The sequence below is a fragment of the Pelobates fuscus genome, chromosome 8 (genome assembly GCF_036172605.1).
Source record: "Pelobates fuscus isolate aPelFus1 chromosome 8, aPelFus1.pri, whole genome shotgun sequence".
NCBI classification, from domain to species: domain Eukaryota; kingdom Metazoa; phylum Chordata; class Amphibia; order Anura; family Pelobatidae; genus Pelobates; species Pelobates fuscus.
In genome coordinates, this window is record NC_086324.1 from 137,765,809 (window position 1) to 137,820,168 (window position 54,360).

Here is a 54,360-nt window from a genome sequence, read left to right on the forward strand (position 1 = left end):
ACAGGATATTATCTATTAAAATTTATTGAAGATAAACACTGTCAGTAAAAATGAAATAAAATCAAATTTGCACTCTCAGAAGCTTCCAAATGTGTGGCATAGTGTCAGGTTGATACACTACAGTCCAGAAGATCTCTGTAACCCCCTCCAACAGGGCCAGATCGGAGGAAGTCTGGATCTCTGCGAGATGTTTGTATACTGGATACCTGCCGCGTACATTCCACTGCAGCTCAGAATGTATTCCACCTGGCTGTCTCTCAGTGCTCGTGTTGGCTGCCTTCCTTACGCGTTTCGTGATTGGCTGATCACTTCATCAAAGGATGGCATCCCTTCAATTTGCTTGGCTTATACACCTCCTAGTCTCACTGGTGCAGAGGGTTATTAACCCTATGTTGAGCAGTTATAATAAAATATTCTACTCATACAATTTATCAGAAAAATCATATATCCTAAAATAAATAAAAACATGGAAAAGATATAAAAAAACATATAGTGACAAAAACTTCTTGGTATAGAATAACATATTCCTAATACATGATAAACATGGTGCATCAAACAGATCCTGTCTTTAAGTGTATAATTGATACCACATAATACATAAATTATATTGTTGTCATGAAATGGATATATATACAGACGTTTTATCAATGTCAACCTAAACTTCAATGAACAATAAAAATACTAAAAAACAATCTTTCATTATTTAAGCATACATATTCCAGGGATCAGATGTATTATATTTTTTTATACAAACTATTCAATTCGGTTAGTTGGATATAGTAAATCAAACAGTATAGTAATCCATAGTGATATTTTACATAACGAAATAGAAATCATTCTGGAAACAATGTGATGATGAGACAAAAAAAAAGGCATTATTACATCAAGGGGTCTTATAAAGGCTGTTCAAAACTTAAATTGACATGAGAAGATATATCCATCAGGGTTGTGGCATTTATATTACAGAAATCAAATAACAAATAAATGTAATGGTATTCCATAAACAGAAAGACCAATCTTGTTGATTAATAGGTCAGACTGTGGATGAATTAAAGGATCACTATAGGGTCAGGAACACCAACATGTATTCCTGACCCTATAGTGTAACAACCACCATATCGTCCCCCCTGGGCCCCTAATTCCTCCATAAATATAGTAAAACTCTTACTGTATTCAAGCCAGAAGCTGTGGATCTGCATGATGTTTGCCTAAAAAAAACAAGCAGTCTGCTGACATCATCAGAAGTGGTGGCCTGATCCAATCACAATGCTTCCCCATTGGATTGGCTGAGACTAACAAGGAGGCAGATCAGGGGCAGAGACGGCATGATTCAAACACAGCCCTGGCCAATCCGCATCTCCTTATAGAGATGAATTGAATCAATGATCTCTATGAGGAAAGTTCAGTGTCTGCATGCCTCTGCAGATACTGAATGTTTGGATGCATTTTAGGCAGCCATGACCCAGGAAGGATCTCTAACCGCTGTCTGAGGAGTGGCCAGTGAAGTTGTAATGTAAACATTGCATTTTCTCTGAAAATACCGTGTTTACAGCAAAAAGCCTGAAGGTAATGATTCTACTCACCAGGACAAATTCAATAAGCTGTAGTAAATGATTCCATTGACCCATGAATCTCCAATCTGAAAAAATATGAAAAGATATAATAATATTGAAAAACATTTGGATAATAATCATAATATATCAACAATAAGAATGAAGATGGTCTAAAAAAATAATAATCAAAATGGAAAAATAAAAAATAAATACTAGTTAAAAATAAATGGGTGAGGAGCCTGACCGCTGCAGCGACTGGTCGCAAGTTCCTAGAGCTCCCCACCGGGATAGCTAAAATCGGGCAAACCTACCTGCACCCACAGTGTTCAAGGTGACTACCCTTGCCAACAGGACAAAGATGGGCCGAAAAACAAAAAAGACCAGCCCCGGGCTCACAATTGGAGATCTCTGGCGGCAGGCGCATGGCACCAACGCGCCCAAGATGGCCGCCCTCACGGGAGGCTGTTCTGATTTCTCGGACGAAGACTCACTGGGAGCCGAAATAGGATACCCACAGGCACCAGAGAGACCCATACAAAGACCACTGGGCCCAGAGGCGTCCCCGGTGACCAAATCAGACCTGAAGGAGATGCTGGCCGCACTTCAAGAGCACATTTCGGCGGACATAGCCACGATCCGCGGGGACCTAAGGGGTCTCACAGGCCGCATTGGAAAACTCTAACACACCACCACGGAGCACTCCCAGCAGCTAACTGCGCTCCAGCAAACGGTACAGGAGTTACATCGCCTAAACCAGCTACATGAATGCCAACTTGCTGCCCAGGAGGACTCCCGGCGCCAAAATAACATAAAGGTGCGAGGGGTGCCGGAGGAGATACCGGACGCTGAACTCCCACACTTTGTGAGACGTCAGATAGGGGCCTTATTACAACCCCGACAGGCTAAAGCAATGGCGGTCGAAGGCCAATTCCGAATTCCCAAACCCATCAGAGCCCCGAAAGCTGCCTCCAGGGACCTGGTGGTTAATTTTAAAAGCGGGTCCGACAAGACTGCTATCCTCACAGCACTAAGGGGACAATCACCATATCACTTTGAGAATATGCCTCTCACGGTGTTGGCCGACCTCTCGGGGAGCACCCTAGCATGGAGGAAGTCACTCCGACCATTCACGACAGCAGAATAACATCCGCTACCAGTGGAGGCTCTCCCGCACACTGCTGGTGCATCACGGAGCAACACCGCACACCGTTACTGACCTCCAAGAGTCTGCCGCAATACTACCAGCCCTGGGGCTACCCCTGGATGCACTTACTTGGGATAATCAACCTGAAACGCCCTCTCACTCTTGGGACCCTGCAAACATCCCACCTTTTGTCCCCTGACGGAGCACTGCGGATCCCTAGGCAACCGCAACCACCTGAAGAGGTGCAGCAACCAACCAGGTCTCGCATGGCCGCCACCCTAATTACCCTTGAGTTACTCCCAGAACATTTGACTCTACCACCCCTGTGACCAGCTCTACATTTTTATTTTTACTTTGGTATATTAATATGCCTAGCATTCGTCCCACATGCAGAAGGACCCACGCCCACTAATGACATCAGGAACCCGGAGTGTGACGACACCACCCTCCAGTTCAGCCAAAGATAGCCGGGTACAAACCAACCTCGCATCGCCAGTGCAGGACTTACCACAGCGAGGTCTTGACTGACAAAGCCGCATACCCTCGAGCAAGGACTTGCCACCATAATCCGGCCTACCGGTATCAAGTTGTTATAGTTAATGTTTTGATTCTTGTTTTGAATTTTATTTATGTTTAAATAGCTACTGGATGCCTCCCTTCACTTAAATGTTACTAGTGGATACTAGTGGATACTAGATACTAGTCCAACCCCTCACTGCTGTCATGTATTGACCCGGTCACTAACCCAATTCTGCACAGATCCCATCTGCTGGCACGGCTACAAATTCACAGGTCAACCCTTGGGGGTCATGCATAGCTTAAAGGTATTAGGTGTTTAAAAATATATAGAACCACAATATACAATTCATGATTTCTCTTACGTTCCAATTATCGTTTACTTATACACTACCGAAAGCTTGACTATGCTACCCTATGCGTCTAATATCTTGAGAGGCGATTATAGTTCAGCACAGTCAGTCATGCCTAGGCATGTTGTGTAAAGCCTACCAGACAGGGTACACAACATGCCTATTGCTTCGACCTCTGTGTAGTCACCATAAGTTTAAGGGAACTCAACGTTACTTCCTAAATGTCGCCCGAACATTAACCCTGCAACACGCAGTAGTGGCAAGTACAGATACCCTGATAGGTGTTGCTCCACTATACCGTATAAGTCTCTATATTGCCGACTAACTTACTCCATATTGTATAACGCTACCTAACGACTAACCACACTTAACATTAGGTTCAGAGGGCATGCAGAGTGCACTACATCAAAGCCAAACCTAAAGCGAACCTAGACGTGCTCTCCTATGATATTTCATGTAAGCAACGTTTACTTATATTACTTTCATAATTATACTTAAATATGTTACCCTCTTTATGCTAGCCTCACTAGCTACTTCTCACTCTGTTGAAATAATTGTTTAGTTGAACTTACCAAATATACAAAAAATGTGCGAATCCTCACGCCAGTGTTTATTCTATGTACAAACTGTGATACGCTGTTGTGGCGTATGTTGATATGTCTGTAACCCCCCGCACAACAAAAATAAAGATTAAAAAAAAAATAATAATAAAAATAATGAAAAATATAGAAACAATTTATTTATATAAAACATGTAAAAAATGAAATACAAAATAAGAATGAAAAATAAGTGAAATATAAACTTAATGATAAAAACAGATGGTATGAAAATAAAAATAACACTCTAATGAAAAAGAAATACAAATAAAAATATAAATATCGTAAAAATAAAAGGGTGATAATTAAGATATACCGAACTAAAAATGGAACTAGAGATAGAGATAAATAAATGGGGAAAAAAAAAAAGGGGGTCACTCATACAGTCTCCTGATCTTCTTATATAAGATACTCTATATAGCTGAAACCTAATGTGGAACTTCTGTATCTTAAATTGGGATATGAGGACTAGCATTGTATTGACCAATCTATTGGGAACAAAAAAAGGGAAGCATAAACAAGGAACAGCTAATTAAGAGTCCGAAAAAGGGTGTGGGAAAGAGTCCTTATTTTATCAGATCCCACCCTTAAAGGAAAGCATTGAGCTCAAAATCTATATTTAGACCTATGGGTTCCAAACTCATGAGTCTAAATATCCATTTCACCTCTATCCTATCAAGGGTTTGCTATAGATCCCCTCCTCTCCAATGGTTGGTGACTTTCTCTATCACTAGAAACTCCAAACCCTTCGGGGTCCCTCGAATGATGGATATAAAAGTGTCTGGAGAGATTGTATGTCATTAGTCCCTTTTTTATATTAGGGATATGTTCCCCCAACCTTATCTTGAAAGGCCCATTTTTTTCCTTCCGATATAGTGGTTTTTGCAATGACATATCGGGAGATAGATAACTCCAACTGCGTTGCAGCTTACATTGGTTCTTATTTTAAAACTTTCATCTCCCTTCATATTTTTAAATTCTTTAGTGATGGGCATTTGCGTTGGATTATTCTTGCAACCCATGCATTTGTTGCACTTGTGAAACCCTGCATTGCTTATAGTGCTATTCTTATTCTTACTTCCTTTAAGGTTGGAGCTAGCAGCATTTTAAGATTTGGTGCTCGGGAATATGATCTTAGGTCTCTCATCTAGAATGGTGCCGAGTACGGTATCTCCTTTTAAGACTTTCCAATGTTTACTTGTGAATTTATCATATGTCCATTATAAACTGCCAGGTCAGGGACTCCCAACAGGAAAGCACCTAAAGCAACAACCTCAGTGTTGGATAGTAATGGGAGGTCTAAGATACACTGAGGTTTTAGTGGTGTTGTCCTACGTCACCTTACTTTAGGGTCTGTTGTCTTATCCTTAATGAGGTCAAAGCTAATCATTGTCATGGTCAGTCTAGTGAGGGCACACGGTCTACTTGTGATATTACCAGAAAGATAAGAAAAAGTAGTGTTACCACAAGAAAAAGCCTATCCCTTAGGGAGGAGTACAAGTGTAGTATAGCTGGGCTGTAAGATAGTATCATAGTGGTGTCAACTGATTTACAGTGTGATTTATTCCTATTTTTACATCGGTAGGTGGCAGGGTCAGTGCATGGATTTTTGCCGCCTTAGGCAACCAAACATTTCCAACCCCTTCACCCGCCCCCCCCCCCATGCTCTGCCCACCATGTGACATCACAATACCCCACTCATATGATCTGCCATATGAGCCAATGCCAATGCTGCACACGGTGTCTTTTCTCTGAAAAGGCAGTGTGTCAGGTCAGCGCATGCCCAACGGCAAGGACCTTCAGTCCTCAACCCACGCCACTCTACTCTCCAGATGCACCGGGGTCCAGGTCTGCCATGCCGGATGCCACACACCATGCCCGGAATGCCGTGCAGCACATACCAGCCAACCCCACAGGAGAGGAGTCGCAACACCCGCAGACAGCCGGACTGCAGCGAGGACAAGCTAAGCCCACAGAGGGCATAGGCTAGACAGAGACACACCGGGACTCTTTGATAATGGCCCCACTAATTTCAATCCGCTTATTTTATAGATGGCAATGCCGTAAACTTCATCTTTCATAATGCATCAACCACACTAATCTTATGCATGTGTAGCTATAGGAGTCTAAGGGGTGACGTTTTGTCTCTCATATCTAAAGCACGCACCCAGCTAATTGTAAAAAGCGTATAATGCCCACCTGTAACAATATAAGCTGGAAGACCTAAACTACCTTCTCATAACCTACTAATCAACCCACTATCTACTCATACTCCCTAAAAAGCTATGATTAATAGATGCTGCCTGCAAGTAGTCTAGTTAAAACATGCATAATCTGTTTCATTTTAGGCTCACAGCCAGTTTATCCAATGCCATAACGTGTTATCCAATCTGGATTGTGTTCCTTTACTTAATTTGTCTTTAAACTAATTGTACGCAACCCTAGTTAACCATATTATAGGAACGTTACCTTGCATTGACTAAACCTTGTCTAGATGGCATGTTTGCTTCACTGATAAACCTGTTTATTTCTTCTGTTTAAACGAGCCAAAAAAAAAAAAAGGCGCAACAAATCCTCTTTACCACTATGTCACTGCATCAACTCATGCAACCTATTAAATGTCATAACTGCACACTGTATCTGACATTGCGCTTCAAAAATAAAGAATAAAAAAAAAAAGGCAGTGTGTTTACATTAAAAAGCCTGCAGGGACAGGCTATAGACACCAGAACCACTACATTAAGCAGTAGTGGTTCTGGTGACTATAGTGTCCCTATATTGTGAGGTAAATTAGAGATTAGTGCCACTAATAATATACTGGATTGCCTAAACACCACCAGATGATAAGAGGATGATGATGGGCTCAGGCTGCAGTCTGGCTCCACTGGTCTGGTGTTAAAACAGGCTCTCTGGAGGCAGTGCACACAAAAAATCAACTAACCGGAAGCAGCTCCATAGATCATGGTATGGGCCCCCCGGGCCAGACCGTGAGTATGCCTACAAGGCATGGAGTGTATGTGTGTAGGGGATGTGTTATGTGTTATTGTAGAGGATGGTGTGTGTGTAAGGGATGCAAGGTGTGTTTCTGTGTCTATAATGGGTGCATTGAATGTGTGTAAGAGATGCATTAAGAGAAGCAGTGTGTGTGTGTAATGGGTGCATTGAGTCAGGGCCGTCTTTAAGGAGGGGCAAACGGGGCAGCTGCCCTGGGCCCAGTTACTCATGGGGGGCCCAAAGCAGCTGCACCGTGGGCCCCGCCACCTGCAATAATTTTTTATTTTTTTTTAAATATTTTCCTACCTAATGTCCCCGCGGTGCTAGTATTGCGGCTACACCGGGGCCCGTACACTAAGGGGGCCCACCGAGTGGCCCATACCCTTAGGGTCACCCAGTGAGCATGTTCCAGCAGGGGTCCGGTCGGCGATGTGGCCCTTTAACAGCGCGACCGGGCCCTTGCTTAACGGCTGCATGGGAGGAAGTGAAGTCCGTGAATCACTTCCTCCCACCTCAAAGACATTGGGCCGCGCGGGAGGCTGCTGAGCCAGGATCCAGTGAGGAGGGGGAGCAAGGAGAGGCAGACCCCCAACTCCCAACTCCCCCAGCCAGCACACTGGACCCCAGGGAAGGAAGCCTCTTTCAAAGCTAGGAAACTGAAGAGTGTCTGTTTGTGTGTCAGTATGTCTGTCTGTGTGTCAGTATGTATGTGTGTGTGTGTGTGTCAGTATGTATGTGTGTGTGTGTGTCAGTATGTATGTGTGTGTGTGTGTGTCAGTATGTATGTGTGTGTGTGTGTCAGTATGTATGTGTGTGTGTGTGTCAGTATGTATGTGTGTGTGTGTCAGTATGTATGTCTGTGTGTCAGTATGTATGTGTCAGTCGCTATATGTCTGTGTGTCAGTTTGTATGTCTGTGTGTGTGTCAGTATGTATGTCTGTGTGTGTCAGTATGTATGTCTGTGTGTGTGTGTCAGTATGTATGTCTGTGTGTGTGTGTCAGTATGTATGTCTGTGTGTGTGTGTCAGTATGTATGTCTGTGTGTGTCACTTTGTATGTCGGTGTGCCAGTCAGTATGTCTGTGTATGTGTCAGTATGTATGTCTGTCACAGTGTCAGTATGTCTGTCACAGTGTCAGTATGTCTGTCACAGTGTCAGTATGTCTGTCACAGTGTCTGTGTGTGTCAGTGTGTATCTGTATGTTGTCAGTATGTATGTATCTGTGTGTGTGCCAGTGTGTATACCTGTGCATGTATCTGTATGTAGCCAATGTGTGTCAGTGTTTGGTTCTGCATTTGTCAGGTTATGCATCTGTGTGTCTGTATGTTGTCATTGTGTGTGTCTGTGTATCTGTATGTTAGTGTACCTGCGTGTGTGCCAGGCTGTGTCTGTATGTGTGTATGTCAGTGTGTGTAAATGTGTCTGTATAGCTGCATCTGTATGATTGTGTATATCTGTGTATCTGCAAGCGTTTCTGTGTGTATATGTGTATCACTGTGTGTGTGTGTGTTTGTGACAGTGCATGTGTATTTGTGCATATATCTCAGCATTCAACACTACACGCAAATACACACCTGCATTCAAACTTAAACACTACATATAAACACACCTCTTTTTTTTTTTTTTTTTTTTTTTTTAATTCTTTATTTTTGTGCGCTTGGTTTGGCAAGTTAACAGTTTCCTACATAAAATGGTATGACAATTTCAAGCGGTACAGTATAACAGTGTTAACATTGAGGTTGCAAAGTTGTGAAGCACATTTTCATATAACAGACAGGCTTGGTGACATACCCGGGGTTGGTAAGGTTGCTACATGTTTGGTGTTATGTGTGTTATTCCCCTGGTGTACTACAAGTGTGGGGGTGTGAGGGTGCTCCCTGGGTGGGGCTGCAGTGTGTCATCTTGTATGGGAGCATGTGTATAAGTGTTGCAAGCTGGTTCATGTTTGTGGTTCTGGATGCCTGTGTGTACTCTCCTGTGGAGCTCTTATTGGGACCAGGTTGGCTGGGATGACATGTGTGTGGGGTGCTCCGGTGTGCGTTGTACCCGTATGGCAGCTCATCTATCCCCCTATCCCCCTATCCCTGGGGGAGGTGGGGGGTGGGCGGAGTGGCGGTGTTCATGGTGGGCGACAAAATGCTATTGTGCGTGGGGGACCATCTGTCGGTCTTGTGAGAGTGGGGGCCCCATGCCTGCAGGGCAAGGTAAAAATAGAAGGAGGGACATTTATATACATATATATAGTGAATAAGCTGCAGGAGTCCCAAAAAAAATTAAAAAATAATAATATATATATACAAAAATAAAATTAAGTTTAGGAGTCTCAAGGTTGGTTCCTCCCTGTCCCTTAGTGGGCTCAGGTGCTCTGGGGTTGTCGGCTCCTCTCCACTTGTTCGGTTGAGGCGCTGGCTGTCGTTCCTCAGGTAGTGGTTTGGGCATCATCTGCAGTGTGCGGTTGTTCCAGGTGAAGTCCCAGTGCAGACAAGAATGACGGGGCCCCCATTGGGGATGTGAGGTTGTGGGTGGTCTCTGCATGATGGACGAGTAAGGAGCCTGTGTTGCCCCATCTATATGGGATGTTGGCTTTACGCAGGGCAGTCGTCACTGGACCAAAAGATTTGCATCTGAGTAGGTCCTGAGTAGGCCCTGGTTAGGTCTTGGAAAAACAAAAGGTTTGTGTTCTCAAATTCTGGTGGCGTTTTGCCCTTTATGGCAGTCATTATTCGGATTTTGTCATGTGTGGTAGCACATCTTAAGATAACGTCTCTGGAGGTGTTAGGTGAGATGCGGGCTGAGCTGGTTACCCGGTATATTCCATCCAGTGTGATTTTTTCCGCCACTGGGAGCGTCAGGATTGTGGACAGGAGGCGCCGCGTGTAGCGCGGCAATTCTTCAGTGGTGATGTTGTTAGGTATGCCGCGGATCTTAATGTGTGTTCGGCGTTGTTTGTCTTCTAGGGACATTAATTGTGCTGCTAGGACATGTTGTTCTGTTTGTAGTTGCTGGACCGAGTCTTGCAAGGTGGTTATGGTGTTGTGGACTTGTGTTATGTCCAATTCTGTGGTAGTGACTCTGTCTGTAATCTGTTGCATGTCCCTTTTAATCAGGGCAACGTCAGCAGCCAGCAGTTTTTGGATGTCTGCCAAAAGCACCTTTAGGTCTCCTTTGGTTGTGGGGGCTGAGTCCTCTGGGGAGACAGGGGGTTTGGCTGGGCCCTCCTGAGGGTACTGTGCGTTTGGGGCCCCCCTTCCCTCCGTTCCTGGGGTGGGGGCCATGTTTGGTGGGGTGTCTGTTTGTTTTGGTGTGGCCAGCCCCGGTCTGATCAGCATTTCCCCTATGTCCCTACCTTGGGTGCTGGCTCCGGTTGTAGGCTTGGGAGTGCGGCGGCCCATGTTTAATGTGTCCGGCGGGGTGTCTGCCGAAAAGTGCCTCTAGATTGAGGATTGGTGTTGCGTGGTAGGCTGCGGTTTTGCGCCGCTGCCTAGGTTGTTTGGCGGCTTCAAAGAAGGGCATCGATCTGTTCGCCCCCTCACTGTGGGTCCGGGTGTGTGTTTTGTTTGGGCAGATGGCCCCTCTGGCAGGAGATATTGGCAAGATTGCGGGCGACAGGCCGGGAGCTGTGGAAGATGGCGTCCGTGCAGGTTCGTCGTCAGGCTCCGCCCCCACACACCTCTTTTTTTAAACAACAAAATTATATATAAACACACCAGTGTATTCATAAACCAACACTACACATAAATGCATACTTGCATTTAAATGCCATCTCCACATACAAACACACCCCTACATTCACACAAACATACTCCATACAAAAACATGCTTACACTCAAACACACAAATACTGCTCAGTGCTAAATACAACCCTGCATGCATGGGAAAATGGTAGCGCCCCAGCTGTCAAAGCATTGTTGGAGTTGCATGACAGATGGGGATCTACCTTTTGCCCCCTCTTGCCCAAAATAATTCATGCACCAGAGCCCTCTCTACTTTACGTCCGCCTCTGCGTTGGGGTGGGGGGCATGATTGCATGCCAGGAAGGGGACGACAGGGTTCAGGGGGCCCAAGCAAATGTTTGCCCAGGGTCCAATCCATATTAAAGATGGCCCTGCATTGAGTGCTTCTTTGTATGTGTGCAAGGGCTGCATTGTGTGTAAGGGAAGCTTGGTGTGTTTCTGTATGAGTGTAGGATGCATTGTATGTTTTGGTGTGTCTGTATATGAGTAGGGATGCATTGTGTGTTTCTGTGCATGTGTGTAGTGTGAAATAGAGGGTTTGTGGGGAAGGATAGGGGCTGAAAGTATATTTAGCAGCTATTTATTTTTATTATATTTATTTTGTAAATATTTCTTTTGTATATTTTTTCTTTAAGTTTTGTGTCTTCCAACCCCCTTTTAGTATTTCTCTTACCCCCCACCTCTTTCTATGTCTCCTACATCCTCCAAACCTCTTTGAGTGTCTTACTCCCCCAAGCCCCTTTGTGTCTTACTGTTTCCAGCTCCTTGGTGTGTCTTTTACCCCAGGTCCCTCTGTGTCTCACTCACAAGCAACTCTGTGTGTCTCTCTCCTGAGCTCTGTCTCCCCTATCAGCCCTTCTGTTCTTCTCTTTCACTCCTTCCCCAGCCCTCTCATCCCTTAATGATCTCTACCACTTCCCCCGTCCCTTCGTGATCTCTACCACTTCCCCGTCCCTTCGTGATCTCTACCACTTCCCCGTCCCTTCGTGATCTCTACCACTTCCCCGTCCCTTCGTGATCTCTACCACTTCCCCGTCCCTTTGTGATCTCTACCACTTCCCCCGTCCCTTCGTGATCTTTACCACTTCCCCTGTCCCTTTGTGATCTCTACCACTTCCCCTGTCCCTTTGTGATCTCTACCACCTCTCCTGTCCCTTCGTGATCTCTACCACTTCCCCTGTCCCTTAGTGGTCTCATCTCCACTTCCCCTCCTGTCCTATAGATGTCTCCCCTCCTGTCCTATAGATGTCTCCCCTCCTGTCCTATAGATGTCTCCCCTCCTGTCCTATAGATGTCTCCCCTCCTGTCCTATAGATGTCTCCCCTCCTGTCCCATAGATGTCTCCCCTCCTGTCCCATAGATGTCTCCCATTCACTCCTGTCCCTTAATGGTCTATCCTCCCCTTCTTTCCCTTATGCTCTCCCCCCCATCTTTCCCTTAATGGTCTATCCCCAGCCCTCTTTCCCTTAGTGGTCTACCCCCCCCCCATCTTTCCCTTAGTGGTCTACCCCCCCCCCCATCTTTCCCTTAGTGGTCTACCCCCCATCTTTCCCTTAGTGGTCTACCCCCCATCTTTCCCTTAGTGGTCTACCCCCCATCTTTCCCTTAGTGGTCTACCCCCCATCTTTCCCTTAGTGGTCTACCCCCCATCTTTCCCTTAGTGGTCTACCCCCCCATATTTCCCTTAGTGGTCTACCCCCCCATCTTTCCCTTATGCGGTCTCCCCCTCTCATCTTTCCCTTAGTGATCTTTCCTCCCCCCCCCCCCATCTATTCCTTAGTGGTCTCTCCTCTCCCCCCCCCATCTATTCCTTAGTGGTCTCTCCTCTCCCCCCCCCATCTATTCCTTAGTAGTCTCTCCTATCTCCCCCCCCATCTATTCCTTAGTAGTCTCTCCTATCTCCCCCCCATCTTTCCCTTAGTGATCTCCCCCCCCCCCATATTTTCCATAGTGGTCTCTCCTCCCCTCCACCCCCCTAATCTTTCCCTTAGTGCTGTCTCCCCCCCCCCCCAGTGTTCCTTACTGCTGTCTCCCTCCCCGGTGTCCCTTAGTGCGGTCTCCCCTCCCCGGTGTCCCTTAGTGCGGTCTCCCCTCCCCGGTGTCCCTTAGTGCGGTCTCCCCCCCAGGTGTCCCTTAGTGCGGTCTCCCCCCCAGGTGTCCCTTAGTGCGGTCTCCCCCCCAGGTGTCCCTTAGTGCGGTCTCCCCCCCAGGTGTCCCTTAGTGCAGTCTCCCCCCCAGGTGTCCCTTAGTGCGGTCTCCCCCCCAGGTGTCCCTTAGTGCGGTCTCCCCCCCAGGTGTCCCTTAGTGCGGTCTCCCCCCCCAGGTGTCCCTTAGTGCGGTCTCCCCCCCCCAGGTGTCCCTTAGTGCGGTCTCCCCCCCCAGGTGTCCCTTAGTGCGGTCTCCCCCCCCCAGGTGTCCCTTAGTGCGGTCTCCCCCCCAGGTGTCCCTTAGTGCGGTCTCCCCCCCCAGGTGTCCCTTAGTGCGGTCTCCCCCCCCAGGTGTCCCTTAGTGCGGTCTCCCCCCCCAGGTGTCCCTTAGTGCGGTCTCCCCCCCCAGGTGTCCCTTAGTGCCGTCACTCTCCCCCCTTCCCTTAGTGCCGTCTCCCCCCCTCCCTCCATGTCCCTTATTGTTGCGTGGCCGGGCAGCGTGGACCGCGATACAGGAGCTTCAGTTTCCTGTACCCGGCCAGACTGACGGGGAGTGCTGAGAGCACTTCCTTTCAATCCGGCCAGGTACAGGAAACAGAACTCCTGTACCGCGGTCCGCGCAGCCCAGCCACACTACACTGGGTGACCCGGTAGGAAGGAGCGCTGTGCGCTTCCCTCCTACAGAGTCACTCAAATCTGGCACCCCCCCCAGGCCAATGCTGCCTAAGTCGCCTATAGGACGCGCTGGCCCTGGATGGTGGTTTGGTTAGTGTACCTCCCATAGTAGAAATGAATGTGATTTGCCTGCATTTGGGGTTATTCATTGAGTCACATGTAATGTTATAACAAAAGCTGTAGTAATATTGAGGGTCGCCGCAGTAATAATCATGTTAATGCCAATATCTTTTGTCTGGGGTTGATTTGCAAAATAGGCATATACTGGTATGGCCTGGGTAGCCTACCTCTGTATCATTTTCCATATTGCTGAATATCTGTTTTAAAATACTTATATGGGTAGGCACATCAATTAAACAAGAAGATACAATATCATCAATACTAAGCATTGGGGTTAAGCAAAAAGAGAAAATGTTAAACGCATTAGCCATATAGATCCAAATGTTAGATGTTTGTGATAATAGGCCAACCTGAGTCTGGGTGACCAATAGTATCAAAAAGGATGTGTGGCAGCATCATGATTTGGAGATGGATTTTCAGTGGCTTGCGTGGATCCACGTAGGTTTTCCCTCTTGCTTCACAGTGGTGGAGGTAGTCAACAGAACGTGGAAAGGACCTTCAAATCTGGGTTCCAAGTTTTTCCTGACGTGCCTCCTGATCACAACCTAGTCTCCAAGCTGCAGATTGTGGGTAGAGGTACTGTTTTCCGGATCCGGAAAAGAGTCAAACACTTGTTTATATATCCTACCTAACCTACGGTGGAGGGCTTGGACATAGACGGTCATGTGGCTATGTTGCACTTGACGTGTTTGAGGGACGTATAGAGACCTGTCTTGGGTGCACATCCAAACAGAACCTCAAAAGGGGATAACCTTGTTTTGTGGTGAGCTGTGAATCTCATAAAGAATAAAGCTAAGGGCATACATTCATTCCAGGGTCTTACAAGAGGTTTCCTGCATAGATGAGTCATTTGTGAATATGTATTTACATTTTTGTAAATACATCAGTTTGCCTCAGAGGGATATGTCCACCATCTCTTCTATATAGTATGCCTGACTACTGCAGTAAAATATCATTATGTCTGCTATAACTAAACCTCAGTTTTTGCTGAACCTTTTGGCAAGTCAAGTTGTCAATGAATCACTGTAACTTTTGAAGATGCATTTTTTGTTTTTGTTTTCTTTTATAAAAAACAAAACCATTATCTGGTGTCCATGGAAGGGGTAAGTGACACTTTTCTCCTCTGAGCAAAAATAGAGAAAAAGCTCCTCATGTTAACGAATGTGAATGTTAAAAAAAAGTTTTGTCACAAGGTTTGCATTCATACGTATGTATTTTGTGCTTTGCATGGAATGCCCTGAGACCGTTTTACTGTATCTTTACATAGGCAAATGTAACTGTCTTATGCGGAAGTCTGTATTAACATAGAAGAAAATTTGGCATATGCATCTTTCAAGTGTCCCCCCCCCCCCCACCCCCCCTTCCGCCCCCCTAGCGTTAAAGGCAATAAATCTAGTCAATATATTCCTTTCCTTTTTCAAAGTTCCTTGAAGGTTTTTATACAATTTGTAGATTTCAATGGGTTTCAGTGTTGTATGTGACTTGCTATAATTATTGTTTTTTTTTCTTCTTCTTATTGAAAGCTTTTTTTTTTTAGTGTATAACAAGTTTAGATATTATATCAGTAATGCACGCTATCAGAATCTCTGTTTCAGATTCTAAATGTGATCAGCAACCTGTTAGTCATTGTTCTGGGTAAGTGTAACGAAACTGTCTGCCTGAGTCTGCCACAGCTGACAGGCCTGGTGCTTGTTTGGTTTTTGCATGTGAGATGCTGCCAGACCCCACCTCCTTCCCTAACTGCACTAAAGCTACGTGTACTATCCAAAGTCAGCCTGCATCAGAGCTGCACCTGTTCGCCTTCAATCTGAAAGCAGCGGCCAGGGTTCTTTTTCAAGTACCTGTGCACATCCATCTTTCTCTTACCATTCATTCATACCAAGGATTATTGAGTCTTCCTTTTATAATGCGCTCAGGTGGGTAGTATGTATATACTTTAAGGTATTCACAGAAATCCTAAACTTTAAGTACCAGACCGTGTTTGCTTTTTCTCCAATACAATGTTTCTTGCTCTACCCTAATCCTTTATACAAATGGTTACATTGCAATTTTTTATAAACTTTTTGTACATACATTGTATCCATCAACTTTTTAAAAAATGTTTTTAATTTTCTTTTTTACATTTTTTTTTTTTTTTTTAAATTTGAGAGCCACTATGACCGAAGAGTGCCATCTATTAATATTCTGTTAGAGTTTTTATTGTAGGAAAGGGAAAAAAATTCCATGTTTGTCTAATATACTTTAATAAAACAGACATAATGTTAGGATCTCATTTATATACTTGGAGTTTTATTTAGTAATTTGAGAAGATGCAAGTTTTTGTTCTGTTTTTTGTTGTTGTTTTTTTTTTTTTTAAACCAAATGCTGCCATGTGAGATACATAGGAGAGACGGTTTTTAAGAATATAGTTGGAGGGTTGCAGCATTATTTATTTATTTTATGAGTTTACAGATTTAATCATGTTGTTTTTTTTTTGTTTTTGTTTTTAAAGATTTTGGATTACGTATATTGATTCTGGGGAAACATGGACATTGTTACGAATGATAGCAAAATAATCTATTAATTAGGTTGGTAGTATGGAATTTTTAATTAAGCACTGTGGGCACTAGTATTTCACTATGGACTATATCTCTTTTTTCCCCCCTATTTTGTTTATGGGATGATGTCACATTGACTACAAGGACATTCTTAGAAAGTGTTTGTGTATGGATACGGATCTCAAGATGCCAAGGGGGCCAGTATCCTAAATATGTCTTTAACTTGAATCCCGGAGGCACTTTGTTTATATACACATACTATTCCTAGAGACGCACATCCTATGGCCCTCGAACGTCAGTTTCAGAACAACCATGCTTTGGTGTTGCAGATGCAGAGGACCCTTAATATGTCTTCAGAAGGGTGGTAGATCCATTTCATTAAGCATCCCTCTGTAAACACATAAAACAGAAGCTCATCTGGGCTGGCAATATCAAAGAAAGCCTCGAAGGTCTATTGTATATTTAGAACTTTATATTTAACCTGCTTTGTATGCAGCTCAAAAGGGAAAATGTAAAACAATATATATATATATGTGTGTGTGTGTGTGTGTGTGTATACTTATACTTATGTATAGCTATGACACTGCACACTAATTAAACCTACATAGGGAACCGTGAAAATAAAATAAGAATCCAAGAAGAAGCATTCCAGATGAAGCAGTAAAGCAAAATAAATAAATAAAAGTTTATGAAGATGTGTAAAGATCTTGTATTGAGTTTTTGGGTAGGTGCTGGGATCTGTAGATTGTGCTGGTTGAGTGGTTCTCTGGTTTGTGGCTATCTGTTACTGTGCAATCATGCATTGTTACTAGAGATATGAATGCACACTGTGAGAGCAATATTTACAGGGATGTCTGTTAAGATATGCATTGTACGAATACTTACTACGCATTGCATTGTACGAAGTGAATCATTCAACAAAAACTGTGTTTTCAGAAAATATGTAAATATTTACTACAGTTCTATTTGCTAAGATATGAATTGCCAGGAAATCAAAGTGCATTTCCAATTGTACCTCAAATTGCCAAATTGAAACAAGTCAAATTCACACTGCATTCGTGGCAATACTTTTTTATATATATATATATATATATATATATACAATAAACAATACACAAGATCCAGCGCACTCTCCTATCTACTAAACAGCAACTTCAATGTTGACAGATTTTATTAGTTTTTAAAAGTTTTTTTAAAAACACCTAATCTAGGCAAAAAAAATAATGGGGATTTAGTTACATTATATGATCATACATTGCATAAGCCTGCCACAACGTCAATGTACCCCATCTTTGGCAGGCTTATGCAATGTATGATCATATAATGTAACTAAATCCCCATTATTTTTTTGCCTAGATTAGGTGTTTTTAAAAAAAACTTTTAAAAACTAATCAAATCTGTCAACATTGAAGTTGCTGTTTAGTAGATAGGAGAGTGCGCTGGATCTTGTGTATTGTTTATTGTATAATATGGCCCCCAGCAGCACCCCATTTAAGCATGTTCAGGTGAGTGCAACCATCCCCCATGTTTTATATATATGTATTATTATTTTTTTTTTATTCAGTGCAGTGTCCCTTTAACAGCTGGTTGAATGTGTATGGTAATTGGAATTTTATTTCATCTTTTTTTTAATTAGATATTAGGGCTTTACCTATGGTTAACTTTCCGGAATGGTTTATGGGCAGTGATTGGGATTTTGAACATATAAAGGGATGATGTTCCCACTGCTATATTGTGCCCTTAAGGACCAAACTTCTGGAATAAAAGGGAATCATGACATGTCACACATGTCATGTGTCCTTAAGGGGTTAAAGGAACAATCCCATCTCCAGAACAACTTGGTCATTAAAAAGACACCATAGGCACTCAGACTACTTAAGTTTATTGAAGTGGTCTGGGTGCACTGTCCCAGTCCCCTTCACCATGCAATTATAACTCCATCTCTAGTGGCTGTCTACCAGACAGCCAATAGAGAGACTTCAGGGTGCTTAGGCACTTACTGCCTCTAGACGTCCTCACACTATGCATGACGACATCCAGCCTCACCTAAAACCCTATAGGGAAGCATTATACAATGCTTTCCTATAGCGGAAGTCCTAATGCGTTTGCAGCGCTGGCAGCACATGCGCATTAGGTCCCCCCCTCCAGGCTGGCGGAGCCTGAACCAGCACTGAGGCACATCGGTGCTACAATCAGGTAAGTGATAAAGGGGTTTTTAACCCATTCAGCACCATGGGAGGTGGGCGAGGAGGGGATCACTATAGGGAGTTACAGTGATAGAAGAGCAACTTTGTTTTCCTAGCTCTATAGTTAGTTTCCTTTTGAAGGAAGACAGGAGTTGAGCTGGGCGGCTGCTGGCAATGCCACTCTCAGCCTAATATTGGCTGCCCAGTTAAATCTTTCTCATACGGCACCCAGGGACGTATTAGCCGCAAGGCCACAGCCAGATGCCCAGGCAAATGTCTTGTTAGCCTGGCGGCTAACTAAAACCTGAGTTTTGTCATGCCTAGGGCAGCACAAAACCAGGATACACCACTGACTGCACCGTAGAGAAGAAGGAAGCTAGGAGTCAGAAAGGTGCATACCATGTTGTACTGTTTAGGTATCTATTTTTATAGATATATTTCTACCTAGCCTTTTTTGTTATTAGGAAGTCATTGAAGAAAAATTAAATGTGAGTCGCCATAAGGACTAGATTTTATTAAATTACAAATATAAATTAAAGAAACATTCCAACTGGTATAACTACCTTGTCACCTTGAATAGGCTATCAGTGAGTCCCTTTCTTATTGCTGTATGCGTGCTTCTCCGTAACCATACAAGATCTCAGTGCGAGACCTTAGTAACCTTACGTTTAGTAATATATACTATGAGAGCTGCTGTACAGTAGTTCTGCACAGCTACATTAAAGAAAAACTATTATAGAAATCACTGTTTAGTAGATATATCCCCAACGAAAACATTGGCTTGTGTGTGCTCACTTCCAGCATTCTAATCTGAGGTATACTGAGCGGAAAGGTATGACAAGGGGGAGATAACGCAAGGATGGATTGACAGCTGGGGGTGTTGAATTAATTACTTCTAAACGTACCACATTCTCATACAAACCCACACTTTTTATAAACTGTCATAATGAGATATTTCCCAGCTATAAAGCACGTCAATTCCACACTCACAAAGCTGAAGTGCTTCATGGCTGTGGAGTGCTGTGGAGTGCTGTGGAGTGCTGTGGAGTGCTGTGGAGTGCTGTGGAGTGCTGTGGAGTGCTGTGGAGTGCTGTGGAGTGCTTTACGGTTGTGGAGAGGTCCTTTAATGAAGAAATGCCAATTAAGCTGCAGCTTTTTGTATCTTGCCAATACCATTTACTCTTACTCATGTCTTTCCATGAGAAAAAACTACTCAATACTGCTCAATGGCATCTTCCGTAAACCCCTACTAAAGCAATATGCACGTTATATTCCTATAGCTCGGAGAACCAGACAGCATTATTGTGTATTGCAATGTAATCTTTATTATTATTTTTTTTTATTTTATTATTAAACATTGTAATAAAATGTTTTTAACAAAAAAGAACAATGATTAAAGATGGATCTACAGATAACATCTCTGAGTCTTCTATAATGCCTGATGGACTCTCCTCTTGAGTTCACCCCACAGGCAGTGGCGGCTTTAGACTTTTTTTTGAGGCCTTAGGAAAAACTCAAACATAAGGCCCCCACTAACAACCAAAGTGGAAAATAAATAGGGTTGTATTGTGTGTATAAGGTGGGTAGTCAAACATACTGTTTATCCCAGATTCATTCTGCTGGTGGTTCTGTGGATTCCTATCTGGTCTGCAGCTCTGTCGGGTGCAGAGCTGCAGACCACGTGGTACGTATCTTGCGATCTCCAAATGTATCAGAGCGTTCTGTGTTAACTTGCGACAACTTGAGATCGCGAGACACCTCAGTCTGCAGCTCTGCAACCGGAGGCTGTACAGGGTGATTTCCTCCCAGAGCAGACTGAATGGAGGGGCCCTCCACCTGGTGACATAATGGGCTGCCGGGCCCCCTCCTGTGTCGGGTCCTTGGTCACAGACTGAGGACTCGACATGTCAGTCTGCCCTAAGGTGATTTAGGTGGCCGTGAGGCACCAGTTTGCATGGGGCCTTAGGTGGCTGCCTAAATCGCCTAACTATAGAGCCGCCTCTGCCCACAGGTTTTCTATGGGGTTTAAATCAGGGGACAGGGATGGGCATGGCAGCGCCTTGATTATGTGGTCAGTAAACCATTTTTTTTTTTTTTTTTTTTTTAAATTCTTTATTTTTGTTGAGGCAAGTGATTATAGGGGTACAGAAAAAAGAGAGGGGGACTTTCAAGAGTTGTACAGGATAGGGTCGTCACAACAGATTGTCAAAGTCTCCTATGATGATCAACCTCATTTTATATATAATAACATGCTCTGGCTAAATAATGTTATCTCTCGCTTTAATACTCTAATCTCTCGCGTTAATACTGTTATTTCTCGCTCTAATGTAAGTATCTCTCGCTTTAATACTGCTATTTCTCGCTACAATACTGTTATTTCTCGCTGTAATACTGTTATTTCTCGCTGTAATACTGTTATTTCTCGCTTTAATACTGTGATTTCTCGCTTTAATACTGTTATCTCCCTTTTTAATACTGTTATCTCTCGCTTCAATACAGTTATAATGCTGGTAAAAACAAAACTAAACATATGTGAGTATCATCGTGTTGGAGCATATTTTCACTCTTATTACGCTAGTACAAGCATGTATATTGCAAATTCTGCAGTTGTTGTGCAGTTAGTAAGTTACAAGCGCTTCCCTGGGTCCAGATCAGCTAGCAATGCCTCCCACTACCCAAGAAAAAGACACTACAGTGCTATCTAGTGAAGTACAGATCCCCACCTTCCCGTCTAGTAGCTGGTAAATAACGAGGTACAGAGCACCCCCTTTATGCTGGCAGTCTCTTTTATGTGGACAGTGTTATATGCTTGCCGTTGTCCTTGCTGCAGTCACGATCATATTCCACCGTTTGCTCTGGTAGGAGTAGCAGTAGTGGGGCGCCGGGTTATCCAGTGGGTTGTGGATCTTTGATGTGCCCATTTGCTTGCAGCCTTGTGGATGTTGTCCGCCCGTTCCGCTTTGCAGCTTGGTGGGTATTGGTGCTGTGGGTCTCAGTGCCGATAAAAGGGTAAGGCATCTTTGCCGCTTGTGGATCACATGGGTCTCTTCATTTTCGGGTGTCCCCTGTGGGTGTTTTGCAGCCCAGTTGTAGGTAAGACGTTAGTTGGCGATGCATTCCCATCAGGGGTGGCTGTGAGTGATGAGCCTTCCTGTGCTTGGTAGCTGTAGTGGAGGCTTGTTGCTTGCCACAGCAGATTGCAGACTAGCTGGTTCCCGGAGGTCGCATGGCTCCCTTCTGGCTCGGAGAGAACGCATGCCCGCCCTCTGGCCTCTGTTCTTCTGTCAGTCGCCATTTTAGGTGAGGCGTTTGGGCCACGAGGCTGGGTGGCAATGTAGCGGTGGTTTGCCATATGGACCGGGATGACCCCCACCGGTCCAAGGGGGGGGGACGGGGCAGCGGAGCGCCGACCGGAGAACTGGGAGAGCGGCCGTCTCACCCCAGCTCAAGCCTTCCTAGGCCGCAGACCTCAATCAGGTTACTTTGAATCCGGATCGGAACTTGAGGGGTATCCCCGTGTTCAGCTTCAGCTAGTGAGTACTGTGGGTCCAAAGTTAGGGCTGTAGCTGTGATCGGATCGCCGTTAGCACCGATATTTCGGTTCTGGTGCAGGAGCTCAGACGACAGGCGTCTGATCCGGTCGGCGGTCAGGCCCCGCCCCCCAGTAAACCATTTTTTAATGTTGATTTTGATGTATGTTTTAGACTACTGTTCTGCTGGAAGATCCAAACACTGCCCATTTTAAGCTTTCTGGCAGAAGCAGTTAGTTGTTTATGTAATATCTGTTGATATTTGATAGAGTCCATGATGCCATGTATCCTAACAAAATGTTCAGGTCCTCTGGCAGAAAAACAGCTCAGAAACATTAAAGAGCCACTGCCATATTTAACTGTGTGCATGGGGTACTTTTCCACATGGCAACCTTTCATCTTACCATGAAATCCGATCCCATTTGAAGTTCCAGTAGTGTCTGGCAACCTGAAGACACTTGTTTTTGGATAAGTAGAGTTTTTTTTGTTTTTTTCTTGAAACCCTTTCAAACAACTTGTCGTGATGTAATTGATGTCAGTTGCTTCTTGGGGTCAGAAAGCCTCCAAAACTACAAACTTCAAACCTTGGAGATTTTTTTGGGCCACTCGAACCATTCTCTTGATAAAGCATTGAGAGACAATGTAGACACACATCCTCTTCCAGGTTTATTCATAATATTTCCAGTTGACTGAAACTTCTTAATTAATCTTTTTCTATTTTCTTATAGCCATTTCCCATTTTGTGAAGCTCAACAACCTTTCCCCACACATTACAGGTATATTCCTTGGTCTCTCCCATTGTGACAAATGACTAAGGGAATTTGGATTATGTGTTACCTCATATTTACACCCAGGCCTGGACTGGGAAAAAAATTCAGCCCAGGCATTTTTTTATCACAATGGCCAAGACAGAGGGGGCAGGGCCAGAGAGGTGGTGTTTTGTTATCACCAATGATAAACATGCCCCCTCTCAAAACATGTTGGTTCAATGCTCTTCCGAGGCAGACCATGCGCAAAGCTCTGCTGAAGAGCTCTAGCATGAGAAAAAAGCCCTGTATTTGTTCTGTCTCTGGTGTCTCTATAAGTGGGATACCAGAGGACAAAATGGCAAGAAAGATGAATAATGCATGTGTTTGGAGGCCGCTTGTGGGATTGTGTGTTTGTAGAGTGAGCTGATTGTGGTATGGTGTTTTGTGTAAATTGGTCGGTTTCAGTTGTGATGTGTTTGTGGTGTAATATGTGTGTCTAGGGACTGAAGAGTGTGTATAGGGGGTATAACAAGTGTGTGCAAAGGGACTGTAGTATGTATGTGTATATATATATATATATATATATATATATAATGTGTGTGTGTGTGTGTGATGTACTGTGTGTTTAGGGAATGAAGTGTGCGTGTTTGAATGTAGAACATCTAGTCTGTGCATAGGGGATCCAGAGTGCGAATGTCAGAAATGTAGTGTGTGTAGGTGGTGCAGTGTGTGTTTATAGGGAATCTCTAGTGGGTGTGTAGAGGATCCAGAGTGTTTACAAGGGATTTAGTGTTTGTAAGCGGTGTAGTGTGTGTGTGTGGTGCACTGTGTCTATAGGGGATCTTTTGTGTGTTTAGGGGATCTAGTATGTGTGTAGAGGATCCAGAGTGTTTACAAGGAATGTAGTGTGTGTAAGTGGTGTAGTGTGTATAAGGCATAATGTGTGTGTGGTGAGCATGGTGACGGGTACAGTGTGTGTGTGAAGGATGCACTGTGTGTGTGTGGTGTAGTGTGTCTGTGTGAAGGATGCAGTGTGTGTATGTGAGGGTGCAGATATAGGCAAATATATACACACATTTAAATACATGTCTACTTATGTGCATTTTAATTTCTTTTTTTTTTTTTTTTTTTTAGTTATATTCCTCCCTCCCTTCTTACCTTTGCCCAGGGAGGGGGGAGATTGCCCCGGTGGTTCGCTGTTGAGTTTAACCGCAGCAACGCTCCGACCTCGCGAGAGGAAGGACCTGGAGGAGCTGCTAGATAGAGCTACCGGGTCCTTTCTCTCCTCCCTCCTACCTCCTGGCTGCCCAGTAAAGTGCCTGTGGGATAGTGAGGCCCATAAAGGCACACAGCATTGTTTGCAATTGTTTCATATCTATTTTGGTATATTTTCTTAACAAGAATGCCAATATTAGTGAAGGGCACTATATATAAATTACATATAAATGTACAAATGCGAGTGTAATTGTTGGGATTTACTATATATATATGTAGAGATTGTAGCCGTATTAGTCCAATTATGCCGATGTTAAATAACAGATCAGATTTGTATCTTGTAATACCTTTTTTTTTTTGATTGTACTAACAGATTTTTTTTAATGACACGCTTTCTGGAGAACCTCCCTTTCTCAAATCTGAAGCATTTCTGAGCAAGACAACACATTGAATTCAAAACAGAGTTGTGATAAAGGGGTTAAATATAGATGGATGTGGACTTAAAGAAATAGGGGTTTTATGCACTGGATGCATCCGAAATAAAACCTAATATATCAAAGTTGCAACACTAGCTGAGTTGAAGATTTTTTTGTTTTTGTTTTCGTTCTCCAAATCAGCTATTTTGACTGTAGTGTATAAACTGCATTGCTTTTAATGGATTACCCTTTGCCCCCTTAAAGTGACCTGTAGGTTCTGTTTGTAATGTATTGTTTCTGCATTTGTTCTCTATCTTCAGTTTGATCAGTTTATTCAAATATGTTTTCTAAAGGAGACCTCCCAAAATGCTGACTTGTTTTAGAAGTTTGGGATTTTTCTTTTTTTTAATCTGTATAAATTTTTGTTTTGTTATTTATTAGTTGTGTGTATATTTAAAATACTTTCTTTAATAAAAAAATAATAGTGGTCACATAAATAGCTTCGCTGACATTTCTAGTAAACGTCTTTTTTTACATTACTGTATATCATATTTTTTAACCATGAGAAATTTACCTAGTAACCTATTACCTGGTCGTGTTTCCGAAGTCCAGATTTGCAGTTCTCTTGTTTGCGTTCCAAGTATTTTTTGGCCCACATTACTCCATATCAAGAGGGCAGGTTGATCTGATATTTTGTTTGTGATCTCCTTTCATAGAAGCAGGCTAACCTTGCAAAAATGAGTTTTCAGAATACATGTATCAAACAAGACCATTACAGATATTCTAAGTCCGCAATGTTAAGTTCCCAGCTGTTTGTTGTCAAGTTTTCGAAATACACTGATCAGAAGTCGCCTATTTCTTGTTGCTTTCCTGATAACCCTATTTCTAAATTAGGACTTTAAACCTTTACAGCCATGCAAATGCTCCGTGCCTGCTTTCATACCAATTGTGGCAAATGTACAGATGCAGGTGTAATTATAGGGATTTACCAATTTGTTGAAAAGCAGAAATTTATGCAAATTGGACAAACATATCTATTTTTTACAAATTGTGTTTTGGTTTTTTCCTTTTCCATTTGTATTTCTTTTAACTAAGCCCCCAATATGCCTTTGCCTTAAAAATACAACTAAGGGAGTGCATCTGCATCCTCAATGCGGTGATCTGTTATTGATGGTCAGATCTATTCACTGCAGTGAGAATTCAAAGTGAATTTTCCAGTTCTAGTATTTTGACCCCAAATTTGAAATTCACTCTGAAGTCCTTTTTTTTTTTTTTTTTTTTAATAAAACTGTGTGGCTGAAAGTGATGAGGATCTCGACATTTGATGACATGAGTACCCATGAGTGGACAGGGGTTATTTAGCCTCTTTATTTCACTATGTAACAAGAGCCATTGTGACGGGTTCTGATGTTATGCTTCTTTAGTGTAGGTTTAGCGTGTTAAATCTATCACGTCTCTCTCATGTATGATATGATAAAATGTGCACATTGATTTCTTTATGCCATCGTTCCTTTTGGGGAAGCATTGGGTTGACTGAGATCATCATGTTTGATTAACTCTCAGCCCAGGAGATGGGGTGACCTCGGCAAGGGAGTAATGTTAAGTGGGTCTTACCTTTTAATACCCTTACTGCTGGGTTGGCCACCTATAGGGAGAGTAAAACTATAGTGTTGGGAATATATGTTGGAATATATGTTGGTATCACTAATGCTTTAAACGGCATTCCAGGTTGGGGTACACCAGATCAGTTCTGGAGAGAGGACTGATTCTCCCGTTGTAGGTAAACCTGTAGGTGTCTAAATGTGTTTAAATAGTCGACAAACCTATTGGCAAGGGTATGACTTCACAATTTAGATTTGCCATAGTTTAATCTATGGCAATTGGGTTTGTAAGGGCGCACACACATAACTTTGCCATCTAGACAACTCATCTCACTGGATTGAATCCCCAGACTTCAGGAACTGCCCTGCACTTGCAGTTCCCTGTTGGGCCTCCTCTTTTTAACAGCCAAAAATGTTTTAGAAGATAGATCTTTTTTGCAATGCTTCCAAAGTCTTTTTCTGGGGCAGGACTAAAGAGAGGCTGGCTTATGGCTCAGCTGTGAGCAAAACATTTATTTTATGCAAAAACTTTAAAGATTTGAGCATGCACAAAACATATTAATGACGGCAAAACCTATGAAATGCATTAAAGTTGTATTGGTGCATGGAGTGTCCTTTTAATACAAGAAACTCCTAAAAAAACAAAAACAAAAACCTTCAGTAAATGTAGGCTGCCAGAACCAGTAAAGGGTACTGCATTCCTACTCATCTCCCTATATAATATTTAATAGAGATGATTGGCATCTTCGGTAGGTTTGAGCACACATTTTGAAAAGAGGTATTGGATCAAGCAACAGCCAAATGCCAAATCTGGCAGACTGTCAGGGTCGAGGCTTGGAGGATGGTGACCATGTGAAACTCATGTGAAACTCTTGTTGTTTATAACATGACTGTTATATCCCTACTAATACTCAATAATTCTCTAAAGAGATGGAAATCGATCTGTATCAATTTGTGCCTCATCCAATGTCTCCCAAACTGGTGTCTGGGCTTGTTGTGCTAATATCAACAAGTTCTTACATTTCAGGATTACTGTTTCTTCCTGGTTGTTTAGCTCAGTAGAGCTAAACTCAAGAGGCAGCAATTGCTTTACGCACCTGCCTTGCAAAGACTTCTCATTGAGCTGCATTGAGAAGCCTGTGATTAAACAGCAATTATTTTTATTATTATTATTGGTATTTACATATGAAAGGGGGGAATTTACAATAAATGAGACAATTACACAGTGACACAGGAACAATAGGTAGATGAGGGCCCTGCTTACAGTCTAGAGGAGGTGGGGTACAAATACACAACAGGGCAGCAAGAGTGACATTCAAGTCATAGGAAGTTTGGGCTGCGTAAGAAGTGTAGTGCTTGCAAAGGCTGCAGACAAGAAAGCTTTTGCAAGCTGTTTTTAGATATAACCCCAATTTAAAAAATATATATTTTTTAAATGTATGCATTTTTTCATTGTGGTTATACATATACAAAACTTGCAAACAACGAGAGCAGTGCATACACTAAAAAGAAGGGGAATACTTTTACAAGGGTGCTCCAGACAGGGAGAACTAGTTCCCCAAAATGTCCAATGAACGTGAATAGAAAATGTCCAGGCACACCCCAGATGGTTTCTTCTAAAAGGCAACCTTTATTTTGAACCAAGAAATAAAAACACTGTCTTAGTTGAACTTTTGTTTATATATAATGTACTTATTTTATTTTTTGGGGGGGCAGAGGGTGGTTTAACATGCCTTGGTGGATTCTAGGGTGATGCACATTCCCTTTCTCTCCCTCCCATGACGGAATAGCATCTGCAACAAATTGAGTTGCTTCTTATTAAACAGGGAAATATCTTTCCCGGTACGCTGTTAGCGGTCCAACGGGTCTTCCATTCCATGTCCAGCCACTTCTAGTCTGTTCCAAGGCTGGAGCGGTCTAACATTAAATGAGCTGACTGTGTAAGAACCTCTGAGGTGGCAGTATCCAGAACCTGGATTTTTGAGAGCTTAAGCACCTTACTTCATTTAAGTTTTTACTCTTTTTCGCCTCTACAGCTTCAGTCTACAGCTGCCTCTGTTAGTCAGCACTGTCCTGCGGGGAATATGCATGATGTATGTTATCTAGTGTGCCAAAATCTTTGTGAACCATTTACAATTTAGTCTTTACAGCTGAGTATGTATATACACCAAAAAACAACGGGGGAAGGGGGAACAAATACAGCCCAATCCCCACCAACAAGTTAAATGATATAAAAACACCATCCTATATTTAGGTACACTGCTTCCTCCCGGAATATCGCAGAAAGTATCAATTTTTACAGAAATGCAAGCAAAAAATAGAGGATACGGATGTAGATCTACAAAATGAGAAAAGCAATAATAGCGTAATATAGTTTAGAACACAGTTTAGTGCGCCTTCAAGATTGCACTTACAGTGTGAAGACATAATATAACGTCTTAGGGTATCTCCCCTTCGAATTCTAGGGGGCAAAAAAAATATCAAAAAAAATAAAAATATTGTATGGTCCTACGCGTTTTGACCCAAACAAATTAGACTTTCTCAAGGACCTTAATCAAATAAAAATCAAACCTAAAATTATTAGGATTATTTTATGCTGTTATTTTATGTTTGATTTTTACAGCTGAGCACCTTATGATAAAGAATAATAAAACAATGTACTTAATGTTCCTGTTACTTAGATTTTATTTTGTAAAAAAATAAATATTTTTGAGCTTTCGTGATGGTCTGAATGTTTAAGGATAGGAAGACTTAAATGACTCATCTCTGACAGCTGATGGTAAATGACGGTTACATTTCTTTAGCAGTTAATGATAACTGGAAGCTGCACATGTTCTTTATTAGTTCATTCCAAATCAGAATGATATTTTTCTTCACTAATGTGATTTTTACATTATATTTGTGGAAATGTTTTTGTTATGGTAAACACTTGCGTGAAATGTGTTGGAGATGGTGATTAAAAAGTGCCATTGCACTGGCAGTTGATTCCAAGTAAGTGTCTTCCTGGCAGTTGATATAGTAGCAATGCATGGGGTAACCATATTCCCACTTGTTCTATTTTGTTTAAATAGCATTACAAACCACTTCTTAAAGGTATTTCAAGGCAGATCTAGGTAGAATGGTGTCTTCGCAAATTTAACATCATAGCACTGTAATATATATAAAAAAAAAATTAAAAAAATGCATATATCCCTTTTAGATTATTAGAGGGAGCACCATAGCATTAGGAATACAAATCTGTATTCTTAAACACTATAATGCCCCTGTCCGAATTAAACACAACTCTCTCCTCTCCCCTGCTCCCTTTACCCACAATAAAAAAAAGTGTATTTACCTTTTTTTTTCAGCGTCATGACTCCATTGGCGCTACTCACCCCCAAAATCACCAAGGAAGCATGGCCTCCTCCATGATAGTCCAATGTTACATTACAGGGCCACGCCATCTAGACCACCACGCCATTGACATAATTTGATCTTGGTGACGTTAGTATCCCCTTAGTATGACAAAGCAGTATTCCTTCTATTAAGATTGAGCTGCCATAATATTGTTGTAGAAAATTTAAATCATTTATATAAAATCTCTTTAAAACCAATCTAAATGTATTTTTTTTTTATTATACTTGTTACAAATCTTTGTTGCTGCATTAGAAGAGGTTGATGCAAATTAACCTCCTGCTTAGTTTCAGATCACCTTCTGAAGACACATCTAATAACTTTCAGAATTACGTTGAACGCAACTAGTAAACCATTTTAATTCAAAACAAGATTCTAGACAGAAAAAATTTGACCTCTTTCATTAAGGATAGGTATAACATAATTACTGTTCAGTGTGACTTCAGCAATAATTAGTGTCAGCAAAACATGTTTTTTTTCCCTAGCTTTTAACTTTTTTTTTTTTTTAATTCTTTATTTTTGCAGTGCTTATATTAGTTACATGCTTACATATGGTACCCCAACGGCATTCCATACATTGATTTCGAAACATGAGTTACAGTGGGTAGTAGATAGACAAAGCACTTCTTTTTGGTTTGAAATTACATAAGATAACAATCGATTAATAACAGTAGCTTGATATTTACGTAGAGTGTCCTCGCTTTAAAGTCTAAGCATTGATCTGGTTTTGCATGAATATGCATAAGTGAAAGGTATACATGCTATACAGTAACTGCTGATCTAAGTAGTGATGACATGCTATAGATAAGACAGTAGGTTGTGTTTCAGGGTATAATAGAGTGTGCAGTGTTGGCTACTCAGAAACATGTAATGCTGTGCAGGTTTCCAGCTTAACTATGTGTATGTGCCATTTTCAAGTAAATTAGATATGTCAGACGCTTGTGAGTTAATTATAACATGCTTCAACGTTAGCTTATGGTTGGTACATATAGTAGCACTGAATTGTGAGTAGAGACTGTGCGGACTTATGAGAGGCCCCCAAGGCGATTCGTAATACACAGGTATGAGTCCCATACTAACAGTTAAAACAAGGAGATAATGATAATAGTTGAAACAGATGAGTACAAGAAATACCCCAATTTACTGCCATTGCAGGGTTGCATATAAACAGCTCACTGTATCTGACCGGTCCGGAGGCAAATGCAGTCGTGGGAGTTCATCTGGTAGGGAATTTTGGGTTCTTTGCCTAACATTAAGTCCCCTTCTTGAGTTGACTCATCCAATGCTTTTTTGGGGGTAGATGTGCGCTTCTCACGATTTAGAGTCCTCTGCTGATGGAAAGTCTCTGCTCAAGAGGTGCCACGTGTAGCCGGTGCCGTTTGGAGCCTGTGGTGAGTAGATCTCTGTCAGCCATGGGTTTGGCGCACCAGGGTGCCCGGTCTGCTTCCAGTCGCTGGGTGCTGTTCACTAGGCTGGTATTCCGCTGGGTGTTTGCAGCATGTGATACACTCCTTGGCAGCAGGGGTTTAGGGGATTGCCTGACTGCTGCTTCTCCACGTGTCGGTAGGCCCCGTGGCGTGGTAGCGGTTGCGGGCAGCCGGCGAGTCAGTGAGTCGTCCTGTATCTTGCCCAGAGGAGGAAGAAGGAAGGCCACCGAGATTCCAGCCATAGCGGAGGTGAGTAGCATGCTTGGGTTCGATGGTGTATGCAGGTGGTCTCGGTCTGCTTGTGGTCTTTGTGCCATCGCACATGGCCTCCGCCATTTTGATTGCAGTGCTTGGGTTGCGTGTCTTGGCGGCCCAGTTACTGCGCCTCAGGTGCATCGTGGTGCTCGGGTTCTGAGGGTGAGGACCGGGATCACCCCCCCGGTCCAAGGGGGGTGGGGTTTGGAGCCAGTTCCCCGCAGGTCCGACTCATGGCTAAGTGCTGATCGTCAGGCAGTGGGGCAGCGTCCGTCCACCCCTCACACCGCCTGAGTAGGCCTTAAGGTGCCAATGAGGAACCCTCCTCTGCCCGCTGAGGGCCACCAGTGCTGGACGGTTTTCTGCCCAAAATTGCAGTTTTGGTGCCTTTTCAGGCCTAGTTTGCAGGAGCTGGTGTCGAGTGCGACCGTCCAGCTCGGCGGTCCGGCCCCGCCCCCTTAACTTTTTTTTTAAAGCACATATTATTAGTTATGGAGATTTGAAATGGACGAGGAAGCTTTTTACATAACATAATTGGTACTTTGTTATATAACCACACTTTGATTCCTTATACAAAAATCCAATTTGTAAGTTTTTATCAGGATAACCTTATTTTACACAATGAGGTGAAACAGAAATCTATGGAGGAAAAATAAAATGCAATAGTATGATTAACTTTTTATAAAGTAAGTTGTTAGAAGTACTGAGAAACCTATTGCGTATGCACACCTGCTGTAAATGTGGTCTTAGAGAGAGATAGGATTAAACATTTAAAGGGTTACTGCAAGCATCATAACTACTACAGCCCACTGTATTTGTAATGATGTGCGGAGTACCCTGGCCCACACCCCAGTAAACCGTTTTGACCTATTGCTTGTGTCCACGCCGTTGCCTTCTTATTGCTCTGCCTTCTACAGAGCTGCATAAGTTGGATGCTGAGACTGTCACCATTCTTTTCCTGAAAGCCAATGAATGCAATTCTGTGCATAGAAATATGCTCAGAATTGGCATTAACCAGCCCGGAAATTCCAATTCCAAACTTGCTGATGACGGTGGAGTTACAACCAGTGGCGGATCCAGAGCCTGATCTCGGGAGGGGCACTTGTAGATTATTTAAATAAATAATCCAGACACAATAACCACTACAGCTCAGTGTAGTGGTTATAGTGCCAATAATGCCAAGACCCCCTCCCGGAGTAAGTAGTCAAACTGTTTAAGAACTGTTTGACAACTTACCTGAGGTCCTCTGGGAAATGGGGCTGTAGTAGGGCAGAGGAGCAGTGGTATGTGTGAGTGGTGCAATGTGTGAGGGGTGCAGTGTGTGTGTGTGTGAGGGGGACAGTGTATTAGCAGTGTGTGTGTGTGAAGGTTGCAGTGTGTACGTGAGGGCGGCAGTATATGTCAGGGGTGCAGTGTGTGTGTGTGGGTCAGTATGGGTGTGTGACAGTTACAGTGTGTGTGTGGGGCAATGTATGTGTGTGGGGCAATGTATGTGTGTGGGGGCAGTGTGTTTATGGGGGGCAGTGTGTGTATGTGGGGGCAATGTGTGTATGGGGGGGCAGGGGCAATGTGTGTGTGTGTGTGTGTGTGTGTGTGTGTATGGGGGCAGGGGCAATGTGTGTGTGTGTATGGGGGGCAGGGGCAATGTGTGTGTGTATGGGGGGCAGGGGCAATGTGTGTGTGTGTATGGGGGGCAGGGGCAATGTGTGTGTGTGTATGGGGGCAGGGGCAATGTGTGTGTGTGTATGGGGGGCAGGGGCAATGTGTGTGTGTGTGTATGGGGGCAGGGGCAATGTGTGTGTGTGTGTATGGGGGCAGGGGCAATGTGTGTGTGTGTGTATGGGGGCAGGGGCAATGTGTGTGTGTGTGTATGGGGGCAGGGGCAATGTGTGTGTGTGTATGGGGGCAGGGGCAATGTGTGTGTGTGTATGGGGGCAGGGGCAATGTGTGTGTGTGTATGGGGGGCATGGGCAATGTGTGTGTGTGTATGGGGGCAGGGGCAATGTGTGTGTGTATGGGGGGCAGGGGCAATGTGTGTGTAGAAGAAGGATAGGTGGGAGGGGGGGGGCTTTTTTTGTTTAATGTGTGTGTGTGGTTTTTTTTTTACATTTAATAATTAAAATTAATATAGAATTTATGTCCCCCCTCCCTTCTTACCTTTACTGGGAGGAGGGGGGACATCTTTCTTTCCCTGGTGGTCCCAGTGGGGATTCCCTGGTGGTCCCAGTGGTAGGAGTGAACTCTAGCCCGCGCTCCAGGGCTAGAGTTCACTCTCGCGAGATTTGGAGCGTTGCCGTGGTTACCGCGGCAACGCTCCAAATCTCGCGAGAGGAGGACCCGGAGGAGCTGCTGGTAACAGCTCCCGGGTCCTCTCTCCCTCCCCTGCCGGTCGGCTGTCAGTAATGTGCCTGCGCACCGGGGAGGGAGATCACTGATCTCCCTCCCGGTCTGCAGGCACAATGCAGGGCTGGCACTTGGGCAATGTCAGCCCTGCATTAGCCGGCAGGGGAGAATCTCGGGGGGGCAATTGCCCCGTTGCCCCCCCCTGGATCCGCCACTGGTTACAACAGAGGGGTTAAACTCCACATGAAAATCTTCTTTGAAATGCTAAATTCTTCATTGAAGCGCTATTCATAAAGACTCCAGGGCAAGCACCATGACCACTTCAAGTCACTAAAGTGGTCATGGTGTTTTGAGTAATCACTTAAATTACTGATTTGTCCTTGTGTAACCCCCAGGTATGTGCTTCCATACATCCCAACAATGGAAAGCATGGAATCTGGAAGGAGTGGGCCGAGCCATGAGGGGGCATCACCAATTGTACAACCTGCGTCACTGGTGAAAACCATAATGGGCAGGCTTGCACAGAAAAGGGTCGGGTCCACTCACTGACAGACTCCTATCTGGAGGCTACTGACCCAGTCCCTGCATTGTCCTAGTGCCCACTGCACAGCGCAAGCACATCTAATGAGGCATTCACACTATGCTGCCCGGGGACATTTCCCTAATGTCCCCATATGCAAGAAACCAGGGAAGTGAAGTGAGCCAGGACCTCAAAATCATGATTGTCCCGTCTAAAGCAGGACTGCTTGGTCGACTATGCTTTTGTAAGTCAATCTGGTTAGTTATTGTGAAATTACCATTTAAAGTAAATCTGTCACTTTTTTTTCTTTTGGTTTTCCTTTCCATAAGCTTCCTGTATCTGGCAGAGTATACCCCCTCCTTTGTCACTTGCCTTAGTTAATATTTTCCTTGATACCTGTGTGCAGCCATTTTGTTCTCCTCTGCCAATGATGTCTGCTGTTTGTCCTTGTGTGGGATGATTTTACTGACAGATAAATGTAATTGGTATAAAGAAGGGGGTATAATAGGTGCTCACTCCAATACACAATAAAAATAGGCTGCGGTACCTAATGCAAGGATTCCCAACCTTGTAACAAAAGGATACAAAAAGAAGGAAAGGAACCGCGCCCCAAATAGTGATTAATATATAAAATATACGAACATGGAAATTATGAACAATTCTTGTTTTTCCTCAAACATAAAAACAAAGAAAATACATCATAGTGTAGAACGGTATATTAAAATAAGGAAAAAATTGTGGAGTAAGTTGAAGTAGTTTGCACTCACATTTAGTAGAGCTTTCCAGGAGCTCTACCTTAATATGTAATTGGTAACTGAAACAGAATCTTGCTTTACGCTCTCCCCATTGTCAATTTTTGTCAACTTTACTCTTATACATAAGGAAAAGTAATTGCTAAACAGGAAACTTTATGAAGTAGATTAGATGAAGTTTATTTTGGTGGCAGATCCACTTAATGGGGTGGTTACAATCAAGTGTTCTTTGTAGACCCCTTGAGTTGCTTTGTGTCTTTATTTATTTTAATTTTATTTTTTACAAACTGTGCAGATTTCAATAGAAATTGGTGCTTTTATAAATTAACCTTTTTACACCCCGTGGCTGTCAATTACAGAAAGTTGCATCACTCCCAACAATTATGACATTTTGGCTAAGGGCATCAGAATGAGAAACTGTAAATGGTCAAGATGTTTAGGATTAGAATAAATGATTTGCCACCTGTCTAAACATATATTTGTCCTGTGTTTGGTAATAGTCTATGGGTGTTTATGCTCTTCACCTTTTCTATCCTTATTTATCACGTTGTAGACTCTGAAGTTCACCTGAACAGTGTTCGATCACCATGTAGTCCAATTCAACAACATTTTTTAAATATTAAAATACTTCTTAAATAGCACACACTTCCTCTACTGCTTTGATCATTTTAAGCCAAGGTTTTTGTATATAATGGATTTACTGAAAACCATTTAATCTTTACATTTGTTATTATGTTATACTAAATTCTGTTCAGTTTTTTGTTTAAGAAATGTTAATAATTCACTTACTCTTTTTCCAATGTCCTCATTCCCTGGTTGCAATTTGCTCTTGGCTTGTTTTGTGTTGTTTCTTTAACCCCTTAAGGACACATGACGTGTGTGACACGTCATGATTCCCTTTTATTCCAGAAGTTTGGTCCTTAAGGGGTTAAAGGAACACTCCAAATACCTAAATCACTTTAACTTGCTGAATTGCTTTGTGTGAAGGTGTCCTTTTTTTTTTTTTTTTTTTTTTAATAAAAAGTTCAGATTTCAATAGAACTTTGCACTTTTATATATTAACCTTGTTACACTTACCTGGCTGTCACGGAATTGCCCAGAGCACCTGCCTTGCAAATGCAGGTGTCATTGAGCTGCATAGGGAAGTCTGTGATTGGACAGCCACAGAATGTCTGGGAGGGGTTAGAAGGGGAGGGCTTGCAAAGGCTTCAGATCTGCATCTTTTGCAAGCTGTTTTTAAGATATACTACCAATGGAAAAATGTAGCAATAAATGCATGCATGTTTTCATTGGGGGTACAATAACTAAATCGTTAAAATGTGTATTGTTTTTTTTTCTAGTGGAGTATTTCTTTAACATTTCATAACTTAAGGAAGGAAAGTTTTCACCGTGGAGAATGGTAAATGAAATGTGTGCCAAATAAATCACAATATAATGTAAATTTCATGGCAGTAGTATGGAATGTTTCATTACGGTCTGTTTACTCTGTTGTGTAACATCTTTTTACTCATAGTCTATTAAGACCTCTTTTAAGACATTTGCATGAATATGTTGAAATGGATTATGTTGGAAGATGTGGGCTATAATTCGAGATCTGATGCTAGTAGTTAAAAAATAAATAAATAAAAATAAAAATAATTCCGTCTGATTGAATGAAATATTTAAATAGTAGAATGACTTTGGTTTCAGGTAGAATTTTCGAAGGGTTCAAGTAGAATTTTCACCCCTCGTCAAACTATAGCACTCAACTATCCAGACTTTCAGAGATTAAAACACGTTTACCCTTTTATATTGGAGATCTTGGTTCCTTTGTAGTCCAGTTTATTTTACAATACATTACTTGGCTTACCTGGGCAATAGTTGTGTTCGTAATAAATTAACAGAAAGCTTGGACTACTCCAGGAATGCTAGAACTTGGCCTAGAAATGTACAATAAACATAGTAGCTTTATTCTTCTTTAATTAAATGCCGTGATAGCTCATAATGAGAAGCTAAGACAAACATAGGAACCGGTTGAATATGAACAGATATTGTTGTGTTCCCCTGATAAACAAACCTTCTTCTGTGCCTGATTGCTCAGCTAGTCAGGCCATCATTTTCCATTAAAGGGACACTCCACTGCCCCTCACCCATGCATTTAATCATGCTGTTTTATGTGGGGTATATCCAAAAAGAGATATCAGAAGCTGACGATCTCTTGTCTGCTGTCTTTGCAGGCCCTCGTCTTCTAACTCCACCCAGACCTTCTGTTACTGTCCAATCACAGACTTCCTAATGCAGCTGAATGAGAAGTCTTTGCAAGGCAGGTGCTCTGAGCAATTATTGCCTCTTGAATTTAGCTCCACTGAACCAAACTAGGAAGTAACAGGACCGGTTGTTTGTCTGACAGCCAGGGTAGTGTAACAAGATTAATTTATGAAATTGGCAATATCGAAATCTGTACTTTTGTCACATCCTGCTCTGTTTTGCGGAGATGTCTGGCCTTGGCTTCTGGTATCCAGTACTCTTTTTACAATTCTTGTTTAGTTTTTCTTGGTTTTTCTGCTTCTCTATTCCATGTCTGGTTTTCTTTATGCTGGGTTTTCTGGGTTCATTCCTGTATTCCGTTCCTGGAATTCCCAGTCTCTTGGATTCCTTTAAATCAGGGCTGTCCAACCTGCGCCCCCCCAGATGTTGCTGAACTACAACTCCCATGATTCTCTGGCTATCTGTTTCATTGAAAGAATCATGGGAATTGTAGTTAAGCAACATCTGTGGGGCCGCAGGTTGGAGAGCCCTGCTTTAAATGTTTGTTTTATGTTGCCGTTTCTTTTCCATTAATCCTTTTGTTTCAGTTGGTTCCTGCAGGCAGTTGCTACAAGTCATCTGCAATTTTTTTTGCAGGTAAGTGCTGTGTGTGTTTTATTATTGTTTATTTAGTCATGCATATTTAAGCAGTTTCCCACCGTAATAGGAGTACTTTGCCACAGTTGGTGGGCTGCATACATCTTGGCCATTTATGTTTGTCTAAATCTCCAATGTTTATTACATATATAGTACTTAGTTTTGTCTCCTCTTGTTTTATTTTGTCTTGTATTCCCAGTTCATGTATAGTCCTGTCCTGCCCTGTTCATGTTTCCCTCATGTCTTGTGTACATGTTCTGGGTTCTGCTTTCTGCCCTGCTCCAGTTCTGGGTTCTCCTAGTCTTGCCTTGTTCCTGTACTGGATACATGTCTGCTGCAGGGTCCCCCTATCCAGTTCCTAGGAGGTCTGCATATCAAGCTCCTAGCCCTTGGGATCTGCAGTGGCTGCATCAGGGCCCTGATATGTGGCCACACAAACACTGGTGCTCAACACCAGGAAGCGTGTGGTTACCCTGCACCAGGCCCTGATGGTCCATTTCCACGCTGAGACTCCCTTCATCATCAGGCACTCAGGGGTCCTGGTTTCCGTACCGCCACCCGTGACAACTTTTTGTGAAATGATAACTTGCTGAAGTGCTTCAGGTGTGTGGAGTGGTCCTTTAAGGTGGGCCATCTCTTTTTGAGGAGCATGTTTTTTTTGTTACGATTAGTCTATTTCATAATTTGGCCTAACTTTTAGATGTTTTATAAAGAGCAATATGGTATATTGACTATCCTGGTGTCTACAATGTTATAATATTGGTAATTTAGTAATAGTTGTTCATTAATCATTAAGACTGGAATTATCACACATGGGAATTCTCCAAGACCTGTCCCAGCTAAATATAGGGTTTAAAGAGCTTATTAATGTGCTCTACTATTTTCTTTCCAGAAATCCGTTTAATAATCCCAAAAGACTATTTTTTTCATCTAGCAAATTTGCAGTAAGTGTAGCGTTTTTTCCTGAGAGTTTTTCATGACTGCTGACCAGTCACCAAATCCCGTCCGCTTTATTAACTTGTTTTCAATTTTTAACAGACCAGCAAAACTGTCAGCTGTTGGGTGACTTTTCCCCAACAGACAGATCCCACTTCCTTGTCCAGAGTTCGTATCAGCCTGCCTACCGCCATTAGCCCTCGGCAGGCTGCGACTCCCCAAGCCTACTCATCCTTTTACTTCACTTTCCATTGCGCTGGCCAGGAACACCACCGGAGCTATGACAACTAGAAAGAACAGAACCGCAAACAAACTTCTTGGCAGCAGTCATGTCCTTCCTTCCTTGTGATGGCCATTTAGGTATTGCTTCTCTATTACCAAACCCTAAAAAATCTGTCAGCAGGCAAGCAAAACGTGATTTACATTGCCTACATATCTTTAACTTGAACATACTTAAAGTGGCTCTGTCACCTTCTGGGGTCTTCACATATTTTGCAAAGATTCCAAATGGTGACTGGTCCGCTTTCTTGTACAGTGGACTGCGAGTGCAGATGAAAGTAGTTTTTACTTAACTGAAACGGTCCTTCGTGGATGCCACCATCTTCTGCAAATTTAGAATTCCTCACAATTCTCACAATTCTCACTATAGTATATAACCCAGCAAATTCCTTTTCCTACCATAGTTCCATACCTCCAAACATTTGAAGTGGACAAAGTGAGTGGGGGTGTAGCCAGAGACAAGCTGTTCTGAAAAATGTTAGGTGACTTACTAATAAGCATATGTCAATTAAAATGTCATTTGTAACAGGAGCAATGCATATTATTTACACAAACTGATTTCTAAACGTATTCTAGTTTAAAGACACATTCCTGTGGGTATTGTTGCTGTGGAGTTTATATACGCAGACATACCTATACTACAGCAACTCCTACAAAAGAGGAACATCAACATAGAAAAGGAATAAGGGGGACTTATGGACTGCCTTTCTTAAATAGGTACACTTGAAAAGTATGCATTTTAACATGTTTTTGCTTTTCTTTTTTTTTTGTGAAAAATACTTTAATTTTCCTCCAATCTATCTAAGCTGTCCCATCACTAATCAGCATGTGACTCAATCAAAATGTTACTGCCCTTCAAAAAAAATATCTGTGAGTTGTAAATTCTCGGGTTTGTAACTAGAGCTTAATTAGCTATTCGGTAACCAAGGTGGTTGCATAGGGCCTGGGCTCATCTGGCCCTTTTTGAGCCGGCAAGGATATCAAGAGATTTTCTTTCACAGCCTTGCACTGCCTCACTTCAATGAGGTTGTGTGGTCTGTGCCAATACTAGGTACAGGCCACTTTCACACACACAACTTGTTCAACACACACCGCTCACAGAAGCAGTGCCAATGGTTCTAGGAGGCCCTGGGCAACCTTAGTCTTGCTCTGCTTGTAAACCACATCCACATCAGCATTCTTAACCCATTAAAGCTATTGTATGATCTTACTGGAAAGTACTGCTGCTTGTCCAGGTGCCCACGCAACTAATGCTGTGGAAGCAAACGTTGTGCTCCATTGATGTGCTTGAGGTGCTTGTTGCACATGCCAGAAACCGGATGCTTTAAATCAGATTGGATTTCCTCATGCACCAACTCCAGGAAAGCTCTTATTTAATATTCACATGATTTCCTGGCAACACAATACTACCTTTACTCGCTTCTTAAACTGCTTTCATTTAGCAAATAATCCGTTGGCAAGTCAATTAACGTGCTTTCCTCCCCTTCCCTCCCTTAGGGTATATTCTAGAGCTAAGATTACTTGTCCTCTTTAACATACCTCATATAAAATCAATACTGGAAAATGACATGGAGAGAGGGGTCTAAAAGGATTTCTTTCAGGGGTGCAGTGCATGAGCAGGAAAACCACCAACTGACTTTAGGCGGCTGCCTGGAGCCAGGGCCGGACTGGCCCACCGGGATACCGGGAAATTTCCCGGTGGGCTGCTGCACCTTGGGCTGGACAGACAGCCTTAATTATCATGCTCCTGTAATTTAAGTATTTTCCTCTCGGACTGTACCAGCATGTGTCAGTCTGAGGGGAGTAAAGAGGGAGGAGCTAAGGGGCTGGTGCGGCCGGAGGGAGACCTGTCAGTTTCCCTTCAAAATGTACAGCAATTTTGGCCACAAGCCCCGTCCTTGCATGCAAGTTCCGCCTCCCGCACACAAAACCTGTTCCCACGCACTTTGCTGGCATCACCTGACAGTGCCAGGTAAGCTTCAACCATGACCGTTATTGTGTGCCTGCTACTGAGAGTTTGTGTGTGCGTCTGCTACTGAGAGTTTGAGAGAGCTTGTGTGTGTGTACCTGCTAGTGAGTGAGTGTGTGTGTGTACCTGCTAGTGAGTGAGCTTGTGTGTGCACCTGCTAGTGAGAGCTTGTGTGTGTGCGCCTGCTAGTGAGAGAGCTTTTGTGTATGTGTGTGCGCCTGCTAGTGAGAGAGCTTTTGTGTGTATGTGTGTGCACCTGCTAATGAAAGCTTGTGTGTGTGTGTCTGTGCCTGCTAGTGAGAGCTTGTGTGTATGTGTGCCTGCTAGTGAGAGTGCTTGTGTGTGTGTGTGTGTGCCTGCTAGTCAGAGTGCTTGTGTGTGTGTGTGTGTGTACCTGCTAGTCAGAGTGCTTGTGTGTTTGTGTGTGCCTGCTAGTGAGAGCTGGTGTGTGTATGCCTGCTTGTAAATGTGACGTGTGTGTGTGCCTGCTAGTGAGTGAGCTTGTGTGTGTGTGCCTGCTAGTGAGTGAGCTTGTGTGTGTGTGTGTGTGTGCGCGTGCGCCTGCTAGTGAGTGAGCTTGTGTGTACGTGTGTCATTGGTTATAGCTCTACTAATCGGTGCATACCGCTCATGAATTCTGTCAGATTGTTTTTAAACAGTTTGATAAAGCCTGGGGGGGTTCTCCACTGCATATATAATCAGATTCCTCTAACGCAAGGTTTTAGAAGCATATCATCATATCTATTCCATTGTAGGTGTGGCATTGTGCCAGTGACTCGTTCACAGGGAAAAGTAAGGGGTGGCCACATAATATCTAGACCATGTTTATATCAAACTGCTCAGAATCTCAGGATGCTAGTGAGTGAGCTTGTGTGTGTGTACATGCTAGTGAGTGAGCTTGTGTGCGCCTGCTAGTGAGTGAGCTTGTGTGTGTGTGTGCGCCTGTTAGTTTATTTATTTATTTATTTATTAAAAATTCTTAAGAAAACGCAGTCTTATTACCCATAGGGTCTCGATGCGCATACCAGCAATAAAAACAGACAAAACAATATCCAGCAAAACCACAGCATTATAATCACATGCATTTGAACCAAGTTAAAAATTTCATGTCATCCCATACGCCTGAGCAAATAAAACTTTTTTAAGCTCCGGCGGAATTTCAGTAGATCATTCTCAAGTCTTAATGTCAGAGGCAGGGAGTTCCAAAATTGCGCTCCCTGAACATCACTCGTTCTCCCTCCGCACTTTTTCTTTTTAAAATTTGGAATCTTCAATAAGGCTAAATCAGACGATCTCAAGGATCGACTGGGAGCATAGCGTGTGAATTTATCCTTCAGATAGTCTGGTCCCATACCATGGATTGCCTTATATACCAAACAACCATTTTTAAACAGAACCCGTTCACGAACGGGCAGCCAGTGCAAGGCTCTTAATGATGGAGTGATATGGTCATTGCGGGCCACATCCGTAAGTAGCCTTGCAGCTGCGTTCTGTATCAACTGTAGCTTGTGTATGATGTTCTGAGGCAGTCCAAGGTACAGAGCATTGCAGTAGTCCAATCGGCTACCGATGATGGCGTTGACCACCGAGATTTGATCGGAGGGGGTAATGAATCTAAAAATAGACCTCAGAAGCTTCAGGTGGTAGTGGCAAGAGCTTACCACCTGATTAATCTGGGGCTTCAGTGTCAACCTGGAGTCGAAAATGACTCCCAGATCTCTGACCTTGGTGGCAGGACTCGGAGATGGAGAAAACGAGTCCGGCCATGAGGGAAAGATACTACTCACCTCCTGGTTACTGAAGATGATGCATTCAGTTTTGGAGCCATTAAGTTTTAGATAATTGGCTCCCATCCACGACTGGATATCCTGTAGGCAGGAAGAAAGATTGTTTTGATCCTCCTTTTTCTTGGCCAGGCGAAAGTACAACTGGGTATCGTCGGCATAGATATGATAGGGAAGCATGTGGCGGCGGATGATATGGGTCAGTGGCCTCATATAGATGTTAAACAGGATTGGAGATAAAGCCGAACCCTGGGGGACTCCACACGTCAGGGAGATGTTAGAGGAGTAAAATGTCTCCAATTTTACCCTTTGAACTGACGCCTGTTAGTGAGTGAGTTTGTGTGTGTGTGTGTGTGTGTGTGCGCGTGATATTGAGTGAGCTTCTGTGTGTGTGGCTGCTATTGAGTGAGCTTCTGTGTGTGTGCCTGCTATTGAGTGAGCTTCTGTGTGTGTGCCTGCTATTGAGTGAGCTTCTGTGTGTTTGACTGCTAGTGAGTAAGCTTGTGGGTGTGTGTGTACCTGCTAGTGAGTGAGCTTGTGTGTGTGCCTGTGAGCTTGTTTGTGGTGAGCATGTGTATGTCATTGAGCTTGTCTGCAGTGAGCATATGTGTCAGTAGCTTTCCTGTGTGTCAATGAGCTTTTCTTTAGTGAGCGTGTTTGTATCAGTGAGCTTTTCTGTAGGGAGTATGCGTGTGTCCACAAGCTTTTCTGTAGGGAGCACGCGTGTGTCAGTGAGCTTGTCTGTAGTGAGCATTTGTATGACAGTGATCTTGTCTGTTGTGAGCTTTTGTGTATCAGTGAGCATGTGTGTGTGACAGTGATCTTGTCTGTTGTGAGCTTGTCTGTGTCAGTTTGTCTGTACTGCGTTTGTGTGTTTACCAATACGCTTGTTTGTGTGTGTCAGTGAGCCTAGGTGTGTGCATCTGTGAGCTTGTGTTTTTATGTCAATGAGCTTATGTATATCAGTGAGATTGTTTAGCTGTGTGTCAGTGATATTATCTTTGTCTGCATGTGAGTATGCTTACTATATAATTGTTTTCCTCTGAGAGGACCAATATTTTATATTAGAAAAAGAAATATACATTTATATATATATTTTATATGTGTGTGTGTATATATATAATGTGTTTATATATTACGCAATGTTATATATTACATATGACAATATATGGCGCAATGAGGCTGGCATAGATTTAGTTTTTTCCAGGGCTGCTTTGTATCCCCAGTCCGGACCTGCCTGGAGCCCAGTGATTAGACTTGGCCCCATTCACTATCTGTAGTGATAACCTGTTTGGGGGCCCTTTAGGATCTTTAGGATCTTAAGTTGTCTCTTATTACATGGTTTCCAGCTGTCTCAATACTTATACTGTGTCTTTACAGGGATTCTCAAGCACTGCATTGCTCTCTCTAATGTATCATAGAACAGCATTAAAACTCCCTCACGTCTGAATGGTTAACAAATCTAAAGTTCAAAGAAACACTATAGTTACCAGAACCACTACCGTTTAATGTCCATATAGACTTTCCCTGCAGGTTGAGCATTGTGGATGCTGCCTTTGCAGAGAAAATACAATGTTTACAATGCTGCCTAAGTTCCACTACTAGTGGTTGACACCTGGACAGCCATTGGAGGGGATTCCTAGAAATGGTCCTGCACTCTTTGCAGGACTGACGTTTGCTGTTTTCATGCTCTGCATAGAGATGCATTGACGAGATGCTGATTGGTGAAACGTGGCCATTTGCTGCACATGCACACTAGCTTCCCTATGGAAGATTGATGATCTCAGCCAGGGAGGCAGGGCAGCTATTGTGAGAATAGTGCAGTCAGGGCAAAAAGGTAAGCAAAATATATATATTTTTTTATTTTTTCTTAATGTAAACGGCGGGGTGCTTAGTGGAACGCTAGGAATATATGTACCCTATAGTGTTCCTTTAATCAATGAGTACATGGAATATGTACTTTAGCTATTGTTTCCAATCTCTCCCCCCCCCCCCCTCCATACACACACACATAATGAAAGACCGTAGCAAGCTAATGGCAGCCACCATTCTGCATCCTACAGCATTTTCATGTATTGAGGTAGGCACCTTCTTTGATTCTTTCCCCGGTGTCCAAGCAGTTCCTAGCTACGCTCCTGTCCCACAATAAGCTTGCTTTTATTTTATTTTTTATTTATTTTTTCTACTAGGGTGACACTGATTGGAAATGTGAAACACATGCTATAGAACTGTGATAAAGTCTGTTCTACCGTATAGGGTGCAGGGTGTCCATATCTTCATGAATATGTGCAATAATATGCCATAGGCAAGATGCTTCACAAGTATACAAAAAAAAACAGTCCGTTTGTCATTCTATATATGTTGGGATTTCAATTAAATTCCAAAATATATATTTTATTGAGTTGGTATTTCAATTGAATCTCAATGTAATTTATGAGCTTTTTGTAAGTTTTTTTTTTTTGTGTGTGTGTGTGTGTTAAAGGATCAATTAGACAAAGTGGTCTGAGTGCCTATAGTGTCCCTTTACTCGCTGTAGCAATTGGGTCCGTTTAATCTGAGAAAATATGAATATTTATGTATTTTCAACACAATGGTCTCCAACAATTCTTACTGCACTTTTTTTGTGAAAGCAACAAGCATCACAATCTGGTACCCAACAATATTTTGGGTAATGCTGATTTCCCTTATAAGATGTTTATCAGTGCTGGTGACACAAGTATCTAGCTACTCGCCCCAGGAGTAGATGTCACCATGATAATGTGAGCTGGATGCTCTTACTCAAAGGGATTTAGGAATAATAGGTAGGTGTGGGTGCAGGTTTGAGTACACAATACATTTTTATTTTTTTGGATGCCAAGAACACTGATATAACAAGAGAACGTATTTATTCAACATAATTTGTAGATAGGAAGAACAGGCACTGGTCGGAACAGAAGGGTAGCTGATAACAGCAATAAAAGCTTTTCTGAGTAATAATATCCTTCTTGAATGAAGGACTATTCTTCTCTACGCAGCACCAATATGGGTGTTGGCCCATAATTATGTGCGTCTCTCTTCAGCCTCTTGTTTTCAATGGGCAGTGTGAACAGCCCCCTAACTACACCCAAGAATGACTGAATTTAATGGCAGGCGGCTGTGGCAGCAATCAAACTAAGCTGTTGCCAATACTTTCCCTTTCTTAAGACTGGGAAATTGACAGAAACACCAGCCTGGAGAAAAAGCCTGGAGATAATTTCCAGATAAGGGAGGAAACACCACAGCAGCAGTGGTGTTTAGGTAACTTATTGCTGAAAGTAAATCTGAACAGTAATGAATGCAAGCTTTTCAGGTCTCGCCATTCTCCTATGCCATGTGACCTGCACAAAGTTGGTACTTCAGTGGTCTTACACGCCAATTAAGCAGTTTATGTCTGGTTTTTGTATGTAAATAAATTACAAAATTGTGTTTCCCTGTGGCACTAGCACAATGTCTAACTTTTACCAATTTTAACTACATTTCTAAATAAATTATCAAACACTTTTCTATTCTTTCTTGTGCAAATTACCCTATAACTCTTTTCATTTTTGTTTTCTTATCCAAAATCATTATTTAAGACCATTTTCTAAAGATACAGTACAATAGACTGGCCAAGAAGAGAGGTACGATGGAAACAGAGTGTCTCCCCTCTTGACACGTGGATGTAAAGTTGAGTCTGAGTAACTATGGTACAAGTTAGATTATATTTGTGGAATGAAATTCCAGAGTCAGTTTAGATACCCATTTCTCGGGTTTGCGAAGCCATGGTTCCCCGTGCAATGGGTTCAGGTGGTATCTCTATGATATGATTAGGGAAAAGGAGTTAAAAGAGTAAGGTAAAGAGAGTGAAGAATTAAAGAAAGAAGGGGGAGATGGAAGATTTCAAGGGGAGAGAGGGTGAGTGGTTGTGGCATATGTGTTTGATGTTGTCTAGGAAGAGTGATCCTAGATAGATAGTATCCAGGGTGTTCAAGTGGACTCCATTACTCTTCTTCTAAGACAACACTTTTTCCAATAGCCACTTATCCTTTCACAACTGGGTTACTGTCTTATGCACTGGTTTATCTGATGACCGTGCTCAACCCATATAATCCACCCTCAACTAGGATGACAAACCATCCTCAACAAGAATAATTTTCCTTTCTTCTAAAACAGCACTCACCCCTAAGCTATGAAATCCCCAATTGTAGAGTACCATACAAAAACAAATTGAATTGGTTCAATACTCCTATCTCTATTCTTTATTCAATATGTTATACTGCACTATAAGCCTGTAGGTTCCCAAAGGTTAGTCCATGATGGATATTTTGTTGCTACACAAACCTCTGTGGCAAAATCTGGATAATTTTTTTATTATCGCTGCCCTTTCTCTTCTATTGCAATTTAAATGTCATTCAAACAACTTTTAAATGTCACATCGTGTTAATAAACAAAGTTGGTTTACCTTATGTTTTAACAAAACATCAAGCCTGCACTTTCTCTCCTCTTCGTAGCCATATCTGTCTTCCATTCCCATCCAGATTATATAATTTGCTTTGAAGTCAGCCCTAATAATGGAAATAGAGGTATAACTGTGTGGCAAGATGACACAAACCCACACCATCCATTTGGAACACTGTGACAAAAGGTATGGTAAACACCCCTTACCAATGCAGAAGTACTTTACTGCTCACCTCTAATAGAGCCTTCTTTAAACTGGCTCTAGGCATACAGGCTCATGCATTTTAACGGAGACACTTCCTTCCTTGAAAACCAGACCCAGCTGATGCAGGAGGCCACAGGACCCCAAATGCAGTATAGTCAGAGTAAAATATTTATTTATTTAAAACAAATACACGGTAAAATCAAATTTTAAACAAATAAAAACAAACTAGAGAGTCCTAAGGCAATCCCATCCAACGCGTTTCGCCATCATAACTGCTTTCTTCATCGGATGTGTACCATTGCTTATTCATACTTTTTGTCTTAAAGCTCACTGAATTGGCTGGTATGGATTTTTATCACCTTGCCACACAGCTATACTTCTGTTGGCATGTTGAGTACATTTGGGTATGTATATCAATCAGCTCTATTCAATACTTATAAGCATGTTTTGATATCTTTATCATTATGTATTAATTCTGTATTACTTCCTGTCATAGCATCATTGCAACTAGTCTAGTGCACTTACTGTATATCCATTTTACTGTGATATAACCAATAAGGTGTCAAGTATAGCTGTCATTGATAAATAAGAAGCATATTCATATATTTATAATAGATAAAACCAGAAGTCCCAAACATCCCAATTTCGTCAGGCCAGTCGATTATCGGTTCCAACTTTGTTCCACCAGTTACACCAAGTAACTGTCGTTAGACAAGCACTTGCTATGCTCAGGGCATTAGGGCCCGCCAGAGAGCATTGAAATTGTGCGCCTGGATGATGGACAGGCAGCCTGTCATGCAGTCATGCCAGGCTGACCTGCCAATCATTTGGGTGGACTCGCCCTCTTTCTGATTTTCCATATTTAAAAAGACTGCAATAGCACAATGTTTTTATATGAACAATGGCTGAATGATTTGATAAATTACAAGAAAAGCAATCCTCCTTGGATAATATAAGCTCATCTCAGGTAAGACAAGAACATTTTAGTACAAGGGATAAGGAACTAGAAATATAATATAGATTATACTCTTTTCCTTAAGTTACTTTTCCCTGCTGAAAATTATTTTTTCAAAACATGAATCCCCATAGAAAGGCTGATCGAACTTGGAATCCAACATTGTGTGTCTGCATCCCAACCTCACAAGTTTCTTGAATATGGAGAGACAGTTTGGCTTTGATACCCCTGTCGTACTCCCTTTGCTTTTCATAGGCACCAGAGGCAATCAACAATGAAACGTAAAAGGACTATAATCACTGAAACAACTTTAGCTTAATGGAGTGGTTTTGGTGTATAGATCATGCCCCTGCAGTCTAACTGCTCGTTTAACAGAGCAGGAGATAACTTGCAAAGTAAACACACTGTGCTGTCGCATCAGATTAAAAATGTTTTCAAGTAGCTGTGTGAATCACAGTTTTAGTGCTTAAAGTATCATTTTAAGTGTATACATGAATGTACTCAAAGCAGCACTGGATCTTTTTCATGTGCTCTGCTCATGCAAACGTACTGCTACAGCACTGTTTATGCAACCATGCTTAGCGGGCAAGTTGCATATCAAGCTCTGAAGACTATTCGCCCCACTTGTTCACTGACATTTTGCCTCCATATAACAGTGCCCCTACCCTCTCATTTCACAAGTTGTCTTGCACATTATATTTCCAAATCTCATACTTTTTTTTGGCTTCAATTTGTCTCATGCCTATTTTTAGTTTGAAAAGAAAAAAATATGCTTTCTTTAATTTGTAGCACCGTAACTGAAAGCTGGTGCCTTACTTTTCGCTTTTTTTCTTGTTTTGTTCAGTCTACCAAAATATTCATCCACCAAAGTCAAAGATTATATGTTAACGTGGAACTTGCCTGTTAGCTAGTTTTGATTACCTTCACCAAAAGAGAAGGAAAATGTAGATAACAGGTCTTCAAGAAATGTATCTAAATGGGATTATGCATGACCATTTCCATCTCGGATATTGATGTGTTCTTTTTGTTTTTCAGATTTTTAATAGATAAATCAGGATAACTTTGAATAACATTAATTTGGATAACATTTTCTGTTGAAATATGAAGACAAAAACTAGAGCAGGTAGGAGAAGACTGGAAGCTGACCAGGACGAGGAAAGTCAGGGTCATCAAACGTCAAGTGAGGAAGACACTGGTCTACTGTACAAGGAAAATGGCAAAAGCAAAAATCAAGATTCTGTAAAAAGTAAAAGGAGAAAACAGTCATCCAGTGGGAAGGAGCACAGTGTCCGAAGACTAGAGAGCAACGAACGAGAGCGGCAGAGGATGCACAAACTTAATAATGCATTTCAAGCTTTAAGAGAAGTCATCCCTCATGTCAGAGCAGAGAAGAAATTATCCAAAATTGAAACACTTACACTGGCAAAAAATTATATAAACACTTTGACAGCTACTATAATAAACATGACCAGTGGATCATTGCCCACAACTCAGGGAACTGGCACAGACATTGGAGGCAAATTCTATCAGCATTACCAGCAACAACATGGAGAGGAGGACAATGATGAACATTTGAAAAAGTACTCTACACAAATTCACAGCTTCCGACAAGGTAGCTGATATAAAACCATCTGGTTTTGACTTTCCTTTTTTTTCTTTTTCTTCGAGATGGGCATGAATACGAAGGGGCATACTTAACCCAAAAATGTATATTATACTCCTGTTTTTTCCAATCAGTGAAACATTAAATTGCCGTTGGATGTAAAGCATATTTTAGAAAATGTAAATAATTTAGGTTAAGTAGAGTTGGACAATTGTATTGGAAATTGTGATTAGGCTGATTTGATCTGCTTCTCAAACCAGTTTCCATAGAATAACAATCAATAATTTGGAGACTACCCCCACTCTATTCTAAACGCTAAATTAGTAAAATGTGGACAGTTGTTGGTTTTGAGAACTGATTTGAGAAGCACTGTTTTGGAGAACAATTCTGCAAATTAATATTACATTTAAATTGTGAAGAGGGCAGTTATTGCTTTTTTGATTCAAGAGGATTGTATATATATAAAAAAAATAATCTACTATTGTCAGAATGTAAAATATTTTAGATTGAAGATGTAGGCTTTTTAATATTTGTAAGATCTGGAGGCACGGTTTGTCAGTGCTCAATTAAAGAAGGGGGAGCAATGAACAGGATTTGAGGGTAGAACAAAAATGCTCCCCACCCCCCCCCCCCCCCCCCAGCTCATGCTCATCTTATGAAAAAGTATTTTTACATTTAAATATTTTAATTGGGAACTGGCAGGAAGAGAGTAATGTAGATCTTTTTAACCTTTGAGTTTTCCTTAATTGGTTTAGATTCAGGACCTCAACTTTTTAAAATTTAAATAAAAATAAGAAAAAAAAAATCCTTTAAACTCACCTGTCCCCTCACAGCAGTCACTCCGCCTCTGATGAGATCATCATGCTTGCTGATATCTGTCCAATCCAATGCATTTAATTGAGACCATCTCAAAAATGGCAGTTTTACATTTCCCAAGAAAAGTAACAATGTCTCAGTATTAAAACCACTATATTAAGATGCAGTGGTTTAGTGATTTATAATAAAGCAAGCTTTTTTGAGACGCTCAGCATTGTACACAATAGCTGGGCAGAATGCCACATAAATGTTATAAACAAAATATGCATATGTTTAAAGTGTCCCTGATTTGGTCTACAAGAGAAATGACGGTTTTACCTTCCTTTACCTTACAACTGTTGTACAAAGTAATTCCTTCTTTATTTTATGCATAGTGTCTGAACAAAATGGACAACACAACATAACAAACTTATATAATCTCAATGGTAACAAAAACAAAAAAAACACACTAAAAATACAAGAACCACTGCCCTGGCACCCCCACCCATAAATAGGCAGACCATTTATTCTTCTCTGCAGTGCAGAGTCGGGTCATTAGATAAGAGTAAAGCCCTCCACCACCTGGCTGCTTCCAAACAGCAGAGTCAGGGAGTGGTGGACCCCAGGTAAGGAATCAAACCATTGTAAAATGGCTTGGAGTGTTCCTCTAAGTGAATTTGTAGAAGGGAGACTACAAGGGTACTGTTTCGCCTTTCCAGGGGTATTCTTACTTTCCTTAAAATATTGTCTGGAAATTTATACTATTCTTTCCTAGTTAGATAAGAGCCATGAGTAGGATTGGGAAGATATGTTTCGTAATTTACTTTTCACTGCAAGACACAGCTTGACCGCATTGAGGGCTCTCAGGCGAAATCCCCTGTACACTTTAATGTGGATAGGGGACTTTAAAGAACAACATTACATATACAGGGAGTCTAGGTCCGTACCTCTCAAGTGTCCCTATTTAGGATGGACAGTTCCTATTTTGGCCCCAAAACTATATGTCTCTCTCTTCTATCCTAATGTCCCTCTTTTCTAGGACCTCCTTAAAGTTGTGTCTGAGAGTATAACAGAGCTCCACAGCAATAATACCCCTAGTAATGTGTCTTTAAACTACAATAAATGTGTTTAGAAATCAGTCTGTTTAAATAAAATACATTGTTCTTGTTCTAACTCACATTTTAGTTGCATACATTGTGATTAGTAAATCACCTAAAATGGATCAAAACAGGCCTGCCCCTTGCCACACTGACACTCACACCCCTAAAGTCATAGTGTCCCTCTTTGTCCGTGAAATGTTGACATGTATTCCCTGTGGCAGCTTTCAATGTTTTCACCCTATGCTCATCATAGGCTCTCGGTAAAAGTCAAATTGCAAGGTTGGCCATTCCTCCCATGTCTGTAACACCTGGAAAGAATCTAGATACTGTGAGAAATTCCATTTAAGGAGCAGGTGTTGGCACGCACAGAGGGGGTAATAGTTATTTGCACAGAAAGTTAAAGCTGGGTTTAAACTAAAATGTGTTTTATAGCTAAATGCGCCTACTACTTCAATGTAATGTTGGTGACTAAACTGATCCTATCAGTGTACAATTATACACTTTTATCAGTGTAACCCTCGCAATTTTAATAAAGTTTAACAACACTTGCTTTGCATTGCGGTGGGCACATCTCTGGCTTTCAAATGATTAGATTAACTAAGTACTATGGGGTAAGGTTATTTTGAGCATTAAATGGTGTTTCTATTTTTTTTTTAATTTTTTTTTTTAGTGCAGTTAGTCTGCAGACCTTTAGTACACCATTGTGATATATCCAAATATCCAAAAATGTTGGGACTTGTTTTTTTTTTTTGTTTTTTTTTTACGAGCTGATAGGGCCTCAAAGCATAATGTAGCCTACTATGAATTACGTTGCACGTTGGAGAATATAATTCAAGTGGGAGTTATGTATTTTCTTCAAATGTTATTCTGATAGTTCTTGGTAGAAGGAATTAAATAAAAATATAACGTCCAGTTCCTCTATAATCTGTGCAGGTCGTCACTAGATCAAATTGAGGATAAGTGTGTCTCTTTATTTTTGATACATGTCATAATTTGTGAACCCTGTAAAATAATGTATATTGTCTGAATAAACATGCAAGTATGAACCAGTTGTTCTAGCCCAAAGGAGCACTGAAAAGGGTTAAATCAACGTCAAATGAACTGGAAGTTTAAACACAGCCTTGTGTAGTACAGTCTAACACGCTGTTTCATACAGGTGTTAATTTGCATGTAATTCTATGTTTCTGAATTTCTGTTTTCTTAGAATAAAGTTATTTCCCACTATTTATGTATCTTCATGTTCAGTTGCTATTTCATAACAGTAGCAAGTTGCTTAGAGAATAATACGCTAAATTCAATTATTATTTTTGTATTCAGTTTATTTTACTTTGGTTATTATCAAAATGTCTTTAATATCTGCCTGCCCAAAACTCCTATCAAGATGTGAAAGTATATTACAAAGAAATACAAAACACTAAGCCCTCAGTGGATACTATTCTAGCAACTTACTTTTCAATGCTACCCTTACCTTTTGTGTCACTATACCCAGCTCCCTCTAGCATGTAAGCTCATTTGAACAGAACCCTGAACTCCCTATGTTCATATGTGTCCAACTTATCTTCTTACAAATATGTCTCTTCGTCCACCCATTGTACAACACTCCTGAATTGTTGGCGCTTTATAAATAATAATCATAGACAACACAAAAGACCAACATTTCTGGTCTTTCATTTGATCTGCCTCTTGGGTCTCTTGAGAGGCAGACTCAAACGAAATGTAGCAAAGCAGAGAATGACCTCTAGATTGACAGGGAAAAGAGTGAGATGTAAATAGATAATGGAAAAATAGACAGCCCCAGCCAGAGACAAAATGGAGAAAAATACAGATAAATCCAGAGATAGAGTGATGTAATAAGCATATGGGTTGTAGTCAGAAAGACATATATTATTATTCAATGAAGAAAGAGTCAGAGACAAATTACTCTCTAGTCCATATTATCTCCAAGTCTCTCTGGGACTTTTTGTTCAGCTGATTTGTCTCTCTTTGGATCAGTCTTAGATTATTTTCCCTATTTATTGATGTTTTTCTTTTTTGTCCATCTGGTTTTCCCAACCTTATCAGTCTGTTTATCTTCCCAATATTATCAGTTTGTCACTCTCACTGAGTCTCCCGTATTCATTTGTAATTTCTCCATTTGTGCCTACCCCATTCATTTCCCCTATTTTTAGTCTAAGTCTTTCTGTATCGCTCCATTCAAAATACATCTATACAACTCTCCATCGTTAAGTGTAGCATAGCAGAGCCTTTAAGAAGGACAGTACTGGGATCCAATGTCACTCATAGCCCAGTGTTGTCCATTCTAATTCTGACGCCCTCTACCATAGTTTAACAGGATTATCTACTAAAGTAGTAAGTTTTAAGGCCAAATGTGGCAAATAAAAAAAAAATAAAAAATGGAAAGCTAACTTAAGAGAGGTTTTCCAGTTGGGCTATTTTGACCTTAAGTTTGGCTCGTCACTGTAGTTAATAACCCTGTAATTCAGCTGTGACATGGAAAACTGAGCAGCAAAACGTATTGTTCCGCTAACCTTTTCTGAGAGCCAAGAGGCAGAAGAACTATAATCATTATCTCCCTACTACCACTAGTGTCATTAATAAGGAGTTGAGTGTCCATAGTGAAGGTGCCCACCCAGCAGGAAG

At 41.9% G+C, this 54,360-nt stretch overlaps 1 protein-coding gene across 1 annotated transcript; it reads left to right on the forward strand.

The window, feature by feature from the left end:
• Positions 1–15,638: 15,638 nt before the first annotated feature.
• Positions 15,639–50,229, forward strand: BHLHA15 (basic helix-loop-helix family member a15). Its single transcript, XM_063428864.1, has 2 exons — positions 15,639–15,748; positions 49,258–50,229. The coding sequence occupies exon 2, from the start codon at positions 49,324–49,326 to the stop codon at positions 49,840–49,842; it is 519 nt and encodes a 172-aa protein (XP_063284934.1). The 5' UTR covers positions 15,639–15,748; positions 49,258–49,323; the 3' UTR covers positions 49,843–50,229.
• The last annotated feature ends 4,131 nt before the right edge of the window (positions 50,230–54,360 follow it).

Excerpts from the sequence above, each read along its gene's own strand:
- BHLHA15 (XM_063428864.1), top strand. The coding sequence starts at position 49,324 with ATGAAGACAAAAACTAGAGCAGGTAGGAGAAGACTGGAAGCTGACCAG.